This window comes from Dendrobates tinctorius, unplaced genomic scaffold, assembly GCF_039654945.1.
Source record: "Dendrobates tinctorius isolate UK_male_01 unplaced genomic scaffold, ASM3965494v1 ptg000008l, whole genome shotgun sequence".
Classification (NCBI taxonomy): domain Eukaryota; kingdom Metazoa; phylum Chordata; class Amphibia; order Anura; family Dendrobatidae; genus Dendrobates; species Dendrobates tinctorius.
In genome coordinates, this window is record NW_027361676.1 from 29,921,808 (window position 1) to 29,993,896 (window position 72,089).

General features: G+C 43.1%; 1 long non-coding RNA gene across 1 annotated transcript; it reads right to left on the minus strand.

Moving 5' to 3' along the window:
• Positions 1-6,269: 6,269 nt before the first annotated feature.
• Positions 6,270-26,362, minus strand: LOC141089505 (uncharacterized). The gene is made up of 2 exons (XR_012232310.1): positions 26,140-26,362; positions 6,270-7,251 (listed from the first exon to the last, which is right to left on the minus strand). It is a non-coding gene; the product is annotated as an uncharacterized lncRNA (long non-coding RNA).
• Positions 26,363-72,089: the final 45,727 nt, after the last annotated feature.

The following is a 72,089-nucleotide window of genomic DNA, read 5'->3' on the forward strand; positions in this document are numbered from 1 at the left end:
GGGAGGTGGGAGGGACCTTTTAACCTCTCGTGCTTCCTGTGCCCCATTAGGGCGTGGAGACAACCTCCTATGCTGCTATGCTGTCGTGGAAGGTTGCTAGAGAAACCAGCAATTCATGAATTTCTTTTGGGATGTGCATTTACACTGTTCCTCGCGTAGTAAAATTGATAAAGCGGTTTTATTCTTTGGGTCAGTATGATTACAGCGATACCTCATTTATGTCTTTTTTTATGTTTTGGTGCTTTTATACAATAAAACCAATTTTATATAAAAAAAATAGTTATTTTTGCATTGCTTTATTCTGCGAGCTATAACTTTTTATTTTTTGCTGATGACGCTGTGTGGCAGCTTGTTTTTTCGGGACAAGATGACGTCTTCAGCAGTACCATGTTTATTCATATCCGTCTTTTTGATCGCGTGTTATTGCACTTTTTGTTTGGCGGTATGATGATAAAGCATTGTTTTTTACTTTGTTTTTTTTTTAAGGGGTTTACTAAAGGGGTTAACTAGTGGGACAGTTTTATAGGACAGGTCATTACGGATGCAGCGATACTGAATATGTGTACTTTTATTGTTTTTTTATTTCCAAAAATTGAATTTATTAGGGAATTTTTTTTATTTATTTAGCAGGCACTGAGGAAGCCGCCTCCCTGCAGGACTCTGAAGGCCCCCGCGGCCATATTGTAACCGGGGGCCTGCAGGGAGGAGAACCCTCGAAGCGATGCAGCACATCGTGTCGCTCTGGGGGTCTCAGAAGCACAGATGGAGCCCCCTCCCTGCTCGCTTCTCTCCTATGCCCCCAGTACACTGCAATCATGTTTGATCTCAGTGTGCCAGGGGTTAATGTGCCAGGGGCGGTCACCTGAAACATAATGCGGGGTGATCACGTTGAACGTACTATTCCGTCCTTGGAACTTAGGTCCCAGGTCACATGGACGGAATAGTACGTTCAATGTAGGAAAGGGGTTATCCTAGAAGATATGCTCCAAACAATTTCAAGTTGATTTAACTTGCTTTATCACATTTCAAACCCCCCAAAATGTTGTTTGTGTATGTGCAACAGCTCTGCACACACAGCAATTTCACCATCATGAACTTACAACCTGGGATATGGCGGGCTGTATCACGTTTAGCAACAGAGATTTTTTTTTGATACTTGCATGAGGTCTGCAGACAGCTTAATTTCAACCCAACAAAATTACAACGTGGGAAACGGTGGGCTATATCATGTTTTACAACAGAATTTTTTTTTTTTTTACACTGTGCGCTAGGTCAGCAGACAGCTTTATATCACCACCACAATATGACAATGTGGGATCTGTCGGGCATGTTCAGCTACAGAAAAAATTATATATTTTTTATAATATGTGTTTGGTCTGCAGACAGCTTCATATCACCGCCACAAAAAGACAATTTGGAATATGATGGGTTGAGTCACATTTAGCAACAGTAAAAATGTAATTTTTTTTGATGTGCATGTTCTACAAACACTGTGGAATTTCATCGCCACTAAATAGCAAGGTGAGATATGGCATGGTGAATCATTCTAGCAACTGCCCCCCAAAATATTTCTTCAGCCACAACAGCTCAAATTACAGAATTATGTCAACACAGCACTAAATGACAAAGTGGGATATGGCATGCTGTTTCAGCTCGTGAAAAAATGAGTTAGAATGCTATACTCATGCATGGAGCTCAATAGATGCAGTGCACAACACACTTGTATGGCATGTGAACTGCTGTCTTTGTGAACCTCAGTATGGCAAAAAAAAAATAGCTGGAAGGGTGATATCACAGCAACACAGGACAATACCTAGGTAAACTATCTGAGTAAGAAACAACCGCCTAGTTAACTACTTAAAATCTGGCTGCTAACACTGCCAGCATCAGGAACAGCCTCTCTGCGCTGTTACAGTGGCAAAATGGTACAAAAACAAGATGTTCTCTTTTTATATGGAACGGAACATGTGATTTCAGCAGCCAGTGAAACAAGACGTTGTGTCAGGACATTGTAGATGTTTCCTGCGCACTGATTGGCTAACCGCACTGTGCACACATAAAGTTAGGAAATAAAAGATTATGGTTTACAAGAACGCTTTGCCTCTGAGATCTGCAAACCCCCTCCCCTCATCAAACACGTGCCAAACGCTCATGATACACCACCATTATCATTGCAAAAGTGCTGAAAATACTTTTGTGGCAACGCAAATATTTTCACAAACTTTTTACTGAAGGTTTCAGATTTTTCCAGATTTTTTAAAATTTTGCTCATGTTTCTGATCACAAATGCGAATGAGCCATATTCGTGCAGAATATATGTTTAGCAAATTTGTTCGGAAAGCGATGGCCAATCACTATTTAGGAGTCAAGAAAAAAATAGTTGCCCCTTATATAGAACTGAAATTTTATACATTTGTTCAGTGGTTACATTTTAAAACACTAGAAAGAAACTAATATAACTAAAATAAAGCTAAATATATATTTTTGAACCTGAAGAACAAGAATAACAAAATAATATTTGTCAATATGTAATCTTATCCTTTATGGTAAAAAAGTTAATAGAGTCCTTTCAGGCTGCTAAAATGGTCATTCAAACATTGTGTATATTAGGAAAATCCTCCTTGTTTTCTATAATTCAGTAATGTCACGGAAACAAAATGATCACCAGATTGAAAAGAATTTAAAAAAATGTAATGCAATAATATGCAATGAGTTAAAAAAAATAATTAGGATACTGATACTGGTTTTATCCCAAGTCATATTGCAAGACTCATTAAAGGGTTGATTGTGACTTGTAGGATCGCTGCTTCCAACAGGGGGCGCTATTGAGTTCAAGTCCTCTTTTTTTCTGAAGAATAATCAACAATAGAAAAATGAAAGAAAATATTTGAAGGCAGTTTTATGTTAATATTCTTATGTGCTTTTGTTCATTTTTCTCTAAAAATAATGAGTAAATGTAGTCATACCAGAAGCACCAGTTCAGTAATATATGTCAAGCAGGGGAAGAATATTACACACCCTAACTTTGAATTGCAAATCCGTCATTAGAAACTGAGTTGGACATAGACTGCAGACTGTCATAACACAGCCAGTGTCTATTGACGACTTGAAAGGAAAGCTATGGGGAGCATGAATTCCCCTGTGCAGGCTCGTTATTATTGGAATATTTTAGCTTTAAAAATATACTAAAATGAGGAACCTTATTCAAGACAAACTCTATCTAACTCCATCTACAGTACTTTGTCACCAGATGCCAAATGGACCAGATATCATGTATGAAATGTATTATATGTAAATATGAAGAACGACTGCACCCCAGCAGAAAATGTAATTTGAATTACTGGGTGTAAAAATGCTTGATTTAGCAAGAACTATACATTGAATACATGTATGTGAGTGATTAATTTCCTTGACTGCAGGCATGGAAGAACTCATTGAAGCCATACTATTGTATAAGGGTTATATATATGTTTTCAGTGGTTCACCGACATTGACATGTTTATGGAATTAGCCTAATTGCTTTGTTTCATCAATTATGACTATTACTTATCTAATTACATAGATTTCAATCAGTTCAAAACACTTGTGTATCGAGCATTACAAAATAATTATCAACAACATTACAGTTCAATTATACTAGAAAATGCATAATAATGAGAAAACCACAGGCTTCTGATTCTTATATTTTAGCCTATATTTTATTCAGTGCTCAAATGTACAATTGCCTTAAGACACATTAGCAAAATGAAAGTATGAATTAGAAAATTATATCCTTTTGCTAGTAGTGTATACACCTAAATTCTCTAGATTGAATTTTGAGGGTATGGATAACAAAAAATAACAACTGAACACCACCTCCTCCAAACGCTACCACAACATGGTGGAAAATAAAGTCTCACAGAAGAATAACCACCTTGTCAACATACCCCTCTATAAAGTTTCTCTCCCTCAAATATTGCCTTGTTGCTGTAAAAGAATTGATGCTATTTCTCAGCTGATTGGCATTGTAATTTCTTGCAATCATACATCAGAAAAGTGTTGTACAGTCCCTCACTGTGGCAATTAATCAATGAATGTTGTGGTGATGTTGCCCATTATTCTTTCTATTTAATTATTTCTATTGATTGATCTGTTGATGTTCAGGTCTGTCGGGTCTGGCCGAACTCTATAAAAAAGTTTGGTTCAGGTGCCAGAACTGTACTCAAACGTGATCTACTGTACTACCCTCATCAGCACATGCCTGGCCTCGCTGATAGCAGCGAAGAGGCAACGCTGATGGGAGTATTCACCCACCAGCATATGTGCATAGTAAAAAAGTAATGATATGTTTGCCGGTAACTGCAAAGCTAACATCAACACCAAAATATTACTTCACTTGCAAATGCAACAGGGCAAGCAGGAAAAAGCAGCTGTCAGCTTTACCTGCACTTGTTATCAAAAATAGAGGAGATTCTATGTTTTTTTTTTATCACAGAGTGCCCAGCCAATCACAACCATGTCAATACTTGACATGGCTGTGATGGGGCAAATACCCACACAGGAATAGCTTGTTGATTGGCTGTGCTGCAGCCTATCAACTAGCTTTGTTCAGGCTGCTGAACCTAAGTAGTAACGTGGATTTGCAGAAGAAGTCCATGTTCCCAGTTTGTGCACAAAAACTAGGTGACCAGTAAGGACCCTGAACTTTACCGTTTGAGTTTGCCCATCACTACTGATTGGTTCCAATGCCCCTGATGGTCCAATGGTGTGATTGAAAGGATCACAGCAAGAAGGACCCAATATAATGGGAAAATTGTGACAATAAGCGTTTTCTCATTTTTTCAGTTGTTTTTCAGATCTATAGGTAGATGGTTGACCCAGGATAGGGGAAGGAATTTTTTTTCCCTATGGAGAAAATTGGCTTCTACTCTGTTGGTTATTTGCCTTCCCCAGGATCAACAATGCAGAACAGCTGCACTAAAAATAGGCTGAACTAGATGGACATAAGGTCTTCCTTCAGCCTTCAAAACTATGTTACTATGTTACTTGTAAATACAACTGATGAGCGAAAAGTGAAATATTCGGATACCAGGAAAATCGGTGGGAATAAAATCCAATATCCATGTATTCATACCGAATAAGGACTTCAATGGAAGTCAATGGGAAAGCCAAATTTTTTTCTGCTGGAACCAACAAACAGGTTTGGGGGCCTGAGAAAACAACTGAAATGGATGGGATACTTGCATATAACACAAAATAAAAAAAATGTAAAAAAATATACCTCCACATGTAGGGTTTTGACTTTAGTATTTCCTTTTATATTTGTGAGGGCTCTCACTCCTACATTTGAGAGGTCTCTTCCTTAATTAAAATTGTTATCTAGATAGTGGAATACATATTCCCCAGCACTTTACAATGCCAGCTAAAACATGCTCATTTGAATTTTGGGTTTCGCCTACCACCAACACCACATCCACCACCATGTCATTATGCGGCCTTCATTTCACATTTTCATCGGGCCATCACATGCCGTGAAACCTGAGCGTGGGAAGGGCCCTCAGGTGCACCTGTATCATACTTTTGGGAGAGCTCTCACTCCTACATTTGGGAGATCCCTCCCCCATACTAAATTGCTAGCTAGATAGTGGAAACATATTCCCCATCACTTTACAGTGCCAGCTAAAACATGCACATTTGAATTTTCAGCTTTGTACGCCACCACCACCACCACTGCCATGTCACTATGCAGCCCTCACTTCATATTTTCAGGGGGCCAGCAGGTGCCATGAAACCTGAGTTCATTTTGGCCACCAGTTCCAAATGGAGCCACTTTCATAGTGGGTGAAGCTGGTGTAAGGTGAATATAACACAGGAGATGAGGGAGCTGTCAGTATATTGGATTTTACCAGATATCAAAAACCATTTTAATTAAATTCTGAATACAATGTATGCATGCGATGGACTGTATTGTGGTCAGTCTGTTAGACCTGAAACCCATGTCAGGAACATGTGCAAGCCTCATTTTATGAGAAGCAGCATCCTCGAAAAATAGGAAAAAAAAAAAAGAGGAAGGAGTGCCATTGACCAATCTGCACAAGCCTACCTGCTTCTTCTGGAAACTACTGAACCAGGCAGAATGTATCTTTTGCATGGTTTTGAGCAACAACAAAGTAATTACTGGATATGTCCTAGAGAGTGACGAGGTCTGTGGAGTATATTACTCAGGTGACAGGCAGTGCTACAGAGCTCAGGTAAACGCTTTAGCGTGGCAATGACCTTATTCCAATATGTGTAAGTCTAAGTTAATTTATTTCAGTTCTTCAATACAAAAGTGAAACTCATATTATATAGAGTCATTACATACAGAGTGATCTATTTCAAGTGTTTATTTGTGTTAATGTTGATAATTATGGCTAACAGCTAATAAAAACCCAAAAGTCAATATCTCAGCAAGTTAGAATAATTAAAAAAAAAAAACTGCAAAGTCTTCCTAAGTGTTTAAAAAGGTCCCTTTCTCCATTTCAGAAGGCTCCACAATCATGGGGAAGATTTCTGACTTAACAGATGTCCAGAAGGTAGTCATTTACACACTCCGCAAAGAGGGTAAGCCACAAAAGGTCATTGCTAAGGAATCTGGATGTTCACAGAGTGCTGTATCCAAGCATATTACTGGAAAGTTTAGTGGAAGGAAAATGTGTGGTAGAAAAAGGTGCACCACAGCCTTAAAAGGATAGTTAAGAAAAAGCCATTCAAAAATTTGGGAGAGGTTCACAAGGAGTGGACTGCTGCTGGAGTCATTGCTTCAAGAGCCACCACACACAGATGTATCCAGGACATGGGCTACAAGTGTCTCATTCCTTGTTTCAAGCCACTCATGACCAATAGACAATGCCAGAAGCATCTTACCTGGGAAAAGGAGAAAAAGAGCTGGACTGTTGCTCAGTGGTCCAAGGTGTTGTTTTCAGATGAAAGTAAATTTTGCATTTCATTTGGAAAGCAAGGTCTCAGAGTCTGGAGAAAGAGTGGAGAGGCACACAATTCAAGCTGCTTGAGGTCTAGTGTGAAGTTTTCACAATCAGTGATGATTTGGGGAGCCATGTCATCTGCAGGTATAGGTCCACTATGATTTATCAAGTCCAAAGTCAGCACAGCCATCTACCAGGATATTTTAGAGCACTTCATGCTTCCCTCTGCCAACAATGTTTTTGAAGATGGAAATTTTATTCTCCAGCAGGACTTGGCACCTGTCCACACTGCCAAAAGTAACAATACCTGGTTTAAAAACAAAAACAACAGTATCAGCAAGAGTATCATTGTGCTTGATTGGCCAGCAAACTCGCCTGGCCTTTACTCCATGGAGAATCTATGGGGTACTGTCAAGAGATAGAAGAGAGACACCAGACTCTCTTCCATATCACCTCAGCCGTGCCACAGGCTGATCGCCTCCATGACACGCCACATTGCTGCAGTAATTTATGCAAAAGTAACCCCGACCAAGTATTGAGTGCATTAACTGAACAGTAAATATACATTTTAGTAGGCCACCATTTCAGATATTAAAATCATGTTTTCACGCTTGTGTACTAAAGTATTCTAATTTACAGAGATAATGACTTTTGGGTTTTCATTGGCTGTGAGCCATAATCATCAACATTAACATAAATAAACACTTGAAATCGATCACTCTGTTTGTAATGACTCTATATAATAAATGAACTTCACTTTTTGTACTGAAGAACTGAAATAAATTAACTTTTTGGTGATAATCTAATTTTGTGAGAAGCACCTGTATAAGCTTTCAAGGGACAACTGAACACTGAGTTGGGACAATGGGACAATGAATTGGACGTGGTTGCTGACTGTTGTATTTGTGCAACTTCAGGTTTTGGGAAAGAGGCATCAGTGCCTGCTTCATGGACAGCAGATTGGGAAGGATGTAACACAGGGGAAGGGACAGTGCTTTTACCCTGGGACACAAATATTGTACCCAGGTGGTCTACCCACCTACTAGGGTGCTGATTATGTCAGCAGTTGGTAGCTTATGCTAACAGAGGTATTATGTTGAATGTCCTTTTATAAAATGGATATGTGGGTAAGATTTTCAAACTAGTAGAATATATAGAGAGCATGCTTCATTACTCATATTATTCTGTGTAAGGTTGAAAACTGAAGAAGTGTGTGGAGCATATTAATGCATTGATGTTCCACAATGTCCAAGTTCAGATCCAAAAATCAATATCAGGCTCCCAGATATACACTTAAAGAGACCCTGAGAAGGGCAACTCAATAAAAACAATTATAATAGAATATATAGAGATTGAGAATAGAAATTTGAACGTTGCACAATGTAGAAAGGTTTCCAAAAATTACCCAAGGGGTCTATATCATACATGCTGAAAGAACCATGATGGGGACCTCACAATACATTTAATAGCTATTTTAATTGCTAGAGATAGAGAGTACATGTTTCACCATTGCACAATGCACAAAGGTTTCAAAAAAATGTTAAAATATTACCCATATGGGGTATACATACATGACTACTAAGTACTTATTGCAGAACCAAGAGGAGTAGTACATGATATTCGGAGCCAAATGGGTTTGGATGAAAAGGCATGGATGTTAACCCCTTCCTGACATGAGACATACTATCACGTCCATGGGACCCGGGCCCCTATGCCCATGGACGGGATAGTACATCTACCGCGATCAGCGGCGCCCATGTGGTGAGCACCGCTGATCGCGGCCGGGTGTCAGCTGATTATCACAGCTGACACCCGGCACAATGTGTCAGGGGCGGTCACGGATCGCCCCCGACATGTTAACCCCTTGCACACCGCGATCAAACATGATCACGGTGTACCGGGGGTTAAAGGGAAGCATCGGCAGGGAGGGGGCTCCCTCCTTGCTTCCCTGACCCCCCCACGGCAGCGCAATGTGCAGCGCTGCTGCGGGGGGGCTCCTTTCCTGCAGGCCCCCGAATCCAAGATGGCGACGGGGGCCTTCGGGGGCCTGCAGGAAGCTGGCTTCCTCAGTGCCTGCAAAGCGCAGGCATGAGGAAGCCTTCTGCAGTGCCTGTGACAGATTGCTGATCTGTCACATTGATCTGTGATGTGACAGATCAGCGATCGGTCACAGGACAGTGATGTCCCACCTGGGACTATTTAATAAAGTAAAAAAATAAAAAAAAGTGTTAAAATAAATTTAAAAAATCGCCAAATAAATTAGAAAAAAAAAATATTCCCCCAAATAAATCAATATTTTAGAAATAAAAAAAAACAAAAAACCACAATAAAAGTACACATATTAGGTATCGTCGCATCTGTAATGACCCGCCCTATGAAACTGTCCCATTAGTTAACCCCATTAGCGAACCCCTTAAAAAATAAAAAACGAAGCAAAAAAATAATGATTTGTTATCATACCACCAAACAAAAAGTGTAATAACGCGCGATCAAAAAGGCGCATATAAATATCCATGGTACCGCTGAAAACGTCATCTTGTCCCGCAAAAAACGAGCTGCCACACAGCATCATCAGCGAAAAAATAAAAAAGTTATAGCTCGCAAAATAAAGCGATGCAAAAATACATTGCATAATTGCATAAAACTGACAAAACATAAAAAAAGACCTAAATAAGGTATCTCTGTAAGCATACTGACCCGAAGAATAAAACCGCTTTATCAATTTTATCGCACGCGGAACAGTGTAAACGCACCCCCCCAAAAGAAATTCATGAAACGCTGGTTTTTGTTCATTCTGCGTCCCACAAATTGGAATAAAAAGTGATCAAAAAATGTCACGTGCCCGAAAATGGTACCAATAAAAACGTCAACTCGTCCGGCAAAAAATAAGACCTCACATGACTCGGTGGGTCAAAATACGGAAAAATTAGAGCTCTCAATATGTGGTGATGCAAAAACTATTTTTACAATAAAAAGCGTCTTTTAGCGTGTGACAGCTGCCAAACATAAAAACCGCCATAAATAGTAAATCAACCCCCCCGTTATCACCCCCTTAGTTAGGGAAAAATAATAAAATAAAAATTTTTTATTTATTTCCATTTTTCCATTAGGGTTAGGGCTAGGGCTAGGGTTAGGGCTAGGGGTGTGTTGGGGTTCGGGTTGGAGTTAGAATTGGGGGTTTCCACTGTTTGGGCACATCAGGGGCTCTCCAAATGCAACATGGCATCTGATCTCAATTCCAGCCAATTCTGAGTTGAAAAAGTCAAATGGTGCTCCTTCCCTTCCAAGCTCTGCCATGCACCCAAACAGTGTTTTACCCCCACATGTAGTGTATCAGCCTACTCAGGTCAAATTGCAAAACAATTTTTGGGGTCCAATTTCTCCTGTTACCCTTAGGAAAATAAAAAATTGGGGCAAAAATATCATTTTTGTGGAAAAAAATGATTTTTTTATTTTCACCTCCGAGCATTATAAACTTCAGTGAAGCACTTAGGGGTTCAAAGTGCTCACCACACATCTAGATAAGTTCCTTAGGGGGTCTAGTTTTCAAAATGGGGTCATTTGTGGGGGGTTTCCACTGTTTAGGTACATTAGGGGCTCTCCAAAGGCAACATGACACCCGAAGACCATTCCATCAAAGTCTGCATTCCAAAACGTCACTACTTCCCTTCCGAGCCCCGACGTGTGTCCATACAGTAGTTTTCTCCCACATATGGGGTATCAGCATACTCAGGACAAATTGGACAACTTTTGGGGCCCAATTTCTCCTGGTACCCTTGGGAAAATAAAAAGTTTACAAAATGGTGTCATTTGTGAGGGGTTTCCACTGTTTAGGTACATCAGGGGTTTTCCAATCGCGACATGATGTCCGATCTCAATTCCAGCCAAAAACGTCAAATGGTGCTGGTTCCCTTCCGAGCTCTGCCATGCGCCCAAATAGTGGTTTACCCCCACATGTGGGGTATCAGCGTACTCAGGACAAATTGCACAATAACTTTTAGGGTCCTGTTACCCTTGGGAAAATAAAAATTGGGGTGAAAAGATCATTTTTGTGGAAAAAATATGATTTTTTAATTGTACCGCTGTACGTTATAAACTTCTGTAAAACCCTTGTGGCTTCAAAGTTCTCACCACATATCTAGATAAGTTCCTTGGGGGTCTAGTTTCCAAAATGGGGTCACTTGTAGGGGGTTTCCACTGTTTAGGTACATCAGGGACTCTCCAAACGTGACATGGCGTCCGATCTGAATTCCAGCCAATTTTGCATTGAAAAAGTCAAACGGCGCTACTTCCATTCTGAGCTCTGCCATGCACCGAAACAGTCATTCCCCCCCACATATCAGGTATCAGCGTACTCAGGACAAATTACACAATAACTTTTGCAGTCCAATTTCTCCTGTTACCCTTGGTAAAATAAAAAAAATTGAACCTGAAGTATTTTTTTTGTGAAAAAAAGTTAGATGTTCATTTTTTTTTTAAATATTCAAAAAAATTCCTGTGATGCACCTAAAGGGTTAATAAACTTCTTGACTGTGGTTTTGAGCACCTTAAGGGGTGCAGTTTTTAGAATGGTGTCACTTTTGGGTATTTTCCATCATATAGACCCCTCAAAGTGACCTCAAATGTGATGTGGTCCTAAAAATAAAATGGTGTTGTAAAAATGAGAAATCGCTGGTCAACTTTTAACCCTTATAACTTCCTAACAAAATAAAATTTTGGTTCCAAAATTGTGCTGATGTAAAGTAAACATGTGGGAAATGTTAGTTATCAAGTTTTTTGTGTGCTGTATCTCTGTGATTTAAGGGCATAAAAATTCAAAGTTGGAAAATTGCAAAATTTTCAAAATTTTCGCCAAATTTCTGTTTTTCCCACAAATAAATGCAAGTTATTTGAATGAAATTTTACCACTAACATGAAGTACAATATGTCACGAGAAAACAATGTCAGAATCACCAGGATCCATGGAAGCGTTCCAGAGTTATGACCTCATAAAGGTACAGTGGTCAGAATTGTAAAAATTGGCCCGGTCATGAACGTGCAAACCACCCTTGGGGGTGAAGGGGTTAAAACAACTTCCAAAAAAGAGCATTTGGGCTGCATTTACGTTTGGTTTCTGTCATCCGTAGGGCTCACAAAGTCAGAGGAATTCCAGCCCTTGTTCAATTTTAGAAATGTCAGCCTGTCCACATTTTCCATTTACAGGCGTGTGTACCTATCTATTATGATCTATTATGATTTCAGTAGACAAACTTAAAACCCTTTCAGACATCACACTTGCGACAGGGCATGGCAGCACCTCCAAGACATACCAGGAGAGATCGGGCAAAGTGTGCAGATTGGACAACCAATAGTTAAAGGGCACTGAAGAATCAGGAAGGATGCTGGTATGGTCACTTAATCATTCCATCACCATCTTGGTCAATTTCTCCCTCCTCATCATGGTTACACCCACAGATAGCCCTTGTTGATGTGACCGTCTCATGAAAATGGCCCAGTTGGTGGACAATCCCCCCTGAGATGCTCCTGGTGTGCATGTCCCTCCCCTGTAATCCTTGTAGGTGAAAAGAGCCAGTACCTCTGCCATGGCGTTGTCTGAATGTTTTCTTTTCAGCAAGTCTTCTACAACGTCCCTCTGGCATGCATGCTCAGAAAATGGCACATCTTTCTCAAACATGACAGAAGGAAATTTATCTTTGTACTGTGGGTCAAGAAAGGTGCACAGCCAGTAATTCATGGTAGACACAATGTGTTTCATGCGAGGGTCTTGAGAAAGGTATCTGGACATGAACTTTTCCATGTGTGGCATAATGCAAAGATTCAAATGTTCAGTGTCCCCACCAAGGCTAACACTAAACATCATCTACTACTCAAGATGCATCTCCTCCTCCTCTTCAGGTCATCCATGCTGGACAGGCATGAAGCTGGGATTAGGAGTCTCCTCTGTAGTGCATAGCAAAATATCCTCAGCATCACCCAATGTGGCCTGAGAATATTTTGTGAGGCTAGGATGTGTGGTGTCAGCCACTTTAAAATCTTGTTCCATAGACACCTGCTTGGCATTCAAAACTTCCTCTTTGTGATTCTGCAGTGAATGTTTTAATAGACAGAGCAGTGGGATGGTTTCGCTTATAATAGCGTGATCAGCACTCACCATCTTGGTGCAGTACTTAAAGTTTTGAAGAACCTCACACATGTCAGCGATCCACACCCACTTGGCAGCTTTTGTGTGTAGGGGCTGAGTGTTACTCTGACAGCATTGAGAAACTAGAATTCAGACACTGCCCTCTGCTGCACACTAAGCCTTGCCAACATATGAAAGGTCGAATTCTAGCATTTGAACAGGTCACAAATCAGTTGGGGACAAGGCAAATTAAAGTGCTGCTGCAGCAAAGCCAGACCCGTGAAAGCCTGAGATGACTTTCAGAAATGGGCGCTGACGTGGCATACCTTGGCAAGTAGGTCCCGCAAGTCAGGGTATGTTTTTAAAAACTGCTGTACAGCCAAGTTCAGCATGGAACATGTACCAGCTTGCCGAGCTTAAAAGCCACCACAAAGTTACGCCAATTATTGCAAGCAACCAGAGTTGGTTGGAGGTTCAGCGGGGAGAGCCACTGTTCGGTATGGTTTTTTATCCCTTTCTACAGCTCTGCTGCTTTCTAAGCTTTATCACCTAAGCAGATGAGCTTCAGCAGAGCGTGCTGCCACTTCGCCATGGCATTGCTGCAGAGCTCCCAGCTTTAGGTTAAAATGTTTTTTGCCTTATCAGATTTAATAAGTACTTTAACAGACTGCAAATAAAATATAATGTTTTGGCCTAAACTAGGCAAACTTTGAGCATGCACAGATATCAGCTGAGATGGCGATATCACTACGACAAATGTGTGTCCTGTTTTCTTTTTATTTATGGGCTAACTAGTGCTGTATATCAGTACTGTGACACCCAGGACAAAAAAAAGAAAGCCACTGTGCACTGGCCAAGCTTTGAGCATGCACAGAAATGAGCTGAAACGGAAATACCACTACGACAAATATGTGTTTTTCTGGGGGGGGGAGCTAAATAGTGCTGTATATAAGTACAGTGACACCCAGGAGAAAAAAAGAAAACCGCTGTAAACTTGCCAAATGTTGAGCACGCACAGATATGAGCTGCACGGAGATACCACTACGACAATGTGTGGTTTTTTCTTTTTTTTTTGCTAAATACTGCCAGATATAAGTACAGTGACACCCAGGACAAAAAAGAAAACAGCGGTAAAATGGCTAAACTTTAACAGGCACAGATATTAGCTGGCACAGAGATACCACACCGAAAAATGTGTGGCCTGTATTTTTTTTATTTTTTGCGAACTACTGCTGTATATAAGAGTATATAAGAACAGTGACACCCAGGCCAAAAAAAGAAAAGCCGGCCTAAACTGGTCAAACTTTGAGCACGCACAGATATCAGCTGGCAAGCAGATACCACTATGACAAATGTGTGCCCTGTTTTTTTTAGGGAGGGCTAACTAGTGCTGTATATCAGTACTGTGACACCCAGGACAAAAAAAGAAAACTGTCATAAACTGGCCAAACTTTGAGCACGCACAGATATTAGGTAGCCCAGGGATACCACACCAAAAAAATGTGTGCCCTTTATGCCAATTACACCTGGGGCTAGGTATATACGGCCAATATATCCTACAGATAGCAGCAGCACCAGAACACAGGAAGGGAATGGACCATCTTGATGTATGCAATGATCTATATACACACATACAGTGCCTGCAGGCATTGCATTGATGTGTATAGAATGACTTACACTACCCTGCCTGCCTAACACTGGAACCTATATACTCGTATACTCCGGAATTAGTCCTTAGAAGGACTGTTGGTTTATCTGGATTTGAGTAGTTTACGATGGTAGACCCCACACTAACTAATAAATCCTCAATTCTGACCCTATATCGGCAGCAGCGCTCCCTCCACTATCTAAATCCGGAGCTGATTGCTCTGAGCAGGATGGCGTCTGGTCTCTTATACAGTACCTCTGATGATGCTGTGTGGCCAGCCAATCACTGCTCAATCACAACAAAGATGGCGTTTCATTGCCTGGGAAACAATCCCTGCATCATGATTGGGTCTCTAAAGTCCGCCAAAAAAGCTGGGTTCCCACCGAGTAATCCTGGAAATGCTCAGTGCTCGCCGAGTACACCGAGCACCATGACACTCGGGCAAGTAACGAGTAGTGGCAAGCACGTTCGCTCATCACTAGTCATTACCTGTATAAAAGACACCTGTCCACACACTCGATCAATCACACTCCAACCTTTTCACCATGGCCAAGACCAAAGAACTGTCTAAAGACAAAAGGACATAGAGACAAAATAGTGAGACCTGCCCAAAGCTGGGACGGGCTACAGGACAATTAGTAAGCAGTTTGTGAGAAGGCAACAACTGTTGGCACAATTATTAGAAAAGGGAAGAAACACAAAATAATGGTGAATCTTCCTTTGTGTGGGGCTCCATGTAAGATCTCGCCTCATGGGGTAAGGATGATTCTGAGAAAGGTCAGGAATCATCCCAAAACTACACTGGAAGACCTGGTCAATGACGTGAAGAGAGCTGGGAACCCAGTCTCAAACATTACTGTTAGCAACACACTATGCCATCATGGATTAAAATCCTTCAGGGCACACAGGGTCCCCTTGGTTAAACCAGCACATTACCGGGCCCATGTAAAGTTCATTAACCCAAAAAGAGGCCTATTTAAGAGTGGCTTATTCATAAGTATTCAAGTAGATATCCAAAGAAGAAATGGACAATAGAGCAGTACTAAAAATATATATATGTGACTCTTTATGTATATAGATAGTCATATGGTCAGCCAATGAATAAAGTGTATAGTGCAAAGTTTATAATGTGGTTATTTATAAAGAGGCACATTGTGAAACACACATTGGGGTCTGTCTCTCCCACATCTGCAGCAATTTATTAACTTTGCACTTTATATTTCTCTACTCATAGCTATTTCCCTGCAGGGTAATTCATGGACCATATGACTATATACATATAGAGTCACAACCTGTCTATTTCTCTTTTGACTCCTTTTAGGTGTGCATATAGACCTTTACACAAGTGCCTTGCTCACACGTGACACTAAGGTCTCGCTACCCATTGCATTTTATATCATTGTTTATATTTCTACTATATCTTTTTATGTTTAAAACTTGTAATAAAGCTATACATATGTATATATGTTATTACTGCTTTGTTGTCCATTTCTCCTTTGGTTATCCATGTGAAGTTCACCAATGACCATATGGATGATCCAGAGAAGGCATGGGAGAAGGTCATGTGGCCAGATGAGACCAAAATAGAGGTTTTTTTTGTATCAACTCCACTCTCCATGTTTGGAGGAAGAAGGATGAGTACAAACCCAAGAACACCGTCCCAACCATGAAGCATTTTGGGGGAAACATTGTCCTTTGGGGGTGCTTTTCTGCAAAGGGGACAGGTTGACTGCACCATACTGAAGGGAGATTGGATGGGGTCATGTGTCACAAGATTTTTGCCAACAACTTCCTTTCCTCAGTAAGGGCATTGAAGATGGGTCATGGCTGGGTCTTCCAGCATAAAAATGACCTCAAGCACACAGCCAGAGCAGCAAAAAAGTGGACCTGTAAGAAGCATTACAAGGTACTGGAGTGGCCTAACCAGACTCCAGACCTGAACACAATAGGATTTTTTTGGAGGGAGCTGAAACTCAATGTTGCCCAGCAACAGCCCCAAAATCTGAATAATTTAGGGAAGATCTGTGTGGGGGTGTGTACCAAATTTTATGTTCTGCTTTTCTGTTGTATAAAATACTTATTTCATGCAATAAAATACAAGTTAGTTATGTAAAAATTATACAATGTGATTTTCTGGATTTTTTTAGACTCTCTCTCACAGCTGAAGTGTACTTACGATAAAAATTACAGAACTCTCCATTCTTTGTAAGTGCGAATACTTGCTAAATTGGCAGTGTAGCACATACTTATTTTCGCCAATATATATGCTTTATTATACACACCTTGTGAAGTAGACAGCAGTGTTTACACTTCTAATTTGTGGAAATTTTTTTATGTCTTTAAAAAGAAATATAGACTGCCCAACAAGACCAGGACCAAGCTTTGCATTTACATCTTGTTTGTTATGTTTTCAGGTTAAGATCAAATTAAGATTTTTCCCTCTTTGTAATCAGGTCCCTGATGGCGACCTTCCAGACACGTTAGGTATTTGGCATTGATTAACAGTTTCACAGTATTATAGAAAATATGCATTAATCTATATCCTTCAGCATAATGTTTTACAGATTTGAGCACAGACAAATACAGAGCTACTTATAACAGTAAGCAATTGTTAAGATGAGAAAAATTAGCTATGGGGTATTATTGACAAAATGCTGCATTTGGACAAAAACAGATGTTAAACGAGTGAAATATAAATTCTTGATACTGAACATTTGCTGAATAAAAGTTTTAGTGATTGCTATTTGGTTGAAGTTTAAATTTAGAATTAAAAAGATAGAGCTATTACATCGAATGTTTAATGTAAAGTTAATAAAGTTTACGTTTCATATCTTGTTCTTCTAATCTGTGCTTTTAATCTTTGCTATTACGCTTGTTCGAATGTAGCCTTTAATGGCTATAGAAATAAAGTCTACAGCAGTATTTTAAAGTCAGCAGCATGGTGGCTCAGTGGTTAGCACTGCAGCCTTGCAGCGCTGGGGTCCTGTGTTCAAATCTCACCAAGGACAACATCTGCAAGGAGTTTGTATGTTCTCCTCGTGTTTGTGTGGGTTTCCTCCGTCATTCCAAAGACATGCTAGCAAGGAATTTAGATTGTGAGCTTCCTTGGAGACAGCAATGATAATGTATGTAAAGCGCTGTGCAATATAATAGCACTATACAACCAATGCATAATAAAAAAAGTCAACCTTTCACCCAGTTTTTCATGTTGACACACGATGTAATGGTGGCTGCAGAGACGAGTAAATAGTTTTTGTGTTTTTTTGCTTTTTTAAAATGATGCCTCTTAGTTGTGGAGATATTAGCAATCAAAATATTGCAAGATAATGAATACATTTTTTTGTTAAGTGCAAATGGGTGTTATCAGATAGCAAGTAATACAGGGAAAAGAAGTACATGTCCCAAGTTAAAAGTATGTAATAATTTAACTCATCAGGTGCCAAATACTTTGATTGCTAATATCTCCACAACAGAGATGCAAAATTATTTAAAAAAAAAGTTTTATCTCACTATGCAGCCACTATTACATTATGTGTCTATCTCAACATGAAACATTAGATAAAAGGTCCACTTTTACTTGTAACAGGTGTAAAGTTTCAATGCTCAAATAAGGTCCAGTTGTATTTTCAAACTCACCTGCACCAAATTGTAAATGTAAGCAAATCTAGACTATATTAACCCTTTAGTGACAGAGCCAATTTGGTACTTAATGACCAGGCCAATTTTTACAATTCTGACCACTGTCGGTTTATGAGGTTATAGCTCTGAAAAGCTTCAACGGATACCACTGATTCTGTTTTTTCATGACATATTGTAGTTCATGTTAGTGGTAAAAATTATTCGATATACCTTGCGTCTATTTATGAAACAAAGGAAATTTGGCAAAAATGTTGAAAATTTGGCAATTTTCAAATTTTTTATTTTTTTTACACTTAAATTAGTAAGTGGTGTTACACAAAATAGTTAATAAATAACATTTCCCTCATGTGTGCTTTACATCAGCACAATTTTGGAAACGTAATTTTTTTTGTTTAGATCTTATAAGGGTTAAAAGTTGATTAGCGATATCTTATTTTCCAACAAAATTTACAAAACCTTTTTTTAGGCACCATCTCACATTTCAAGTGAGTTTGGGGGGTCAATATAACAGACACCATTCTAAAAACTGCAACCCTCAAGGTGCGCAAAACCAGATTCAAGAAGTTTATTAACCCTTCAGGTACTTCACGAGAACTAAAGCAATGTGGAAGGAAAAAATGAACATTTTACTTTTTCACAAAAAGACTACTTTGGAACCATTTTTAAAATTATTTTTACAAGGGTATCAGGAGAAAATGGACCACAGAATTTGTTGGGCACTTTCCCCTGAGTACACCGATACCCCATATATGGGGAAAAGCCACTGTTTGGGTGCATGGCAGGGCTCAGTAGGGAGGGAGCACTGTTAGACTTTTTGAACACAAAATTGTCTCGAATCAATGGTGGCACCATGTTGTATTTGGAGACCCCCTGATGTACCTAAACAGTGGAAACCCCTCAAATCTAGCTCCAACCCTAACCCCAAAACCCTAATCCTAGCCCTAACCATAACGTTATCGACAACCATAACCACACACACACCCTGAACCCTAATCCATAATCCCAACTCTAACCATAACACTAACCACAAACCTAATCCTAGCACACCCCTAACCTTAATCCCAACCATAACCACAACCCTAACCCTAGCCCCACCCTAACTTTAGTACAACCCCAACCCTAGCCCCAGCTCTAACCCTAACTTTAGCCTAACCCTAACTTTACCCCAACCTGGCAGAGAATGAAAATGCTGACAGGCTGTCTCTTATCAAAATGAACAAGGCCTAAATTGGCCAAGACTTCTCAACCCCACCTGATAACAGCAGTGAAACATAGTCAACTAAAATGTTCCTTTTTTCTGGTGTATTCTCATGCACCACTTCCCACACAAACAATAGCATTTGGTTCTTGCCTTTTAATTATATGTGTACTCCTCCATGACATCTGCAGGGTCATGATCCGTCCCTAGCTCTTATTTTTTCCAATGTGTGTATTGATGCCCTACATCATTTTTACAGGATGTGTATGAGGCATACCTATACAATTCCTATACTGTATATACATATGCTTTACTGGTGTAGGAGTCCCACACCTTAATAGTGGTAAAAAAAAATTCTGAGGCCTTGCAATATGTGTTTTCTAGGGGGTACTGCAGTCCCTCCTAATTTTTGGCAGCCTGTCTCTTAGTGCTTAGATTTTACCAATGTAGGAGTTTTACTGGTTTTTTTAAATATATATTTCTGAGGACATCCTTTTCGTGTCTTCCAGGCAGGGTCGGGCTGGCCAGGGAGGCAAACGCCCCCAAGTTGGTCCTCTAACAGCTGTTCAGGGAGGGCTGCTGGGCAGCTGTTATGGTTCTGCAGCACAGGACAAGGGTAGGAGGGGGAAAACTGACCCTGCACTGCGACTAGGCTGATACCCTACAATGGACTTGGTGACCCATTCCTTGTGAATAGACCCACCGATGATCCCAGGTTAATCTCAAGCGAAGAAGTATTATGGATAGGGTGAAGGGTCCCTGAAAGATGTAAGGACTGGGTACAAAAACAGGTCACCTCCTAATAGAAAACAAAGAAAAGGCTGCAGAAACAAACTGAAAACAGAAACTAAGACTATCAGAACCACAGGTCCCAGAACTGCACTAATTAAACACACAGAAGGCAAAGCAAGGCTCCAAGCCAGACTTCAAGTGGATTAACACTGTTGTCCAGCAAGGAATGGGAGACAGGTGCAGGTTAATAAAGGGTGATACAATTACCTGACCCTAGACAAACCCAGCACCAGGGGAAAAAGACCAGTAGCAAGAACACTACAAGAAAATGGCGAGTAGTCACAAACTGAACAGATTCTAACAGTAGCACTGTATCTTTTAAATACAGCAGCCTGACACTACAGCAGATGTGAAAGGCAGTATGCTCTGCTTCACTCACATCCAATGCCCTTGGATTCCCAGCTGTCTTCTCCTAGAGCTCAGAACCTTTGTGGCGCTCACTCCTGGCTCTGTCTCCCTCCTTGTGTTGCTATGCTGCCTTTCAGGTCTTCCCTCCTTCTGGTATCTACTGGCCAGTGAATTGATGGTAAAAGGGATGTTGGTATATTACACAAGGGGGCTGCACACTGTTACCCTGGGGGCTGCAAGCTACTGTAGGTTGCAGGGTAGGTTAACCTAGGAGCTGCACAGTTTATTATCTTCGGGGCTAGAGATTAATGTTACCCTGGGAGACTGCAGGGGCTGCTACTCACTGTTTGAGGAGAGGTGTTCGGTTTGGGCCTAATGTAATATATGTGGATCAATTCAGCGCTGTATACTCGGAGCGGCGGTGGACCGTGATGGGATGGGCACATTACAATGTATGATGTGTGTGAGGAGCTTGAGGGATTGTCTCATAGTGACTGACAACTTTGTGGATCGGGATAACAACATGTAGAGGTTAATCTGAAAGAGCGTCAGTGTCCTCAGATGAAGCAGTGGCCATGTCTACTAACCCCTTCCCAACATCTGCAGTAAATGGGAGTGGAACAGGCTCATGAGGGGTTGATAAAATGCAGCAGGGGGTCTGTTGAAAACCTCCATACTTGTCATTACTGAGCTCCCTTGAAACCTTCTCTGTGGCAGGCCTTCAAAAGAGACTGACTCCTGCTATATGCAGCAATACTATGGCATTGTTGTACAGTATATAGCACAAGCAATCAGTTGATTGGAGGTTCAAGTCTACTTGTGAGACTAATAAGAACATTAAAAAGTAGAAGAAAAGTTTAAAAAAAAACAAAAGTTCAAATCACCCTCTTCTCCCTCATTAAAAATAAAGATAATAAAAAAATACAACCAAAAACATTTTCTTTTTTAATTCTGATTTTTGGTTTCCACCACTAAGATAACAAAAATACTGGACATGCTTAGTATCACCGTAATTATACTGATGAACAGAATCATACTGCATTTTACCACAAAATATACACAGTAAAAGTAGTTCCCAAAAAAACAATGTCAGAATTGCTTTTTTTCACAATTTCACTTCACTTGGCATTTTTGCCCATTTTCCTGTTCACTATGTGGTAAAATAAATGATGCTATTCAAAAGTAAAATTTGTTCTGCAAAAAACAAGCCCTGATATGGCTATGGGGACAGAAAAGTAAAAAAAAAAAAAAAAAAAAATACGGCTCTGTTAAGAAGGGGGGAAAAACGTAAATGCAATAAATGGAAATTGGTCGCATCGGGAATCAAAGAACCAGTGTCAGCGGATTCATGCTGCCAAAAACACAGCTGGGGATGATCCTGGACTAGTGTTGTCTACAGCCAGATTTTCCAACTATATTAACAGTAAAAATTTACCGAGCTGCAATCGTGCAGCCAAGATCTGCAGTTTGAGCAGCATGAATCAGCTCATAGATGCTCTTTAAAGTGGTTATGCCACAGAGTAGGGGATAATTTGTAGATGGGACCTCCAGAGATCTCAAGAACTAATGGAACGGAGGTTGAGCATGCTCATCTCTGCTACATTCATTTTCATTGGGAGTGGCAAAGGTAGCAAAGCTGTTTATCTACCGTATATACTCCGGTATAAGCCGAGTTTTTCAACACTTTTTTTGTGCTGAAAATGCCCCCCTTGGCTTATACTTGAGAGAGAGGGTCCAGAAGATGGAGGTGGAGCGGCAGTGGCGGAGCAGCTGGTTAAAAAGGCAGGAGCCAGCGGCTACGGCTAATTCCTGTGCCCGCTGCTAAAGAAAAATGAATATTCACTGTGTTGGCAGTGAATATTCTTTTCTCTGTAATAGCACACACAGTGTCAGCCGCAACCGCTGACTTCCAGCAGCTGCCGGGTGGTCACATGTGCTGCTACTTAAGAGGAATTAATATTCCCCTTTCTATACTTCCATAGGCATGGACAGAGGTGAATATTTATTCTCTTAAGTTGCAGGGACACATGACCACATGGCGTCTGCGGCTGACACTGTACTTGCTACTAAAGATCAATGAATACTCAATGCCCTCTATACACATAGACCCTTGTTAGCAGCACATGACATCCCTTCCATTTGTTGCATACAAGCATGATGCAGCTGCTGGCAACTGAACAAGACACAGACACTGCGAGTGAACGCAGGAAGGGTAAATAGGATGGTTTATTTTTTATGCTTTTTTGATGGAAACCATGCATACCAGTATAGGGATGAGGGTGCCATGCATATGTAGGGTCGGTGGGCCGAGCTGGGGGGTGGTCCCTCGATGAACCGCGCAGTGACGTACAGACACAAGATGAGGCAGGTTTCGGGTGCAACAGGTCCAAGTTTATCTTCCACCGTCCGACTGACGGCCCTCACAGCACACCGCAATATCTTCCCCACGGCCCTCCATGTCCAGGGCCGCTTCACACACCATACTTTACACCAGGGACGTATCTGTATGTACCACCCCTTTTTCACTCTGTTACGATCCTGTCAGCTCAGTCACTGTGGCCGCCTTAGGCCCATACACCATCAGCACTTTACTGGTCAGCTTCGTCATTTCAAATACGGTGTCCTTCACCCCGTGCCTCGTCTATACTGCAGTTCTTCCTGTCAGGACCACCCCCTGACGTTCTCTCTCCTCAGTTCCCCTTAGTTTGGTTCTCCTCACAGTGCACAAACTGTCGTAGTCCTCCTGTCACTGGAGCTCCCCCTGGGGACTGGAACCCCCCGGAACCCCCCTTCAAATTTACATCTTTCCCGGTTCCCTGCAACTCTGCCCCCCATGACCAACGGCCTCGCAAGCCCCAAGCTGATGTCAAGTCCTTTGCTCACACTCCTCCCTGCCCACTAATGGTCAAACCAAGGTACTGCGCGTCCACTACACTTTCTCAGCTGTTTCCCCACTGTACTAACTGACACCTGTCTAAACTGTGCAAACCTTACCTTCTCTATTCTGACAATTCCGTCCGTCCATCAGGTCACCTTCCCTACACATACAAGTATAGGGATGAGAGTACCATGCATATCAGGATAGGGATGAGGGGACCATGCATACCAGGATAGGGATGAGGAACCATGCATACCAGGATAGGGATGAGGGGACCATGCATACCAGGATAGGGATGAGGGGACCATGCAAACCAGGATAGGGATGAGGGGACCATGCAAACCAGGATGGGGGATGAGGAACCATGCATACCAGGATGGGGATGAGGAGGCAATGCTTACAAGGATAAGGATGAGGATTACATGCAAACCAGGATAGTGATGAGGAACCATGCAAATCAAGATGGGGATGAGGAACCATGCAAACCAGGATGGGAATGAGGAGAAAGGGCACACCAGGATGGGGATGAGGAGGCCATGCATACCAGGATAGAGAGGAGGGGGCAATGCATGCCAGGATGAGGAGGCCATGCATACAAGAATGGAGATGAGGAGGCCGTTGATACCAGGATGGGGATGAGGGGACAATGTATACCAGGATGGGGATGAGAGGACAAGGCATACCCGGCTTTTACTCTAGTCAATATGTTTTCCCAGTTTTTCATAGCAAAATTAGGTGTCTCGATTTATAGTTGGGATGGCTTATACTTTTGTATATATGGTAATTAATTTATTTTTTCTTCTTGAAGTTATTTTTGGGTAACTGACCAAGTAAAAAATGTTTACCCACTGAGCATTGTGCACTGTTTTGGTTTTGTATAACAAGGCTGCTTTTTATTCCCCGTCCGACCATGAACTTTGTACATAATGTAGGTATGTGTGTGTTTGTATGTGTTTTTAAGGCCTCATTCAGACGTCCATGTTGCATGTTTGCTGTTTTTCACAGAACAAAAGTACCCATTATAGTTTATGGGCTGTGTACATGTTCATGTTTTTTCCATGTGTCCGTGCAAAATTCACAGAAACGCGTGTTTTTTTCCAGCAGCCTGCATGTATAGTGGCAATACAACTCTATGGGCCTGTAAAATACACATACGGCACACAAATAGCATCCGTGCACTGTTCTTGCTGAAAAGGGGCGTCCATTACTCAGACAACTCCTTCTCAATTCTTATGTTTCCTCCCAGTAAAATAATAACTCCTTTACTCACCTCCTATGCTGGCACCATTCCTGCCACAGCTCTCACTTCCTCCCGATGTCTGGATAGGTCCTAAGAAGGAGAAAGTGAAGCCAGTGCTTTTTGTCTGCAGCAATCACATGATATAACAATGTGATGCAATCGCCGGGAGAGCCAGTGCCGACACCTCTACAACTGAGCCAGCCCAAACGTGAGTATAAGGCTACAATCACACTCTCAGTATTTCTTATCAGTATTTATAAGACAAAACCAGGAGTGCAGCAATCAGAAGAAAAGTATATTATAAACACGTCACCACTTCTGCATTTTGCATTCACTCCTGGTTTTGGCTTACAAATTCTGATGTGAAAAACTGACCTAATACTGATAGTGTGATCGCAGCCTAAGGCCACATGCCCACATCCAGTGTTTGGTAAGTCTTTTACCCCAGTATTTGTAAGCCAAAACCAGGAGTGGAATGGTCAGAGGAAAAGCAAAATAGAAACATTTGCACCCCTTCTACATTTTTCACGCACTCCTGGTTTTGGCTTACAAATACTAGGGTAAAAAAACTCACCAAATACTGGACATGTGCATGTGGCCTAAGTGGTATTATTTTACTAGAGAGAAACATAGGTATTCAGTAGGGGTTGTCAGAGTAGTGGAATGTTGAAATGGATATGAGAAGCTTTGTAATTTTTTATCAATCCAAGAAAAACACTGGTAGTAAAAATGGATACAAATATCAAACACTGATGACACATTGATCCAAAACACTGACACAGGCACCTTTTTTTTGCTTATGTGAAAAACATTGATGTCTGAATGGAACCAAGTAGTAGTGTGAGGATACGTGTCATTAGAAATGTTTAAGTATGTAAAAACATTTGGATGTTTGAGGCTAGTTTAATAAATCTGTAAGGGATCTACATTGGGAAATTCCATTTATCTTTTATGTGCAAAACCGATCTTTTGTGTAGCTGATACAAACTGTAGCACAGATGTTCTCCATTTTCCTCATCGTTTTCACTTGTCTGTTCCTAAAACAGAAGGCACATAACGATCTCACATTGGGGTAGGATGTACACTTGAAAAAATACAAATGAGGTATTAGAGGCACCGCTGAGCTATGGAGTGTGATGGTCAGACATAGCACACCCATGCTTACGTTTCACTATGTCTGTATACTAAAGAGCAACATACACTGCTAAAAAAACATATCTGGCATAAATGCAGTTGAACATATTTATTGGCAAGAAAGTTTCAGACAGTAGAGAGCTAACTTTAAAAAAAGCAAAAAATGTATCTCTAGCAGTTAGGTAATTGCAACTTACCTGCCTGTTGTGCAAGGCGCCATTCTTCCCTGACACAGAACGGTCACAGATGACTCCTGCCAGGAATTTATCTGCCTATGCTGACGTGTCGGGGTGGGACCATTCTGACTGACAGTCGGCATCTTCCCCATGCTGTTCCCATTCTATTTGAGAGCTATTACCATCCATTTCAGCAAACTTTCTGCCCCTCCCCAGACCTCCTGGGAGGGACTGCCTGAAAAATGCTTGAGTTTCCCATTGACTTCTGTTATACTAGTAAATTGAGTCAGCCTGGCTCGAATATCCAATCTGTTCGATTTGAGTAACGAGCACCTGAGCATTTTAGTGCTCAAACATCACTGCTTCTAAAGTTATTTTATCTTTTACGCTATTTTGTTTTGTTTTTTTTGTAAAAATAATATCAAAACCTTTAGGAATCACTCAGTGCATTTGACAAAGTAAATTTGCAAATATTTTTTTCTGGCAACCTGTTCTTCTATTGCAATATGAATAAAAAATATATGTAAGAACAGGACAGATGCCAACTTAACAGATTGAATGTAAGCTTTCAAATGCCAAGGAATATTATTATAAAATATAGATACTAAACTTTGAGTTTTAATCAATATATACAAAAATGGGCCATTATAATCACTATAATGCCTTAATTCTTCATTATGTTTTTTGTGCTTATGCAAATTTTGATGTTATTAAAAAAATATTCTGTTGCAGTTTGACTGACAATTTCATTATAAATCTATCAAAATGACTATTTTTTTTTTTTTTGAAAAATTTAGCTGTCAATGATAAGTTGGAACAAATGAATTGATTACACTTATTACATTCCATAATGTTATATACGTAAAGTGCATTTATCGTCAACATTTTTCTCTATATATACGGTATATAGATTACTATGCATGAGAGAGTGCATTAATGAATTTTTGCGTGGCTGTGTGTGCTTTTGCAAAATGCCCTGCAGCTGTGACATCTAGCGTATTGTCATACCTTTTACTGTGGTAGTCAGTACCTGAGCCATCGCAGTTCTCAGTTCTCAGTGTAGCACAGTTTATCATTTTCCATGTCCAAAGTCTCTGGGTAAGTCTCTCAATTCTGTAGTATGTAAGCGCTTATGGTCATCAGCTCTGAGGCTGATAAAAGCATCTGTCAGCTTGGCAAAAAGTAGTTTACTGGCAGCACGGTGGCTCAGTAGTTAGCACTGCAGCCTTACAGCGCTGGGGTCCTGAGTTCAAATCCCACCAAGGGTAACATCTGCAAGGAGTTTGTGTGTTCTCCCCGTGTTTGCATGGGTTTCCTTCGGGTACTCGAGTTTCCTCCCACATTCCGAAGACATACTGATAGGGAATTTAAATTGCAAGCCCCATCGGGGACAGTGCTGATAATGTCTGTAAAGTGCTGTGGAATTAATGGTGCTACAAGCAAGATGGCAATACTTACATGGATGTTAAATGAGACAGGTCCCCTGTCACGCTGCAGGCCCTGCCGCGGCCCCCACTGGTTCCGGCTCCCCTGCTGCCATCCCGGTCCCTGGCGGCTTCCATGCTGTGGTCTCTCCTGCCCTGGTCCTCACCACGGCTCTCCCATTACTCTTACCCTGCACTCCCTCCTGCCTGGTATCCTCTGCTCCAAACAGGCATACGCCCCTGCCCGGCTTCCTGCTCCTCGACGGGCACGCATCCACACTGAAGTCTGGAGCGTGTGCACCCTCCTCAGCCTGCACCAGCTAGGGTCATGACCCGGAAGTCCCTGATCAGATGCCCTATATCAGGCTGTCTCTTCCTACTGACAGTGCCTGGTGATCGCTTGAGCCCTGCTTGTGATCCTGGCCCCCTTGCCTCTGTGCACACCCCTGCTCCCAACCTGTCCTCAGCTAATAGTGCCGAGGCTCTGTTCTGCCCCGTCCTGGTCTCCCAGCTGTGCATCCAGTCCATGTCTGCTGCCTGCCATTCCACCCGTGTTCCTGATCTGTCCACCTGCCGTGTTCCTCCTCTAGGGCGATTACCTGCCGATCTCTCCTGTGTTCCGTCGGGTCTCCTAGGCCCTCTCCCTGGGTACCAGCTGCCGTGGTGATAGTTAGCCATGGGCCTGCCCCAAACACTTCCTGTATAGGGGGTGGTCCACCTGGTCAGCTCGCCCGTGGGAGGTTCGTTGCCAAGGTCCAGCGGGTCCACTCCCGGAGTACTACCAAAGTCTCACAGAATCACCAGGCCATGGATCCCGCTGGTACCCCGACCCAAAAGGAACTTTTGTTCCTTCGAGAAAACCAGGCGAGGATCATGTCGTTCCTCAAATCCATGGAGTCCCGTCTATCCGCTTTACAATCTTCCGATCCGGGGACTGCCTCTCAGATCACCGGTCTCCAGCAGGAGCTCGCCCAGCAGCGCGACACTCAGGCCCATATTTTGAATTATATGGCCTCAGTGGATAACCGCCTGCTAGCTCTTCAGACCGCAGCAGCAGCCCCAGTCCAGGTGGCAGTTTCGCATCCGTCCCCTCGGTTGGCAAAACCCCCGCGTTACAGCGGTGATCCCAAGCTGTGTCGGGCGTTCCTTAACCAATGCATTAACCAGCTGCATTTTGAATTGTCGCCCCTGCAATATCCCACCAACCGGGCCAAAGTAGCCTTTGTAATATCCCATTTGGAGGGCAAGGCACTGGCCTGGGTAAACCCCTTGTGGGAACATGACGATCCGATAGTCTCCCAGCTTGCGACCTTCTTGGAGACTTTTCGTAAAGTCTTCAATGAGCCCGGCCGCCTGGTCTCAACCACCGAGTCCTTATTCAACCTCCGCCAGGGTACCCTCTCTGTGGGACAGTACGCCATCCAGTTCCGCACATTGTCATCCGAGCTTGGATGGAGCAACGAGGCCCTGGTAGGGGCTTTTTGGCGCGGTTTGTCGGCTCGGATTAAAGACGAGTTGGCTTGGGAGAGACACACCTACGTCTTTGGAGGACCTCATCTCTCTGGCAACACTAATCGATCTGCGTTTTCAGGAGCGCTCCCGTGAAGCCGCCAGGGAGAGAAGACCTTCTCGCTTCTCTTCCTCTACACGCAGCCCTCCTCGTCCACGACCATCCTCCGCGGCATCTGCACCGGAGCCAATGCAGGTGGACCAACTCAGACCAGCGGAACAGCATCGCCAGGAGAGATTTACACATGGTCTTTGTCTCTACTGTGGCAGCGCCTCCCATCTCCTGCATTCCTGTCCTGTGAGGCCGGGAAATGCCTCCGCCTAGGACAGGTAAGAGAGGCCTCCCTAGGTGTCAGGTGATACCTCTCTACCCTTGACCCTTTCTGTTTTGTTTGTTCTGGGTTCTAAGCGTTTTTCCAAGGTAGCCTACATTGATTCTGACGCTGCCGGGAATTTTATCCAACTCAAGGCGGTGAAAAGATTGCAGATACCTGTCAGGTCCTTAGAGTCTCCCCAGCGGTTAGCTTCGGTCGACGGTGTTCCCCTGCGCGAGACCGTTACCCTGGTCACCGAAGAGGTGGAGTTACAAGTCGGGATCTTGCACCGAGAGAAGATAGTCTTCTTCGTATTGCCTTCGTCATCACACACCTTGCTTCTAGGTCTTCCTTGGCTGAGAATACACGAACCTACCCTGGATTGGCATTCCGGAGACATTCTTCGCTGTGGTCAGTCCTGCCAGACTAAGTGCCTTCGTCCGGTACAGCCTCTCAAAACTACGCTGTCTGCCTCGGGCCCCATAGGTCTGCCCTCGGCTTACTGGGCTTTCGCCGACGTCTTCAGCCAAAAGGAGGCAGAAACTCTCCCTCCGCACCGGCCATATGATTGCTCGATCGATCTGGTCCCAGATTCAACTCCGCCCCGGGGGCGAATCTATCCTCTGAATCCTCTCGAATCTCAAGCCATGACTGAGTACGTTCAGGAGAACTTGGCCAGAGGCTTTATCCGGAAGTCATCTTCACCCGCCGGAGCAGGTTTCTTTTTTTTGTCAAGAAGAAAGATGGGTCTCTTCGTCCTTGTATCGACTATCGGGGTCTTAACGAAATCACTATCAAGAACAAGTATCCACTTCCTCTCATTCCTGAGTTATTTGATCGGCTGCGAGGGGCATGAATCTTTAACAAACTGGACCTCCGTGGAGCCTACAACCTCGTCCGTATTCGCTCCGGAGATGAAAGGAAGACTGCTTTCAACACCAGAGATGGGCACTACGAGTATCTTGTCATGCCCTTTGGTTTGTGCAATGCTCCCACGGTATTCCAGGAATTTGTAAGCGACATTTTCCGAGACCTATTGTACTCCTGTGTGGTAGTATATCTGGACGATATCCTCGTCTTCTCTCCTGACCAGCCTACCCACAGTAGGAATGTCCGACAAGTACTGTTGCGCCTGAGAGAGAATCGACTGTATGCTAAGTTGGAGAAATGCGCCTTCGAACAGACCTCCCTTCCGTTCTTACGTTACATCATCTCCGACTCTGGCTTGCACATGGATCCGGAGAAACTATCTGCCATGCTCAACTGGCCACGACCTCATGGCATGAAAGCCATTCAGCGATTTCTAGGTTTCGCAAATTACTACCGGCAGTTCATTCCTCATTTTTCCACTTTGACTGGTCCTATTTCCTCTTTGATCCATAAGGGAGCCAATCCTCATGTCTGGTCCTCTGAAGCCGAGAACGCCTTCTTGTCTCTGAAGCAAGCCTTCGCCTCGGCACCCATGCTCCATCGCCCAGAGGCCAACAAACCTTTTAACCTCGAGGTCGATGCTTCCGCGATTGGGGCTGGTGCAGTTCTATCTCAGAAATCTCCCTCCGGTAGGCTCGTTACGTGCGGTTTTATCTCCAAAACCTTCTCTACATCGGAACGGAACTATTCCATTGGAGACAGGGAACTGCTCGCCATTAAGTTAGCTCTGGAGCAATGGAGGTATTTATTGGAGGGGGCGGTCCATCCATTTACAATTTACATGGACCATAAGAACCTGGCTTACATTCGATCGGCACAGAGACTCAACCCTCGGCAGACCCGGTGGTCCCTGTTCTTCGGCCGATTTTATTTTGATCTGCACTTTCGTCCCGGCAACAAGAATCTTAAAGCCGACTCTCTGTCCAGGTCCTTTCTCTCAGCAGATATGGAGGAGGAGCCCATGCACATCTTGGATCCATCCAGGCTCATCATGGTGGCACCGCTCTCCTTAGTGTCTTCACCTCCGGGTAAGACTTTAGTGCCCGAGAGGGATCGAAGACGGGTCTTGCGCTGGGGGCATACTTCCAAACTTGCTGGTCATGTCGGACTTAAGAAGTCACTTGCCCTTGTGTCCCGTTACTACTGGTGGCCGACTCTTCTCCAGGATGTCCGAGATTTTGTTGCCTCCTGTCCGTCCTGTGCCAAAAACAAGGTGCCTAGGCAGCTGCCTTCCGGTCTCCTTCATCCACTTCCGGTCCCCTCAGCTCTTTGGCAACACATTGCCATGGATTTTATTACCGATCTACCCAAGTCTGCAGATTGTACTGTCATCCTTGTGGTGGTAGACAGATTCTCGAAGATGGCACATTTCATTCCTCTCCCAGGGTTACCTTCTGCACCCGATCTGGTGAAAGTTTTCATTCACCACAGCCTCCGTCTTCATGGATTGCCCCAACATATCATTTCGGACAGAGGAGTCGAGTTCACCTCTCGATTTTGGAGAGCCCTATGCCGGTCTATGGACGTCACACTTGACTTCTCCTCATCTTACCATCCACAGTCCAATGGTCAAGCGGAGCAGACTAACCAGAATGTAGTAAACTATCTCCGGCACTTTTCTAATGCCCACCAGAACGACTGGTCTGACTTACTCCCATGGGCCGAATTCGCCTACAATAATCATATCAGCGAATAGTCTGGCAAGTCTCCTTTTTTTGTCGTCCATGGGCAACACCCGGGTGTACCTTTACCGGTTCATCATGCCTCGGGTGTACCGGCGGCTGATCTTCTGTCCGGGGATTTCTCCAGGATCTGGCAGGAGACCAAGGCCGCTCTTGAGTTAGCACGTGACAAGATAAAGAGACACGCTGACAAAAGGCGCTTGGATGCTCCGCCATATCTTCCGGGGGATAGGGTTTGGCTATCGTCTAAGTTCATTCGTGTAAAGGTCCCTTCACATAAACTGGGACCCCGCAACATTGGGCATTTTGAAGTTTTGACTCATATTAACGATGTCTCCTATAAACTGCGGCTCCCCGCCTCTCTTCGCATCCCTAATTGATTCCATGTGTCCCTTCTAAAACCGGTCATCCTCAATCGCTTCCATGCCTCTGCTACCCAGTCACCTCTGCCTGTCTCCGCTGATGATGAGTTCGAGATTAAGGACATTCTTGCTATGAAAAAGCAACGAGGGAAGACCTTTTTCTGGTCGATTGGAAGGGCTTTGGTCCAGAGGAAAGATCCTGGGAGCCTCGGGAGACTATCCAGGCTCCTCGAATTTTAGCTAAGTTTTTCTCCAGTCTGCGGAGGGGGGCGGGTAAGGGGGGGTACTGTCATACCACGGCCGCAGGCCCTGCCGCGGCCCCCACTGGTTCTGGCTCCCCTGCTTCTGCCATCCCGGTCCCTGGTGGCTTCCACGCCGCAGTCTCACCTGCCCTGGTCCTCACCGTGGCTCTCCCATTACTCTTACCCTGCACTCCCTCCTGCCCGGTATCCTTTGCAACAAACAGGCGCACGCCCCTGCCCGGCTTCCTGCTCCTCGACGGGCGCGCGTCCACACTGAAGTCTGGAACGCGTGCACCCTCCTCAGCCTGCACCAGCTAGGGTCGTGACCCGGAAGTCCCTGATCAGATGCCCTATATCAGGCTGTCTCTTCCTCCTGACGGTGCCTGGTGATCGCTTGAGCCCTGCTTGTGATCCTGGCCCCCTTGCCTCTGTGCGCACCCCTGCTCCCAACCTGTCCTCAGCTAATAGTGCTTCTCCACTGTTCTCTTTCTTAGGATCCGGAGTTCCGAGCCTCTGTTCCGCCCCGTCCTGGTCTCCCAGCTGTGCATCCAGTCCGTGTATGCTGCCTACCGTTCCACCCGTGTTCCTGATCTGTCCGCCTGCCGTCTTCCTCTCCTAGGGCGATTACCTGCCGATCTCTCCTGTGTTCCGTCGGGTCTCCTAGGCCCTCTCCCTGGGTACCAACTGCCGTGGTGATAGTTACCCGTGGGCCTGCCCCAAACACTCCCTGTATAGGGGGTGGTCCACCTGGTCAGCTCGCCCGTGGGAGGTTCATTGCCATGGTCCAGCGGGTCCACTCCCAGAGTACTACCAAAGTCTCACATCCCCAATGCACATTTCGTATTTAAAACTTCATCAAGAGGCGTGTGATGAAGTTTTAAATAGAAAACGTGCATTGGAGTGGTGGGGACATGTCTCATTTAACATCCATCTGAGTGTTGCCATCTTGCTTATTTTAACTGTGTAATTTTTTTTTAATATATGGGAAATGCGATCCCTAAACATTGGTAGTACATGTTATTTGGCTATAACTTGCTAGATAAGGCTTTAATAAACTACTCAATATGATGTTGCTCCCCTTATTTTGTCAAATGCCCAGTAGTATTTATGCGCTGTAAAAAACCTTTTTAATATTTATTGATTATAATAAAAATATTTTTATTGGTTATACTTTTGTGGTTATTTTCTTTTATAACCATTTTTTGTTCATATTATGAAGTGTGCCTGGTGTCTGGCTCACGCTATTAGCGCAAGCGATTTAGATTCTGAAATGCGGCCTGGTCACACTCTCTGTCCCACACTATTAGCAGAAAGGATTTAGATTCCGAAATGTAGTCTGGTCTCACTTTCTATCCCATACTATTAGCAGAAAGGATTTAGATTCTGAAACGTGACCTAATCTCTACCCACAATGCTAGCACAAACAATTTTGTTATTGAAATGTGGCCTGGTGTATGGACTACACTATTAGCAGAAAGAATTTGGATTCTGAAATGTTGCCTGGTCTCTCAATCTGGCCAAAGCTATTAGCACAAACGATTTCGATTCCGAAATGTGGACTGGTGTCTGACCCGAACTATTAGCATAAACTATCTAGATTCTGAAATGTGGCCTGAGCTCACACTCTGGCCCACATTATTTTCACAAACAAGCTTGATTCTGAAATGTGGTCTGCTCTCACTCTGTCCCACACTATTTGCACAAATGATTAAGTTTCTAAAATGTGACCTGATGTCTGGCCCACACTATTAGCAGAAAGCATTTGGATTCTGAAATGTGACCTGGTCTCACTTTCTAAAAACAAAACACTGACTGGTACATTCAAGCTAGTCTGAATGGGTGTATGCCAGGAGCAACTACCTCCACATACAATGTACAAAAAAGGTTGCACTCTATCATGCTAAAGCATGTCACTGTGGAATATAAGAAATATGAATAGCAATACGGCTTTTAAATATTAGAAAAAATATGAGACGCTTTTCACACAATTTGGCCAAATCATACCTTTCCATCTACCAACGTCAAGGTGATCCCAAAAACTGATGGGTCCTTAACCATATGTATACCTCTCTAAGGCTGATGTCTGAATTCCTGGGTGAATGTGGACATCTCTCTCAGCCAAGGCTGCATTTTAGGGGTAGCTAGGAAACTGCTGTAATTATAATCACCAGATGTTGATGGGCGGAGTGGTCGGTCAGTAAGCTAACATACAAATAACAAAAGACTGACTGGCACATGCAAGCTAGTCTAAATAGGTGCATACCAGGAGCAGCTGCCACCATATACAATGTACAAAAAAGGTTGCACTCTATCGTACTAAAGCTTGTCAATGTGGAATATTTGAAATATGAATATTAATGTTAGAAAAAATATGAGACGCTTTGCACACAATTTAGCCAAATCATGCCTGCCCATCAACCAACGTCAAGGTGGTCCCAAAAACTTTGCTTGTATCCTGACCTGCTTCTGTCTTTTGTCTTTTGGCTTATCCGCTACTGAACTTCTCGGCTTGCCTCTGACCCTAAGCTTGTTTATTCCACTTGCTACCACGCTACAGTGTATTGCTTGACTCGGCCTGTCTGATTAATCTGCTGTCACTTGTGGTAGCCTGGCTGCTGCATTGCAAACCTGCTCTGCTTGGGTGCAGTCCTGCATCCACTCTACTGCCATCTAGTGCAGCCTGCACCTATCTGCATTGCAGCAGCCGTTACATTATAACCGACCAGAAACAGCTAGTTTTTTTTTTCTCTGCTCTGCTTTCTATGGATCCGCTCCATACCTTGGCAGATCAAAATGGGTAGTTTGACGCAAATGATGCAGGATCTGTCCGTGGTACATAGGGCCTTGACCTCGTCTTATAACCACCTGCAAAGGGAACTTTCTGACTCGGTAAAATCTTTGCAGGGATTTTCTTCTCAGTCTGTCCGTAAGTACTTTTACACTGATGTCTCATTGCACTCTCTTGAACCTACAGTCAGGCTCCCAGGTACCTTCTCCAGAGAAAAGGAGAGGTTCCATATGTTTAAGGAGAGTTGCAAGCTATTCTTTTTCTCTTAGACCCCAATCCTCTGGAGATGAGAGTCAGCGGGTGGGGATAATAATTTCCTTACTAAGGGGGGGAACTCAATCGTGGGATTTCTCTTTACCTACTTCTGCCCCTGAACGTATGTCTGTGGATAAGTTCTTTGAGGCCGTAGGACTTATTTTTGATGAGCCTGTCTGGGTCAGCGTGACAGAGGACACAATCACGAGTCTTTATCAGGGGAAGCTCTCTGCAGAATGGTATTGCTCCGAGTTCTGTCGATGGTCCATTGAGGTGTCCTGGGATGACTCTGCGCTAAGATGCCAGTTCAGGAGAGGACTGTCAGATCACCTGAAGGACGCTCTGGCTCTCCATCCACCATCCAGCTCATTGGATGAGTGTTATGAATGGGTCACTGAGGAGAAAAAAGCAAAACAAGCTAAGTCACAGAAAACCAGAGAGGTTGGTAACTATGCAGATTGCAGATCCCTGATCCTACCACACAACTAGCAGCAGCCGTGGAGCGTACCTACGATGTTCCTAGACACTTCATCACAGCCAGAGGACTAAATAAGCCTGAAGCATGAAAAGGGGAACACTAACTGCCCCAGAGCAGACCCCAAAGGAATAGATAGCCCCCACACATGTATTGCTGGTGAAACAAGATGAAGGCACAAACACAGGCAGGAAAATAGGCTGAGCAAACGATGGGGCCCAAACTAACTTGAAAGGAAAGGAAAGGAAAGACACTGTCTGCAACCTGCAAAAAAACCCTACAAAAATAATGTCCAACACTTCTGATAGCAAAATTAACCCTGAAGTCACTAGCCTTCTCCCACTATATCAGCACTCTGAAATATTCTGAGACAGAGCAAAAAGAGACCAAACTAGCAAGGGACAAAATTGGCAAAATACTGATACATAAGAGTGGAAATTTAGCACAGCCCCCAGCCGGGGCTGGTTGACCACACAAAAAACTGAATAGACCAACAAAATCAAGTGTGAACATTAGCAGAAAAACTTAGCTTTAGATGACTGGAACAGAGCTGAAAACCAAGCGCTGTCAAGCCAGAAGGAATCACCAGCAACTGAATAGGGCGTCAGCTGTCTTAAATCCAATCTGAGACTCCTGAGGTCCAATCGTCATCCTCATTCTAAGATAGCAGATCTCCACCGATCAAATCAGCCTCACTACCTCCTGCTACCACCAAAGGGAGTCTGGAAGGAGAACTCACAACTGGTGAACCAGAGAATGAACTCACAACAGTACCCCCCCTTGAGGAGGGGTCACCGAACCCTCATCCACACCACCAGGCCGATCAGGATGGGCCCGGTGAAAAGCACGAACCAATCTATTGGCACGAATATCGGAGGCAGAGATCCAAGAATTATCCTCCTGACCATAACCCTTCCATTTGACCAAATACTGGAGTTTCCGTCTAACCAAACGAGAATCCAATATTTTCTCTACCTCATATTCCACATTGCCTTCAACCAACACAGGGTCGGGAGGTGCTGCCATAGGAACCACTGGCTCAACAAACCTCTTCAACAGAGATTTGTGAAATACCTTATGGATCTTGAATGCAATTGGAAGAGCCAATCGAAATGAAACAGGATTAAGAATTTCCCAAATCTTATAAGGACCAATAAATCTTGGCTTAAATTTAGGAGATGCAACCTTCATAGGAATATTCTTAGACGACAACCAAACCATATCACCCACTTTAAACCGGGGACCAATGGTCCTATGCCGGTTGGAAAATCACTGGGCCTTTTCCTGAGAGAGTGACAACTTATCCACCACTTGGTCCCATATCTGCTGCATTCTCTTAACCACAGTGTCCACACCTGGGAAGGACGAAAATTCCACTTGCCCTGAAGAGAATCGAGGATGAAACCCAAAATTACAGAAAAAGGTGACATCAAAGTGGCAGAACTAGCTCTATTGTTCAGTGCGAATTCGGCCAAGGGCAAAAATGAAACCCAATCATACTGATCAGCAGATATAAAACAACTCAAATAAGACTCCAAGGTCTGGTTTGTTCTCTCAGTCTGTCCATTGGTCTGGGGATGAAACGCGGAGGAGAAGGAAAACTGATTTCCCAGATTGGAACAAAAGGCTTTCCAGAATCTGGAAACAAACTGAACTCCTCTGTCGGACACAATGTTCTCAGGAATCCCATGTAACCGAACCACCTGTTGTAAAAACAAGGGCACCAACTCAGCGGAAGATGGCAACTTTGGGAGTGGTAAAAGATGGACCATGTTCGAAAATTTATCACAAATCACCCAGATAACAGTCATTCTCTGAGAGACAGGAAGATCAAAAATAAAATCCATTGAGATATGGGTCCATGGCCTCTTGGGCACCAGCAAGGGCATCAGCAACCCACTAGAATGAGAACAGGGTTTAGACCGAGAACAAGTCCCACAGGACTGTACAAAATTCCTGACGTCACGAGATAAGGCAGGCAACCAAAAGGACCGACTCACCAAAAATACCTGGATGACCAGCCAATGCGGAGCAATGAATTTCAGACATCACTCTCTTTCTCCACTGGTCAGGAACATACAATTTTCCCATAGGGCAACGCTCAGGTTTATCCTCCTGAAATTCCTCCAGGGCGCATCTCAAATTGAGCGAAATGGCAGAAAGAACTACCCCCTCACCTAGGATGGTAGTAGGCTCGGTCACACTAAGAGAATCGGCAAAGAAACTCCTAGAAAGGGCATCTGCCTTAACATTCTTAGTGCCCAGAAGAAAAGAGACCACAAAATTAAAACGCGTGAAATACAAGGCCCATCTAGCCTGTTTAGGATTCAAGTGTTTGGCCGACTCCAGATAAATCAAATTCTTGTGATCGGTGAGGACCACAACTTGATTTCTAGCTCCCTCCAACCAATGTCTCCACTCCTCAAATGCCCACTTCATGGCCAACAATTCCCGATTCCCCACGTTATAGTTGCGTTCAGATGGAGAGAACTATAGAGAAAAGAAGGCACAGGGATTCATCTTAGAAGTCACAGGGTCTTTTTGGGACAAAACAGCTCCTGCACCAGTCTCAGAAGCATCTACCTCCACCTGAAATGGAAGTGAGACATCAGGTTGCCTTAAAACTGGAGCTGAAGCAAATCTCTGCTTAAGCTCCTGAAATGCTGAGATAGCCTCAGGAGACCAATTCAGCACATCAGCGCCCTTCTTGGTCAGATCAGTCAGTGGTTTGACAATACCAGAAAAATTACCTATAAATTTACGACAGAAATTATCAAAACCCAAAAACTTCTGGAGGGCTTTCAAAGAAGTAGACTGAACCCAATCATAAATGGCCTGTACCTTGGCCGGGTCCATTTCAATGGTTGATGGAGACAAAATAAATCCCAAAAATGAAATCCTCTGTACACCAAATAGGCATTTCGATCCCTTAACAAACAGGGAATTCTCCCTCAAAATCCGGAACACAGTCCAGACGTGTTCCACCTGAGAATCCCAATCACTAGAAAAGATCAAAATATCATCCAGATAGATGATCAAAAACTTATCCAAAAAGTCACGGAAAATATCATTCATAAAGGACTGGAAGACAGAAGGGGCATTAGTGAGCCCAAAAGGCATCACCAGGTACTCAAAATGTCCCTCCGGAGTATTAAACTCCATCTTCCATTCATCCCCGTGCTTGATGCGAATAAGATTATACGCCCCGCTGAGGTCAAGCTTAGTAAACCAGCAGGCACTCTTAACTCTGGAGAATAAATCAGACATCAGAGGTAACGGATACTGATATTTAACCGTCATCTTGTTAAGGGAATGATAATCAATACATGGTCTTAATAAATCATCTTTCTTGGCCACAAAAAAAACAGCACCTAAAGGTGACGAGGATGGTCTAATATGACCCTTCTCCAATGGCTCCTTAAATTAGGATCGTATAGCATCATGTTCGGGTACTGATAAGTTGAAAAGCTGACCCTTGGGAAATTTACACCCAGGCATCAACTCAATTGCACAGTCATAACTCCTATGAGGAGGCAAAGACGCAGACTTGCTCTCACTAAATACATCAGAAAAATCGGCTAGATAATCAGGAATATCATGAGACTGAGGAGAGGTAGAGAAAACAGGAGCGTCCCTAAGAACACACTGACAACCCCAACTCACCACAGACCCAGATTTCCAATCCAAAACTGGATTATGAGTTTGCAACCAGGGAAAACCCAGAAAATAGTATCATGCAAATTATGCAGCACCAAAAATTTACAATTTTCTTGGTGGTCTGGGGCAACTCGCATTGTCGCCTGGGTCCAAAACTGAGGTTTATTCTCCGCCAAAGGAGTAGCATCAATACCCCTCAAAGGAATACTCGTCCGCTGAGGCGTCATGGAAAAACCACAACGTTTAGCAAAGTCCAAATCCATCAGATTCAACACTGCTCCTGATTCCACAAAAGCCTTCGTGGAAAACGTGGATAAGGAGCAGATCAGAGTAATTGCCAAAAGAAACTTTGATTGTATACTGCCCATAGCAAATGTGTGTGCAAAACGTTTTTCTCATTTTGGGCAGACAGAAATAGTATGAGAGACGTCTCCACAGAAAAAACACAGCTTATTGCGCCTTCTAAACTCCTGATGTTGCGCCCTAGACAAAACCCCATCACATTGCATAGGTTCAAACGTTTGTTCGAAAGGTGGCAGCGCATCCCGTGTAGTTTTACGCTCACGTAAACGCTGATCAACTTGAATGGCCAATGACATAGAATCATCCAGACCAGTGGGAACAGGAAATCCCACCATAACATCTTTTACGGTCTCTGATAAACCCTTCTGAAAGAGAGCTGCCAATGCACTATCATTCCATGTAGTAAGGACAGCCCACTTTCGGAATTTTTGACAGTATAACTCTGCAGAATCCTGACCCTGGTTTAATGCCAACAGGGTTCTCTCAGCTTGATCAACAGCATTAGATTCATCATACAACAACCCCAAGGCTTGAAAAAATGCATCCACATTAGTCAGAATAGGATTTTCAGGTGTCAGAGAAAAAGGCCTATCCTGGGGATCGCCGCGCAGCAAGGAGATGACAATTTTAACCTGGTGCAGAGAGTTCCCCGATGAGTTAGGCTTCAAGGCAAGAAATAATTTACAATTATTCTTAAAATTCAGAAATTTAGACCGATCCCCAGAAAACACATCAGGAGTAGGGATCTTAGGTTCAGCAGCATGTGACTGAATGAGGTAGGTGGAAATTCCCTGCACTTCAGCAGCCAGCTGCTCCACACGATCAGAAAATTGCTTAATCTCCATTAGGAAAAAGAAAAATAAATCCTCCTACGGCCCCAGAGAAAAAAGAGGAAAAAATATTAAAAAAAAAAAATTCTGACACTTTTTTTTTAAACAACTTTTTCCTGCTTTTGAGTACCCTAAAATCTGCGGTATGGCTGGTGATTCTGTTATGAATAGGTCACCGAGGAGAGAAAAGCAAAACAAGCTAAGTCACAGAAAACCAGAGAGGTTGGTAACTATGCAGATCGCAGATCCCTGATCCTACCACACAACTAGCAGCAGCCGTGGAGCGTACCTATGATGTTCCTAGACGCTTCGTTACAGCCGGAGGACTAAATCATAGAATCATAAAATCATAGAATTGTAGAGTTGGAAGGGACCTCCTGGGCCATCTGGTCCAACCCCCTGCTCAAAGCAGGATTCGCTAAATCATCCCAGTCAGATGTCTGTCAAGCCTCTGTTTGAAGATTTCCATTGAAGGAGAACTCACCACTTCTCATGGCAGCCTGTTCCACTCATTGATCACTCTAACTGTCAAAAAGCTTTTTCTAATATCTAATCTGTGTCTCCTCCCATTCAGTTTCATCCCATTGCTTCTAGTCTTTCCTTGTGCAAATGAGAATAAAGATGATCCTTCTACAATGTTACAGCCCTTTAGATATTTGTAGACAGCTATTAAGTCTCCTCTCAGTCTTCTCTTTTGCAAACTAAACATTCCCAAATCCTGTAACCTTTCCTCATAAGACAGGGTTTGCAGACCGGTCACCATTCTGGTCGCTCTTTTCTGAACTTGCTCCAGTTTGTTGATGTCTTTTTTAAAATGTGGTGCCCAAAACTGGACACAATATTCCAGATGAGGAATATTGTGTCCATTATTGCCCTCTACCAAAGAGGAGTAGAGGGCAATAATGACTTCACGTGATCTAGACTGTATGCTTCTTTAATACATCCTAGAATTGCATTTGCCTTTTTTGCTGCTGCATCAAACTGTTGACTCATATTCAGTCTGTGATCTATTAGTATACCAAGTCTTTTTCATATGTGCTGTTGCTTAGCTCTATTCCTCCCATTCTGTATATGTTTTTTTCATTTTTATTGCCCAGATGTAGTACTTTGCATTTTTCCCTGTTAAAAACTATTCTGTTAGTTGCTGCCCACTGCTCCAGTTTATTTATATCTTTTTGAATCCTCTCTCTTCTCTAGTATTAGCAATCCCTCCTAGATTTGTGTCATCAGCAAATTTAATCAGTTTACTCTCAATTCCTTCATCTAAATCGTTGATAAAGATGTTGAATAATACAGGGCCCAGGACAGAGCCCTGTGGTACCCCACTTGAGACATTCTTCCAACTGGATGTGCAGCCATTTACGACCACTCTTTGGGTCCAATCACAAAGCCAGTTATGAATCCACCTAACAGTTGCCTTGTCCATTCCATACTTAGTCATTTTTTCAATAAGGATTGTATGAGATACTTTGTCAAATGCTTTGCTGAAGTCAAGATATACTATATCTACAGCATTTCCTTGATCCACACAATCAGTGATTCCGTCATAGAAGGAAATTAAGTTAGTCTGACATGACTTATTAGTTACAAACCCATGCTGACTCTGTTTAATCACTTCATTCTTATCCAGGTACTGACATACATGTTGTTTAATAATTTGTTCAAAGATCTTTCCTGGTATAGAAGTCAGACTCACCGGCCTATAGTTGCCTGGGTCCACCTTCTTTCCCTTTTCATGCCTGAAGCATGAAAAGGGGAAAACTAACTGCCCCAGAGCAGACCCCAAAGGAATAGATAGCCCCCACACATGTATTGACGGTGAAACAAGATGAAGGCACAAACACAGGCAGTAAAATAGGCTCAGCAAACGATGGGGCCCAAACTAACTAGATAGGAAAGGAAAGGAAAGACACTGTCTGCAACCTGCAAAAAAACCCTACAAAAATAATGTCCAACACTTCTGATAGCAAAATTATCCCTGAAGTCACTAGAGTTCTCCCACTATATCAGCACTCTGAAATATTCCGAGACAGAGCAAAAAGAGACCCTAGTCTCCCTAGTAAGGGACAAAAAGCAAATTGGCAAAATACTGATAAATAAGAGTGGAAATTCAGCACAGCCCCCAGCCGGGGTTGGCTGACCACACAAAAAACTTAATAGACCAACAAAATCAAGTGTGAACATTAGCAGAAAAACTTAGCTTTAGATGACTGGAACAGAGCTGAAAACCAAGAGCTGACAAGCCAGAAGGAATCACCAGCAACTGAATAGGGCGTCGGCTGTCTTAAATCCAATCTGAGACTCCTGAGGTCCAATCGTCATCCTCATTCTCAGGTGGCAGATCTCCTCCGATCAAATCAGCCTCACTACCTCCTGTTACCACCAGAGGGAGTCTGGAAGGAGAACTCACAACTGTTGAACCAGAGAATGAACTCACAACAGATGAGGCTATCACTCATGCTATCTGTATGGATTGGAGACTAAGGGAGAGAGGTGTTACACAGTGAGAGTTTCCGTTATTCCCTGCTAATCCTGTTGTTTTGCCACCATCTGAACCTATGGAGGTGGGGGCCACCAACCTCAAGGAGAAGGAGAGGAGACGGCAACGTGAAGCAAAGCGGTGTTTTTACTGCGGAGAGCCCGGACATTGGAAAAAGGACTGCCCCTCCTGCCCACTGACTAACAAGCAGCTGAGTCTGGGTGATTGTTGTGGAGGTCACCCAGACTCTCAGGTACCTTTTTCCTCATTTTCAAAAGTATTGTTGGAAGTGGAACTTAGTTGTGGAAATTGTTGCATGCCTACTTCTGCTTTTGTGGACAGCGGGTCATCCATGAACTTTATTGACTTTAACTTGATGGCCAAGTGTAAGTTAGGGACAGTTAGGCTGGAGACTCCTATTCATGTAGTTGCCATTGACAAAACACCACTGGCTAAGAATGTCATCAAATTTGTCTCAGAGGAGTTTCTCCTTAAAGTGGGTTCCTTGCACCAGGAACATATTTCATGTTTTGTTCTGCACAATCTGCCTGCGGGACTGGTGTTGGGGTTCCCCTGGTTACAGTTACATAATCCTGTGATAGACTGGGAATCTCGAGACATTGTTAACTAGGGTCCTTATTGTAGTAGAAGTTGCCTTACTACTGTACTTTTGTCATCCGTTAATCTGGAAGGTATTCTGGAGTACCTGAAGGATTTTGAGAATGTTTTTCCAAAAAGGAGGCTGAGGTTTTACTACCACACCGCTCTTTTGATTGTACTATAAATCTAATGCCGGGTGCTAAATTGCCCAAGACCCGTCTGTACAATCTCTATAGCCCGGAGCAAACCGCTATGAAATAGTATTTTTCTGAAAGCCTACATAAAGGCCACATCCGTCCCTCTGTCTCTCCTGTTGTGGCTGGATTCTTTTTTGTAAAAAAAGAAAGATGGTGGTTTGCGCCCGTGCCTCGATTTTCAAGAATTGAATAAAATCTCAGTGAGAAATACCTACACCTCCTGCCCATCCCTGATTTATACAACAAATTGTCGGGGGCCAAATGGTTTTCTAAATTAGACCTCCAGGGGCATATAATCTTATCTGTATTCGGGAGGGGGATGAGTGGAAAACTGCATTTCTCACTTTTGAAGGGTTATTTGAGAATTTGGTTATGCCCTGACCAATGCGCCAGCTGTTTTTCAAAATTTCATTAACCAAGTATTTTCTGATTTTATTGGGTGCTTTTTGGTGGTGTATTTGGATGATATCCTCATGTTCTAATCTAACAAACAAGTTCACATTGATCATCTATGGGCGGTTCTCCATAGATTACAGGAGAATTCGCTTTTTGCAAAACCTGAATAGTGTACATTTTTTGCCCAAGAATTGTCCTTTCTGAGGTTCATGCTGTCTGACAAATGGTTTTGTATGGACCCTGGGAAGGTATGGGCCATTGTGAATTGGGTGCAACCCAGAGACTTAAAGGGTCTTCAATGTTTTCTAGGGTTTGCAAACTATTATAGGACATTTATTAAGGTGTTTTCACAGGTGGTCAAGCCCCTCACTGATCTGACTTGTAAGGGGGCTGATATCAAAAACTGGCCAGCTCCGGCTGTGGAGGCGTTTGCTTTGTTAAAGAAATACTTTATGTCTGCCCCTGTTTTGGTCCAGCCTGATCTGTCTAAACCATACATCGTTGAGGTGGACGCATCGGAGGTGGGGGTGGGGACGGTGTTTTCCCAAGGACTCGCCACTTTGACTAACCTGAGGCCCTGTGCCTTCTTCTTGACAAAATTATCTCCTGCTGAGAGAAATTACGATATTGGGAAGCTTTTAGCTATCAAGTTGGCCTTTGAAGATTGAAGGCACCTTTTCTAGGGGGCTGTTCATCGGATTACAGTGATTACGGTCCACAAGAATCTGTCTTATATTGAGTTAGACAATTGTTTGACTCCCAGATAGGCTTGGTGGTCGCTTTTTTTTCACGCTTTAATTTTTCTATCATATTTCGGTCTAGTTCCAAGAATGTAAAGGCGGATGCCTTATCTCGCAGCTTGGATCCGATATCACCTCCCGAACCTCCTTCCTCCATTCTTCAGCATGGGGTGGTTGTGGCATTGTGTCCTCAGAATTGTAGCAGGATACTCATGAGGTTCAGTCTCTTGCTCCTCCGTCATTGCCTAACAGCAAGCTCTTTGTCCCAGTTCAGTACCAGTTGAGGGTGCTCCAGGAATTCCACGATTCTGCTAACAGTGGGCATCCTGGGATCTTGGCCACTTGAAAAACTATTGCTAGGCTGTTTTGTTGGTCCTCTATGGCCTCTGATGTCGCTGTGTTTGTGTCTGCTTGTGACATTTTAGCACATGCTAAGAGCTCCAATAACAGGTTGGCCAGGGAATTGGTGCCATTGCCATTATCACTGATCTCCTTCCTTCCAATGGCAAAACTGCAGTCTGGGTGGTGGTGGATAGATTCAGTGAACAGGTGCATTTTGTACCTTTTGTGGGATTGCCTAATGCTGAAACTCTTTCTAGGTTGTTTGTTGAGCACAGGGTGTGATTGCATGGTGTGCTTTGAATGTGGTTTCAAATAGAGGGGTACAATTTGTGTCCAAATTCTGGAGGGCTTTTTGGAAAAGGTTAGGTATTACTTTGGCCTTTTCCTCAGCCTAGCATCCCAAAACCAATGGTCAGATGGAGAGGACCAATCAGTCTCTTGAACAAATTTTGTGGTGCCTTGCCACATTCCAGCACGATGACTGGTGTTTTTTGTTACCAATAATAATCGTGTTAATCAGTCCACAGGCATCTTCGTTCTTTTGTAATTATGGCTTTCATCCACATTTTGGTAAGTTTTCCAGGATGGAATTGGGGTGTCCTGGGGATGATTCATCCATTCAGCAGCTGTGGGAGGTATGGGGAGAGGTTCAGAGGAACATTGGGGAAGCTCAAGGCAAACATAAACAGTTTGCGGATAAGCGACGATCTACAATACCCATGTTCCTTGTGGGAGATAAGATGTGGTTGTCTACCAAGAGCATTCAGCTGAAAGTTCCTTCCACTAAGCTGGGTCCCAGGTTTATAGGTCCTTATGAGGTTATTGAGGTTGTCAGTCCAGTTGCCTTTTGTCTGCATCTACCTCCGTCGCTGCGGATCCCCAATGTGTTCCATAAATCTCTCCTGAAGTTATTTGTACCTTCCTCTGCTGGGTCTCCATCCCCTCCACCTCCGGTTTCTGTAGATGAGCAGATGGAGTATCAGGTGGAACAGATTGTGAATTCGCGAATGGTCCACAATTCCCTGCAGTATTTGGTCCATTGGATGGGCTACGGTCCTGAGGATCAATCATGAGTCCCGATGCGATCAGTTCATGCTGATTGATTGGTTCGGGCGTTTCATGCGCAGTATCCTGGGAAAGCTGGGGGTCCGGTGGCCCCCCTTGAGAGGAAGATACTGCCATGATCCAGACTGGGGTTGGAGTCCTGTTTTCCCTTTTTCCCAGTCTGGGCATGAAGGGGTTAACCTTTCCCAGTCTCAGTCTGTGTTCAGGTTTGCTTTTTATCGCCAATGCTTCCTGTAGGCTATGTCGGTTATAGTTTTGCCTACAGCTGCTGTAGCTGACACTGATTGCTCTGATTTGTCCTCCTGCGTTTGCTGTCTGAACCCGGGTCTCTGATTTACCCCATTCCCGTTTTGACTCCATGTTCCCCTTTAGTGTATTCACCTTCCGTTTCTGACTTGGCTTGTATCCTGGCCTGCTCCCTGAATTTACAGAACCTCTCCTTTTCTCCAGAGAAAGTATCTGGAAGCTTGACCGTGGTTCAGGAGAATGTAGCAAGACATCTCTCGAGTCTAATTGCTTACAGGCTGATTGGGTAATAGAACCCTGAAAAGACTTAACCGTCTCAGAAAGTTCCCTCTGGAGTTGATTATGGGAAGTGGCCAGTGGAAGTGGCTATGTTCCACAGACAAGTCCTTTATCATTTGAGTCAGATTAGACATCTGATCCTCCAGGGTATGAAGCAGATCCATAAAGAGAGGAACAAGAAAAAAACTGTCTTTGGTCAGTTATAATGTTACGCTGCAGCTCTGCAGGTAGATGCAAACTCAACAAGATGGCAGCAGAGTGGAGGGAAGACTGAAATTCTGCTCAGAGCAGACCAGCAGCACTTTCCATCGAGGCTACCACCAGGTGGCAGCAGAATAGTCAAACAAGCCAGGTCGATACCAGAGAGTAGCGTAGTACCAAGGGGAATACCAAACACAGAGTCAGAGGAATGCCAAAAAGGTCAGTACCGGTTAGAAGCAGAAGTACCAGAAGCAAGAGACAGGATCAGAGTCGAGTACCGGGGAGTCCAAACATGAAGGTAAACACTGAGTTGGGGCAGGAAGAGAGGAATGAACATACACGGGCAAAGTCAGCTCAACACATCAGGATGAATCAGCATATCGCCAGAGTCAGCTACTCATGCCGAAAACAAAAAATATGGCTGACATTGCCTGCAGGATGCAGTGCAGAGAAATAGCTGTCCTGACACCAGAACAAGGCAGAGAAAAGTTAACCCCTGACATGACCAGACCAGGAAAGAAGAGACAGGAAAAACCCGGTCTGGATCATGACAACACCAGCTGAATTCTGCCAGTAATTAGAAAACTTATACAAAATAAGGTTGCACTCTATCATGCAAAAGCATGTCAATATAGAATATATGAGATTTGAATAGCAATACAGCTATGAAGTATTAGGAAAAATATGAGATGCTTAGCATATAACTTGGCCTAATTATATCTGCCCATCAACCAATGTCAAGGTGGCCTAAAAGTCTGATGGGTACCTACACTGTGTGAATACATCTCTAAGGCTGATGTCTGAATTCCTGGGTGAATGTGGACCCCTCTGTCAGCAATGCCTGCATTTATGGGTAAGTAGGGACCTGCTGTAGTTAAAATCACCACCTGGTGGAGGGCAGAGTGCTCGGTCAGTAAGCTAGTATTGCTATTCAAATTTCATATATTCTACATCGACATGCTTTAGCATGATAGAGTGCAGCCTTATATTGTATATTGTATATGGAGGTAGCTCCTTCTGGAATGCACCTATTAAAACTAGTCTGGATGTTCCAGTTTTTTGTCTTTTGTATATTAGCTTACTGACCGAGCACTCTGCCCTCCACCAGGTGGTGATTTAAACTACAGCAGGTCCCTACTTACCCATAAATGCAGGCATTGCTGACAGAGGTGTCCACATTCACCCAGGAATTCAGACATCAGTCTTATAGAGGTATTCACACAGATCAGGGATCCATCAGACTTTGAGGCCACCTTGACGTTGTTTGATGGGCAGATATAATTTGGCCAAGTTATATGCTTAGCGTCTCATATTTTTTCCTAATACTTCATAGCTGTATTGCTATTCAAATCTCATATATTCTATATTGACATGCTTTAGCATGATAGAGTTCAACCTTATTTTGTGTATTGCATATGGAGGTAGCTCCTCCTGGTATGCACCTATTCACACTAGTCTGGATGTGCCAGTCAGTTTTTTGTCTTTAGTAATTAGAAAACTATCCTGCCACTTAGTGAAAATATTATCTGGTTCAACTGCTGGTCCATGAAAAGGTATCTCATTACCAAGGTGTCACACAAGAAACATCTCATGATGGTTAAAACTAGTGAGCTGTCTCAAGACCTTCTCAAACTCATTGTTTCAAAACATACTGATCTAACACAGAGAAATCAGTGGCATTTCCTGTTTTGTTTAACTCAGCATATGACTTCTGCTGGTGGATTACTGGCATTATACCTAACATCATTAACATCATTGATGGTGGTAATATAGAATTAGGTTGTTGCATTTAACCAGCGGCCTCAACATTTATGTGCTAGCTGCATGTAACAAAGGCAGAATGCTGCCCTGGAGGATTAGCGTATGAAATTCAGACTTCTATAGCAATAATAAATATTTCACTGGAAACATAATTCCTAAATTCATTGTACTGTAGTATTTATTTATCTGAGTATTTAGACTTGAAAGAATAGAATTGTTAATCTATTCTGTACTATTACCTTTTCAAAAGTAGAAAAATAAATGTATCTTACTAATAGAAAACAAGGATACTGTGGGGAAGGTAGGTTTAGTTGGTTTGGAAGAGCTAACATAATTGAACTTGCAGGCTTATACTACAGCTTAGCCCTTGTGTATGTTTATGCATCCATTTCCTCATGGATTGGATTTTATAAAATACATGTTTGAAATTCTAGCTAAAGCTCATGTATAGAAACTAGAGATAAAATATTTCTGTTCTTTGAATCTACTACATTCCTTTTTACAAAAAAAGAAACAAATATTATTACTTTTTATGTTGTCCTTTTTAATTTAGGTTTAATCATAATGATCTTGTTTAAGCCTCTATGCACATTTATATTTCTGGCATTTTTAGAGCATACAAATTTGTGAACCCCTAAAGAGGATGATCACATTATATAGTCAAAATTATCTGGCATAGCTGTCATTTTCATCAATATAATAACATTCAGACACTACTGTGAAGATAACCACAGTTTTAGCATGTACATTGTTAATGTTATCTGTATTTTATAAGCAATATTTTTATATATACAGTATTTATTTACCTTATATTCCAGATAAAACATTTTTTTTTGCTCTCTCTTATTGTGTTTTTTAATTAGCTGTTAATTTGCTTTCAGTGGCACAATAATTCATTATGTTCACTTTCATCTTTGCTTTTTATACCTTATCGCTTACTTTAAATTAATTTTGAACATAAAAGTATTAGTTAACTTTTGTTTTAAGTCCAAATGGGTGTGGATTTATACTTCTGCTTCTTGTATGATACTGGCCAATCATAAACAGGCAGCAGCAATCAAAGGAAAGAAGAACACCAACATAGCTTAAAGCAGATTTCTCAGTGTGTGAGATGTACAGCGACAGACAGCCTTGATCTCCTGGTCTCACCTCCTGCATGATTAGAAAGCACATGGATAACACCTCTGAGAGGGTGGAGTTAGCTGTGCTCCTCTTCTAGAATGGCCATCTCATTTGTACTGCTCCTCCCACAGTGCCTATCTGTAGATGAGAGCTATAATAATAATAATAATAATAATAATAATTTTTATTTCTATAGCGACAACATATTCCACAGCACTTTACATTTCACAGGGGGCATGTAAAACAAAATAAGACATTACAGAATAACACATAATTCAACACATACCAAGAGGAGTGAGGGCTCTGCTCTCAAGTTTACAAACTATGGGACAAAAAAAGGGGTGACACAAAAGGTAAAAAAAAGTGCTTGTCATGCATGGCTCAGTCATCAGTATCATAAAAAGGGAAATTCAAATAAGATTACATACACCAGTCACAAGCGAGTATCTGTACAAATGCAAATACAAAGTGATTTTGAACGCATAGAAGGTGTGGAAACAGTTAATAGGAGGGATATGATTCCATAGAAATGATCAGAAGAGCAGGGAATTGTTAAATAATTGTGTTGAGGTAATAGACCACTTTAAAGAAATATGTATTTAGGGCACGCACCTGTGCACGTTTCAAACAACAAAGTGTTCTTAGACTCAGAACACTTTGTTGTGCGAAGGACGCACAGGTCCTCCCTAGATGATCTTCCTCTGGTATCACCAGCTGGGTATCTACAGGGAGGCACAGTACAACACTTCTAAAGCCAGAAGAGTGCAAACAGGTGGTCGGTTGGATAGCAGATAAAAAGCAGACTTGGCAGCACTACTCAATCTTCCACATGATCCAGTCTCACCAGTCTACAGTCTGGATCACTTAATCCTCACCTTGATCCTTCTTCCTCCCACCATGTTGAGTCCCAGGAGACTAGTGATCCCACACTAGAATACTCTAAGGAGCTCTTTAAACAACATTTCTTGATTGTGGCCTCTCAACCTTCAAGTGCCAAGAGGGATAGCAGCACATGTTGTTTAGATATGCCAAAGCTTAGAACAGCCATGGCCACAATAAAATGATGGTGGGGAAAGGCTAAGGAGGAAGATGATGATGAGACACAGTTGCCGCTAAGTATTGCTGTTAAGTCGCAAAGTCAGGAAGACCACGGTACGGAGGTGAAAGATGAAGTAGTGGATGACGAAGTCACTGACCCTACTTGGGAAACTGGCATGCATAGCGAGGCCAGCAGCTCTGAGGGGAGGAATCAGCAGCATCGAAACAGACAGGAATGACAGTGGGGTGCCCAGAGGAAGAGGATGGGCAATTGTTTAACATAGCACCGACAGTTGTGAATTTCTCCATCAAAGAGTTAGGTGTTACCCAGTCTTGGACTTATTTAAAGAGAGCTCTGAGACAAGCAAAATGGCCATTTGCAACCAGTGCCACACCAAGATCAGCAGGGGCCTTGCCACTAAAAACCTAACCACCAGCAGCATGATCAGGCACATGTTATCTAAGCACCCGACTCAGTGGGCTACAATTTGTACGATCAGGTGACACCACTGCCTCTTCCTCTGTGCTAGGTGCTTCCCAATCCCTTGTTCAAAACACTGGCACAGATGTCTTCTGCCCTGCACCTATCCTTGCAAATTCTGACTTACCATCATCAATTAATAATCTTTGTCCCAGAACAGCGTTCAACTTTTACTACCACAGGCCTTGGAACAAAAAAGAAAGTTTGCAGGCACCACCCATATGCCTAAATGCTGAATGGAAACATTTCCAGGCTGCTTCCTATAGAAGTGTCATTTTAGCTTGGTGACTTGGAGGATTTCTGCCCACTCATTGTGACAGCCATCTGTTAAGAATGGGTCACCGAGGAGGGAAAAAAAACAACAAGCTAAGTCTCAGAAAACCAGAGATGTTGGTAACTATGCAGATTGCAGATCCCTGATCTTAACCACACAACTAGCAGCAGTCGTGGAGCGTTCCTACGATGGTCCTAGGCGTCTCATCACAACCGGAGAGCTACATAAGCCTAAAGCAGGAAAAGAGGAAAACTAACTGCCCCAGAGCAGACCCCAAAGGAAAGACAGCACCCCACATGTATTGATGGTGAAACAAGATGAAAACACAATCAAAGGCAGGAAAATAGGCTGAGCAAACGATGGGGCCGACTAACTAGAAAGGACAGGAAAGGAAAGCCACTGTCTGCAATCTGCCAAAAAACCCTACCAAAATAATGTCCAACACGTCTGATAGCAAAATTAACCCTGAAGTCACTAGACTTCTCCCACTATATCAGCACTCTGAAATATTCTGAAACAGAGCAAAAAGAGGCCAATCTAATAAGGGACAAAAAAGGCAAATTGGCAAATACAGATAAATAGGAGTGAAAGTTCAGCATAGCCCTAGCATGGGCAGGCTGACCACACAAGAAACTGAATTGACCAACAAGCACAAGTGTGAACATTAGCAAAAAACAAACTTAACTTGAGAAGACTGGAAGAGAGATGAAGTCCAAGACCTGAGAAGCAGACTGAATCACCAGCACCAGGATAGGGCGTCGGCTGTCTTATATCCAGTCTGATACTCCAGAGATCCAATCGTTATCCTCCTCATCAGGTGGCAGATCACTACCACTTAAACCAACCTCACTACCTCCTGTCACCACCAGAGGGAGAATGGAAGGAGAACTCTCAACTGGTGGAGCAGAAAATGAGTTCATAACAGTACCCCCCCTTGAGGAGGGGTCACCGAACCCTCATCCATGCCACCAGGCCGATCAGGATGGGCCCGGTGAAAAGCACGAACCAATTTATTGGCATGAATATCAGAGGCAGAGACCCAAGAATTATCCCTCCTGGCCATAACCCTTCCATTTGACCAAATACTCGAGTCTCCGTCTAACCAAACGAGAATCCAACATTTTCTCTACCTCATATTCCACATAGCCTTTAACCAATACAGGGTCAGGAGGTGCCATGAGAGGAACTACTGGCTCAACAAACCTCTTCAACAGTGACTTGTGAAATACGTTATGGATTTTGAATGTAACTGGAAGAGCCAATCGAAAAGAAACAGGATTAAGAATCTCTAAAATCTTATAAGGTCCAATAAATCTTGGCTTAAATTTTGGAGATGCAACCTTCATAGGAATATTCTTAGATGACAACCAAACCATATCACCCACTTTAAACCGGGGACCAATGGTCCTATGCCGGTTGGAAAAACGCTGGGCCTTTTCCTGAGAGACTGACAACTTATCCACCACTTGGTCCCATATCTGCTGCATTCTCACAACCACAGTGTTCCACACCTGGGCATTACGAAGATTCCACTTGCCCTGAAGAGAATCGAGGATGAAACCCAAAATTACAGAAAAAGGGTGACATCAAAGTGGCACAACTAGCTCTATTGTTCAGCTCAAATTCGGCCAAGGGCAAAAATGAGATCCAATCATCTTGATCAGCAGATATAAAACATATTAAATAAGACTCCAGGGTCTGGTTTGTTCTCTCAGTCTGCCCATTGGTCTGGGGATGAAACGTGGAGGAGAAGGATAACTGAATTCCCAGATTGGAACAGAAGGCTTTCCAGAATCTGGAAACAAACTGGACCCCTCTATCGGACACAATGTTCTCAGGAATCCCATGTAACCGAACCACCTGTTGTAAAAACAAGGGTACCAACTCAGCGGAAGATGGCAACTTTGGGAGTGGTACAAGATGGACTATCTTTGAAAATCTATCACAAATCACCCAGATAACAGTCATTCTCTGAGAGACAGGAAGATCAGAAATAAAATCCATTGAGCTAAGGGTCCATGGCCTCTTGGGCACCGGCAGGGGCATCAGCAACTCACTAGAACGAGAACATGGTTTAGACCGAGAACAAGTCCCACAGGACTGTACAAAATTCCTGACATCACGAGATAAGGCAGGACACCAAAACGATCGACTCACCAAATCTCTGGTACCAAAAATACCCGGATGACCAGCCAATGTGGAGCAATGGACTTCAGACATCACTCTCTTTCTCCACTGGTCAGGAACATACAATCTTCCCTTAGGGCAACGCTCAGGTTTATCCTCCTGAAATTCCTCCAGGGCGCGTCTCAAATCAGGCGAAATGGCAGAAAGAACTACCCCCTCACCAAGGATAGTAGTAGGCTCGGTCACATTAAGAGAATCAGCAAAGAAACTCCTAGAAAGGGCATCTGCCTTAACATTCTTAGTGCCCGGAAGAAAAGAGACCACAAAATTAAAATGCGTGAAGAAGAAGGCCCATCTAGCCTGTCTAGGTTTCAAGCGTTTGGCAAACTCCAGATAAATCAGATTCTTGTGATCGGTGAGGACCACAAATTGATGTCTAGCTCCCTCCAACCAATGTCTCCACTCCTCAAATGCCCATTTCATGGCCAACAATTCCCGATTCCCCACATCATAGTTGCTTTCAGATGGGTAAAACTTTCGAGAAAAGAAGGCACAGGGATTCATCTTAGAAGTCACAGGGTCTTTTTGGGACAAAACAGCTCCTGCACCAATCTCAGAAGCGCCTACCTCCACTTGAAATGGAAGTGAGACATCAGATTGCCGTAAAACTGGAGCTGTAGTAATTCTCCGCTTAAGCTCCTGAAATGCTGTAAACAGACTCAGGAGACCAATTCAGCACATCAGCTCCCTTCTTGGTCAGATCAGTCAGTGGTTTGACAATACCAGAAAAATTACCTATAAATTTACGATAGAAATTAGAAAAACCCAAAAACTTCTGGAGAGCCTTCAAAGAAGTAGGCTGAACCCAATCATAAATGGCCTGTACCTTGGCCAGGTCCATTTCAATAGTTGATGGAGACAAGATAAATCCCAAAAAATGAAATCTTCTGTACACCAAAGAGGCACTTGGATCCTTTAAAAAACAGGGAATTCTCCCTCAAAATCCAAAACACAGTCCGGACTAGAAAAGATCAAAATATCATCCAGATAGATGATCAAAAACTTATCCAAAAAGTCTCGAAAAATATCATTCATAAAGGACTGGAAGATAGAAGGGGCATTAGAGAGCCCAAAAGGCATCACCAGGTACTCAAAATGTCCCTCCGGAGAATTAAACGCCATCTTCCATTCATCCCCGTGCTTGATGCGAATAAGATTATACGCCCCCCTGAGGTCAAGCTTAGTAAACCAGCAGGCACTCTTAACTCTGGAGAATAAATCAGACATCAGAGGTAACGGGTACTGATATTTAACCGTCATCTTGTTAAGGGAACGATAATCAATACACGGTCTTAATGAACCATCTTTCTTGGCCACAAAAAAAACCAGTGCCTAAAGGTGACGAGGATGGTCTAATATGACCCTTCTCCAATAACTCCTTAATATAGGATCGCATAGCATCATGTTCGGGTACAGAAAAGTTGAAAAGCCGACCCTTGGGAAATTTACACCCAGCCATCAACTCAATTGCACAGTCATAACTCCTATGAGGAGGCAAAGATGCAGACTTACTCTCACTAAATACATCAGAGAAATCAGCCAGATAATCAGGAATATCATGAGACTGAGGAGAGGTGGAGAAAACAGGAGCGTCCCTAAGAACACACTGACAACCTCAACTCACCACAGAGACAGATTTCCAATCCAAAACTGGGTTATGAGTTTGCAACCAGGGGAACCCCAGAACAATAGTATCGTGCAAATTATGCAGCACCAAAAATTTACAATTTTCTTGGTGGTCTGGGGCAGCTCGCATTATCACCTGGGTCCAAAACTGAGGTTTATTCTCTGCCAAAGGAGTGGCTTCATACCCCTCAAAGGAATAGGCCTCTTCAGAGGCGTCATGGACAAACCACAACGTTTAGCAATGTCCAAATCCATCAGATTCAGAGCTGCTCCTGAATCCACAAAAGCCTTAGTGGAAAATGTGGACAAGGAGCAGATCAGAGTAATTGCCAAAAGGAACTTAGGTTGTATACTGCCCACAGCAAATGTGTGTGCAAAACGTTTCTCTCATTTAGGGCAGACAGAAATAGTATGAGAGGCGTCTCCACAGAAAAAACACAGCTTATTACGCCTTCTAAACTCCCTATGTTGCGCCCTAGACAAAACCCCATCACATTGCATAGGTTCAGACATTTGTTCAAAAGGTGGCAGCGCCTCCCATGTAGTTTTACGTTCACGTAAACGACGATCAACTTGAATGGCTAATGACATAGAGCCATCCAGACCAGAAGGAACAGGAAATCCCACCATAACATCTTTTACGGTCTCTGACAAACCTTTCCGAAAGAGAGCTTCCAATGCACTATCATTCCATGTAGTAAGGACCGCCCACTTTTGGAATTTTTGATAGTACAACTCTGCAGGATCCTGACCCTGGTCTAATGCCAACAGGGTTCTCTCAGCTTGATCATCAGCATTAGGTTCATCATACAACAACCCCAAGGCCTGAAAAAATGCATCCACATTAGTCAGAATAGGATTTTCAGGTGTCAGAGAAAAAGCCCAATCCTGGGGATCGCCGCGCAGCAAGGAGATGACAATTTTAACCTGCTGCACAGAGCTCCCCGATGAGTTAGGCTTCAAAGCAAGAAATAATTTACAATTATTCTTAAAATTCAGAAATTTAGACCGATCCCCAGAAAACACATCAGGAGTAGGAATCTTGGGTTCAGCAGCATGTGACTGAATAAGGTAGGTGGAAATTCCCTGTACTTCAGCAGCAAGTTGCTCCACACGATTAGACAGTTGCTCAATCTCCATTAGGAGAGAAAAAAAATCCTCCTATGGCCCCAGAGAAAAAGAGGAAAAAATATAAATTTAAAAAAAAAGTTCTGACACTTTTTTTCTTTTTCTTTAACAATTCCTTCCTGCTTTTGAGTACCCTAGAATCTGCAGTATGGCTGGTGATTCTGTTATGAGTGGGTCACCAAGGAGGAAAAAAAACAACAAGCTAAGTCTCAGAAAACCAGAGAGGTTGGTAACTATGCAGATTGCAGATCCCTGATCTTCACAACACAACTAGCAGCAGTCATGGAGCGTTCCTACGATGGTCCTAGACGCCTCATCACAACCGGAGAGCTAAATAAGCCTAAAGCAGAAAAAGAGGAAAACTAACTGCCCCAGAGCAGACCCCAAAGGAAAGACAGCACCCCACATGTATTGATGGTGAAACAAGATGAAAACACAATCAAAGGCAGGAAAATAGGCTGAGCAAACGATGGGGCCAACTAACTAGAAAGGACAGGAAAGGAAAGCCACTGTCTGCAATCTGCCAAAAAACCCTACCAAAATAATGTCCAACACGTCTGATAGCAAAATTAACCCTGAAGTCACTAGACTTCTCCTACTATATCAGCACTCTGAAATATTCTGAAACAGAGCAAAAAGAGGCCAATCTAATAAGGGACAAAAAAGGCAAATTGGCAAATACAGATAAATAGGAGTGGAAGTTCAGCATAGCCCCAGCAGGGGCAGGCTGACCACACAAGAAACTGAATTGACCAACAAGCGCAAGTGTGAACATTAGCAAAAAACAAACTTAACTTGAGAAGACTGGAAGAGAGCTGAAGTCCAAGACCTGAGAAGCAGACTGAATCACCAGCACCAGGATAGGGCGTCGGCTGTCTTATATCCAGTCTGATACTCCAGAGATCCAATCGTTATCCTCCTCATCAGGTGACAGATCACTACCACTTAAACCAACCTCACTACCTCCTGTCACCACCAGAGGAGAACAGAAGGAGAATTCTCAACTGGTGCAGCAGAAAATAAGTTCATAACAGCCATCCCTCATTACTCGGTCTCCAGCTACCACTTTTCCTCCAGGAGTGGCGTCCCCGCCTTGCACCAGCACATGTCCAGTAACATCACCTGTGTCCTTACAAATGCAGTTACTGGGATTGCCCATTTAACGACTGACACATGGACAAGTGTTTGTTGCCAGGGATGCTACATTTCTCTGACGGCACACTGGGTAAACATTGTAGTGGCTGGGGCCGAGTTACACCCTGACACGGCACATGTGCTCCTGATGCTGTGGATTGCTTGCCCTACTTTGTTCAGAGCTTCCTCCACCTCTACTAACTTTTCTTCACCCACTTTTGCTCCTCCTCACCCTACATCTCTGATGTGCTATATCAGAGCATGTAGCCCACATCAGTCAGAAGCTGAAAGCTCTGTAGCACTACCTAAGCAAAACGGCATCAGACAGATCTGAGTTTTTCGTGGCTGAACCTCCAGCCACGCATGGTTATGTGTGATAATCTTGTGGTGGCTATGAAACTTGGTCAGCTCACACATACATGCTTTATCCTGTATGTTCAGCATAGATGGCCTGAAAATGAGGAGGAGAGGGAAGATGAGGAGGAGGATAAGGAGGATGAGAAGGACAACATGGACAGTCGTCCTCTTGGTGGTGACAGGGAAGTCTTGGCTGTTGGCAGTCTGGCACACATGACTGAGTTTATGTTCCGCTGTCTTTCCTGTTTTACATATTTTGGCCAACACTAATTACTGGCTGTTCACCCTCCTAGACCCACGCTACAAGGAGACCTTTACATCTCTCCTTCCTGTGGCAGAGAGGTCTAATAAAATATTGCTGTACCAGAAGGCCCTAGTTGAAGACTTTTTAAGAAAATTCTCATCTGACAACACTAGCGGCAGAAGTCACAGGTCCTTGGACAGCCAGGGATTAGAGACGAGAGAAACAAAAACCAGCTGCATCAGAGGTAGAGAAATACTTTCAAAGGTCTGGGATAGTTTTCTCAAACCCTCCCAGTGCCCATGCCCTGATGTGCAGGGTACTCTGACAGGGAGGAAAAAATTTTGGAAGAAGATGGAGTACCTTGCCAACCGTTCCAGCATCCTCTGTGATTCCTCTGTGCCTTACAACTATTGGGTATCCAAGCTAGATATGAACTATCTCTGTACACCTTGGAGGTCCTGGCCTGCCCTGCCTCTAGTCTTTTGTCAGAGCATCCCTTGCACTTAGTGCATACACGTTACCAGTGTAGGAAACCCATTCCTTAGTAATTGGATAAAAATACTTTTCTGAGGATTCACCTTCTATTTGAGGGGAAAAAAATTTGAAACCAAAAGATCCAATGAGTTTTATTAGTATATGATCCAGTGCCTTGTTGTGGGCTGTCAGGTGGTCTTCACATAGGGAGCTCTCACACTGCACACACAATATTTCACAGCAGGGATAGGAGAGTTTGTGCAGTAAGTACAGAAGATCATGGTATCCTCCAAATCAGGTTGAGAAGATGCGAAATGCTCCACTAGATTCCCCAGCAGGGTTGATGAAATAAAGGTCCTTGATGCTGCTACATTTTACTAATCACTTTCCTCAAGGCTAATTGAAATAGATACTTGTTAGGATTGGTGGAATGCACCAAATAGAAAATAATAATAAGGTGCCTTTGCGACCCAGGGTCCACCATGTGGTGATGGAGAAACCCGCAGCTAGCACAATGGCGAAGCAATGCTGCGAGAAAACGCTTTAAGCACACTGAGTTAAATGTCACTCAGTGTGCACAGAGAGCAAAGTACCAAGCTCTGTTACACCACAGAGCGGTACAATGAAGCAACACACAAAGGACTATACCCTGCTAGACTGTACAGGCGTATAGAAAAAACAAAATACTAATTGGGGCCCCTATAACTTAACCCCCCAAGGATAACTGAAGTGGTGGTTGAACCTTCACTGACTCATGGTGTACATTAACACGTGCACCTGAGGACACCCATTGCAGATGCTAAGTTCAAGCAAGATTTCCCCCCCTACACCGTCTGTCTAGAAAAACACTCGCAGTGCTATTAGCGGCACACGTGCACACAGGGTGGTATAGTAGTCACAACACACCAAACACACATGATACTAGCACACAGGTGTGTGCCATAGAAAGCTTTTCATACCTTGCTCAAGTCCAGACAGACAGGACCTTGCCTGTGGACCAATCTGAAGCTGCCACATCACCAGAAGACCTGACATCCGAGCACCAATGGGTAGGCACCATATCATGGACATGCTCAGTAGGGTGAAATTTGGACATAGGCTCCAGAGCACAGCAGTGCACATGTAAACTATGAGTCACCATAGACTTAGCTGGAGGGCCAGAAGTAACAACTCATGCAGCACGAGCCTGGGCAAGGCACTGGGACCAAAGTTTGTGCTGAGCAGTCATCCCAGTGGCCGAGACTGAATGAGAGTCCACTGCACCAGACAAGGCTTGAGATCCATCCCGTTCAGCGGGAGAATCCTGGCGCCTAACATTACCCCCGCCAATGTTTGCCACACTCAGAAGCTACCATACACTGGGAGGTATGGAAGTGTTTTTGCAGATCAGCTGAAGTTCTAGAGGGTACGAAAAACTTGCCAGGGAGTACGTGGGATTGTAGACACAGGCTCTCCCAGATGCTACCCCATTCTTGTATCCTCCCCGTTGCCTATCAATCTGGGGTGAGTGAAGAAGCAGCCAGAGTAATCCCAGAAGTAGCTCATCCATACCCTCAGAGATAACTAGAAAGGAGATTATCTCCTGATGCTTCGGAGACACGGTGAGGGTAAGAGGTGCAGTTCAATGGAAAATTGGGGTTGGCAAAATGGACCCGTTAGCTACCTGGAAAGACATCAGCTTAGGTAGCACAACTAATGGAATAGCGTGCATTTGGGCAAAGGTAACTGACATGAAATTGCCCTCAGCCCCGGAGTCCATGCAAGCCTGCGCTGTGACAGTAGCCTACCCAAACATCAGAGAAACCCCAAAATCCAACTTGGGTAGAGTTGAGCGAAACGGGTAGGTCAAATTCAAAAGTCGCCGACTTTTGCTAAAGTCAGGTTTATTAGGCTGCCTGCCAGTGACAGGGAATGATTTTCTTGTGTGCAGCAGCGCTGATTATTAGCCTGCCTTACAGCAGTGTTGCTGTCTGGACACTGCTGTGCAGACTGTTTTTTACACAGCACTTTTATTCTGTTTTTCTGCACAGTGAACGAACGTTCATTATTTTCCACACCATATAGAGCTGTACGTTCCTTACACAGTACCATGTATCGGCTGGTATCATGGAGAAATACATACTGACTATCTATATGTGACTCCGGAAATATATAGGGAGATTTACATTTTCACTTATACTATATACACCTGGTATCTGCTGATACAGTACCTTAGTTCTAAATTTTTTATTACGGTATAATCCATACTGAGTGAGCGTTTGTGGTTTACTCCTTCAGTATATACGGAGATAAAAAATTTACCCTGTACTATATACACCTCCTATCTTGTGATACAGTACCTTTGTTAGACATTTTGTATTACGGTCAAATCCATACTGAGTGAGCATCTGAGGGTGACTACGGAAATATATATGGAGATTTAAATTGTACCCTACAATATATATACTTGCTATCTTGTTATCCAGTAACTTTTTTAAACATTTTGCATTATGGTCAAATGCAGACTGAGTGAGAGTCTGAGTGTGACTCCAGAAATATATACCGAGATTTAAATTTAGCCCAACACTGTATACAGCTGTACACTTCAGATACAGTACCCTTTTTTGCTATTTAGATTCTGGTGGAATCCAGACTTAGCCTGTGAACGTCTGTCTGTTACTCCGGAAATATATTTGGAGATTTACGATTACCACCACACTGTATACAGCTGTACGCTTGTGATACATTACCCATTTTTTAATGCTTTTTATATTCTGGTCTAATGCTTACAGAGCCAATGGCAGTCTGTTTCAGACTCTGGAAATATATATGGAGATTAACAATGAACCCTATACTGTATAATGCTGTACGGTTCTGATCCATTACCCTATTACTGCATTTTATTGTTAGGCGTCAGGTTTCTGCGTCTGCTCTGCAGGAATCTAGAGCCTCACATTCTGCGGTCTCCTGCTGTCTTTCTACTACAGAGGAGATTACTTTGCAGCAGACCACTCCAGAGACTAAGTCCCTCTGTGCTCCTACTGGGAATGCTCACAGGACGATCTCCCATTGGAGATCAGGAGTCATGTGCCCAGATCCTGTTCCAGATCTCATTGGTCCATCTCGGAGATCTGGAAGGTCCCGCACGGCTATAAAAAGCGGGCATGGCCATTCCGCCAGGCGCTAGTATAGACTAAACTGCTATGTGTGAATGGTGACGGATGTATGACTCTGGTGACTGACTCATTTGAAACCCCTTCCCTCTGATATTACGCATGATGATAGGGAATTAGTTTAGTAGTCAGCGCCAGTCAGTGGCAAGCCTTAAGCCACTGTGCTCACCGCACAGCTACGCTAGCGTCCGACATCGCGCTTGCCTTCCAGCCTTGTCGTCGAGCGGCAGTGCTCTATGCCGTGCTGCAGTTGCAGCCCCTTGGCGCCCGCAGTAGCGACGCCGCACACACAGTAGGTCTAGAAGGACGCAGCTCCTCTGTCTTAGGGCCTGCTCCTGTGATCAGATACCGTGTGTGCATTTTAACTGAACTCTGTGACACTAACAGGCTCAGTGTTCTTTGTGTTTTTGTGTTGCGGCATCTCTGTGTGTGAACAGAGCCCGCTCTGCACACTACGGATGAAGTTGAACCCGTGCGCATTATACCGCCATGTTGCTCCTGCCATCACTCAGCAGCGGTTGTAACACCTACTGCACGGTGGACCCCGAGCGGCGAACACACTTTATTATCATTTTTATTTAGTGCATTCCGCCGCTCCTAACATTTTATGTTGTGGTGTAATCCTTACTGAGCCTGAGAGCGTCTGTGTCTGCTTACTGAAAAATATATGGAGATTTAGAATGTTTAAACTATACTATATATAACTGGTATCTGGTGTTACTGTACCCTTTCTAAACTTTCTATATTCTTGTTGAATCCATACTGGGCCTGAGAGAGTTTGTGTATGCCTCCTGAAATATATACGGAGATTTAGAATGTTTAGACTATACTATATATACTTTGTATCTGGTGATACTGTACCCTTTTTCAACTTTTTATATTATTGTCTAATCCATAATGAGCCTCAGAGCATATGTGTCCGCCTCCTGAATTACATACGGAGATTTATTCTATTTTCACTATACCATATATACCTGGCATCTGTTGATACAGTACCCTTTGTGCCAGAAAGTCCTCCTCCACCTAAGTGCATCATTGACACCTTGAACATTGGCCCACTTGTGTGATTATTTCTTGCGGATCTTCTTTTTATATTATGGTGTGATCCATACTGAGCCTGTGAGAGTCTGTGTGTTACTCCTGAAATATATATGTAGATTTAAAAATTACCCCAACACTGTATACAGCTGTATACTTGTGATACATTACCCATTTACTGCTTTTTATATTCTGGTCTAATGCACAGAGAGCCAGTGAGAGTCTGTTCTGACTCTGGAAATATATATGGAGATTTACAATGATCCCTACACTGTATAAAGCTGTCCGTTTCTGATCCATTATCCTTTTACTGCTTTTTATATTGTGGTGTAATCCATACTGAGCCTCAGAGCGTCTGTGTCTGCCTCCTGAAATATATATGGTGATTTAGAATGTTTAAACTATGCTATATATACCTGGTATCTGGTGTTGCTGTACCCTTTCTCAACTTTCTTTATTCTTTTTGAATCCATATTGATCCTGAGAGCGTCTGTGTATGCCTCCTGAAATATATACGGAGATTTAGAATGTTTAAACTATACTATATATACCTTGTATCTAGTCATACTGTACCCTTTTTCAACTTTTTAAATTATTGTCTTATCCATACTGAGCCAATGAGCGTCTGTGTCTGCCTCCTGAAATATATATGGAGATTTAGAATGTTTAAGCTATACGTATATATACGTATTGTATATATACGTATTGTATTGTATATATACGTATACGTATTGTATATATATTGTATTGTATTGTATTGTATTGTATTGTATATATACGTATATGTATTGTATATATACGTATTGTATATGGTGATACTGTACCCTTTTTCAACTTTTTTAATTATTGTGTAATCCATGCTGAGCCTCAGAGCGTCTGTGTCTGCTTCCTGAAATATATACGGAGATTTAGAATGTTTAAACTATGCAATATATACTTGGTATCTGGTGATACTGTACCTTTTTCAGCTTTTTATATTCTTGTGTAATCCATACTGGGCCAATGAGCATCTGTGTCTGCTTCCTGAAATATATACGTAGATTTAGAATGTTTAAACTATACTATATATACCTTGTATCTGGTGTTACTGTACCCTTTCTCAACTTACTATATTCTTTTTGAATCCATACTGAGCTTGAGAGCATCTGTGTCTGCCTCCTGAAATATATACAGAGATTTAGAATGTTTAAACTATACTATATATACCTTGTATCTGGTGATACTGTACCCTTTTCCAAATTTTTATAGTATTGTCTAATTCATACTGAGACTGTGAGCGTCTGTGTCTGACTCATGAAATATATCACAGAATTATAGAATCATAGAATCAGAGCATCGTAGAGTTGGAAGGGACCTCCTGAGCCATCTGGCCCAACCCCCTGCTCAAAGCAGGATTCGCTAAATCATCCCAGACAGATGTCTGTCCAGCCTCTGTTTGAAGACTTCTATTGAAGGAGAACTCACCACCTCTCATGGCAGTCTGTTCCACTTATTGATCACTCTAACTGTCAAAAAGTTTTTTCTATTATCTAATCTGTGACTACTCCAGTTCAGTTTCATCCCATTGCTTCTAGTCTTTCCTTGTGCAAATGAGAATAAAGATATTTACAATTATCCCTAGACTGTATACAGCTGTACACTTCTGATACAGTACCATTTTCACAAAAATTAGGAAGTATGGTGGAAGCCATGGGTGTGGGGGGCAAGCTGGTACTCATGGGGGTGGTGGTGCATCTGCTGGTAGTGCCAAAAGCACAATAGCAGCTAAGGCAGGAGGTGTTGAGACTGTGGCGTGGTCTGGCTCTGGAAGGCCTGGAAGGTTCCCTTTTCTGGGAGTAGGTAAACTGCTTTTAAAGCCAAAGCATCAGGAACTGGTTTTGGCTTACATTGCCGAAACAGCCTCCAGCTCTATCGCCTCCTCTTCTGAAGTTGCAAAAATGCAAGCACTGAGTCATCAGTTCCGGCTTCTGGTCAGGAACAACCCCTTTCCTTGTGTCCTTAACCCCCACCAAAAGTGAAGGATGTGGCAGCCCACAAACAGTAACATAAGGTTGGAAATTCAGCACAGCCCCAGTCGGGGCTGGCTGACCACACAAATCTGAAATAGACAAAAACAAATCAAATGTGAACAATAGCAAAAGAATACTTAGCTTGAGCATGCAGGGACTGAGCTGGAAACTAAGATTTCAGGAGGCAGGAAAAAATCACCAGCAGGGATAGAGGGAGTCAGCTGTCTTAAATCCAATCAGAAACTCCAGATGTCCAATCATCCTCCTCATTATCTGGTGGCAGACCTCTGTCAATTAGATCAGCTCCATTACCTCCTGTAACCACGAGAGGGAGCCCGGAAAGTTCACTAGTAACCAGAGGTAGGCCAGAAAGTGAATTCACAACACCCCTCATAGTACACAAAAGTGTCTCTGCCGGTGGGAGGGCCAACTCGCTGTCAGACACACCGGCGTACTATGAGGGGCCCTGTGCCAGTGCTGTCGCCCATGAGTGGGCCCCCCCTGCTTGCTCAGGGCCACAGCACTTGCAATACTTACCTCTCCCTGCTCCATCGCCGTGACGTCTTCCGCGTTTCCTGACAGTGACATTCAGGTCAGAGAGCGCGATGACATCACGTCTGTATGCCCTCTGACTAATCAGTCCAAGTGCAGAGAGCTGGAAGATGGTGACGCTGAGGAGTCCAGAGTAGAGCAGTGCCCAGTGAGGAGAGGTATTTAATTTTTTTTAAAGGTTGGGAGCAATTTTTGGGGAGCACTATACACTGGAGAAAGAGATATGGGGCCCATCATACACAAACATCATCCATGGGGCCCATATACTGGAGCATTCCAAATGGGGCAGATTATGTATGGAGCATTATTTGAGCCCATCATACACTGGAGCATCATCCATGAGGCCCATCATATACGGGAGCATTCCAAATGGGGGACATCAGACACTGGAGCAGCATTTACGGGGCCCATTATACACTGGAGCATTATAAATGGGGCCCATTATATATGGAGCATTATTTGGGCCCATCATACACTGGAGCATCATCCATGAGGCCCATCATATACTGGAGCATTCCAAATGGGGGACATCAAACACTGTAGCAGCATTCACGGGGCCCATAATACATTGGAGCATTAGAAATGGGCCCATTATATAGGGAGCATTATTTGGGCCCATCATACACTGGAGCATTATCCATGAGACCCATCATATACTGGAGCATTCTAAATGGGGCCCATTATATATGGAGAATTATTTGGGCCCATCATACACTGGAGCATCATCCATGAGGCCCATCATATACTGGAGCATTCCAAATGGGGGACATCAGACACTGGAGCAGCATTTATGGGGCCCATTATACACTGGATGATTAGAAATGGGGCCCATTATATGTGGAGCATTATTTGGGCCCATAACACAATGGAGCATCATCCATGGGGCCCATCATATACTGGAGCATTCTAAATGGGGCAGATTATATATGGAGCATTATTTGGGCCCATCATACACTGGAGCATCATCCATGAGGCACATCATATACTGGAGCATTCCAAATGGGGGACATCAGACACTGGAGCAGCATTTATGGGGCCCATTATACACTGGAGGATTAGAAATGGGGCCCATTATATATGGAGCATTATTTGGGCCCATAAGACACTGGAGCATCATCCATGGGGACCAACATATACTGTAGCATTATGTGGAGCTCATCATATACTGTATGGAACATTATATGGGACCAATTATTCTGTATGGAGAAATATATGGGGCTCATTATTCTGTATGGTGCACTATGTGTTGGCCATAATACTGTATGGAGTAAAATACTGTTCTTTTTTTAGCTATTGTAGAATTTAAAATAGATATCAGTCGTGTCATGTAAGAAGTGAAGTATTTTTCATTGTACTATACCAATATTTCTCTGCTGTATCGGAGCATCATGAATTGTGGTATGTGTTAAAGGGGCCCACTGACACTCTTTGACCCGGGGCACACGAAAACCTGGAGCCAGCCCTACCCCCGCCACAACTTTAGCCAAATAACCCCCAGTTTTCAATGCGTAACTATTATTATAAAGTAAATTAAGGTTGAGAAGCTTAAGCAGTAAGAATTGATGTTGTTGGCATTGAAATGGGCACTGTAGGTGTGTTTACTGTCTTCCATTCCCTGTTGACTTTGCTTCCCTATTGACTTGCATTGGGTTTCGTGTTTCAGTCGGACCCCCGACTTTTCACGATAGTCGGCCGATTTCGTTCAACTCGACTTTTGGGAAAGTCGGGTTTCATGAAACCCGACTCGACCCTAAAAAAGGCAAAGTCGCTCATCTCTAAATTTGGGTGACACCTCAACAGGAACTAGTGAACCTTTCCCCAGGGCCACTTGAGGCTGTTACTCTTTCTGACACTTGATACATTTATTGGCAAAGTGACCGACTTGCCCACAGGCAAAACAAGTCAGCTGCGGACGTACAGAGTGGGAGATTGGCTCCGCTCAAGAGACATCCTTGGGCTCTACAGGGCCATCAACCTGAGTTGGAGGACACATGGGATTGGTGAAATTCAGAGCCAACTAGTATGGGCTTGCTCTAAACTGCGCTCAACATGCTGCAGATTTATGCGGGTGGCCACAGATATTAATTCCTCAAGGGTAGTTGGAATCTCCCTAGTGGCCAAAGCATCCCTGACATGATCCACTAATCCCCTCCAGAAGATAGGTATTAAAACCTTATCAGGCCACTCCAGCTTGGTAGCCAGGGTACGGGACTGAATGGCAAACTGGCTAACCAAAAACTAACCCTGAGTTAAGAAGAGGGGGGAGGGAGAGGAATGCAAACATGATGCTCAAGTCCAGGATTCAAGATGTAGGGTCAGGTGTATACGTAGAAATTAATTTTTCTAATTCCCTGCACGATACCCAAAGACTCCAGACATGTAAGAAAGCGGAAAAGTTATGTGTAGAAAGTGCTACCAATTCTTCAGCATGGTATACACTGTATTCCAAATTATTATGCAAATTGGATTTTTAAGTGTCATAAAGATGTTATTTTTGTTTTTCAAATAAACTCATAGATGGTATTGTGTATCAGGGCTCTTTGGATCACTGAAATCAATCTCAAATGCCTGTGATAATTAGTTTACCAGGTGAGCTCAATTAAAAGAAAACTACTTAAGAATGATGTTCCACATTATTAAGCAGGTCACAGGTTTCAAGGAATTTAGGAAATAAAAAGGATCTCTCTGCTGCTGAAAAGCATCAAATAGTGCAATGCCTTGGTCAAGAGATGAAAACATTAGATATTTCCCAAAAATTTAAATGTGATCATTGTACTGTTAAGAGATTTGTGGTTGATTCTGAGCACAGACATGTTTGTGCTGATAAAGGCAGAATGAGGAAGGTTTCTGCCAGGCAAGTTCATTGGATTAAGAGAGTGGCTGCTAAAAAGCCATTACAAACCAGCAAACAGATATTTAAAGCTGCTGGTGCCTCTGGAGTCCCTCGAACCTCAAGGTGTAGGATCCTTCAAAGGCTTGCTGTGGTGCATAAACCTACTATTCGGCCACCCCTAAAAAGTGTTCACAAGCAGAAACGGTTGCAGTGGGCCCAGACATACATGAAGATTAATTTTCAAACAGTCTTATTTACTGATGAGTGTCGAGCAACCCTGAATGATCCAGATGGATGGAGTAGTGGATGGTTGGGGGATGGCCACTATGTCCCAACAAGGCTGCGACGTCAGCAAGGAGGTGGAGGAGTCATGTTTTGGGCCGTAATCATGGGGAAACAGCTGGTAGGGCCCATTAAGGTTCCTGAAGGTGTGAAAATGACCTCTGCAAAGTATATAGAGTTTCTGACTGACAGCTGTCTTCCATGGTATAAAAAGCAGAAACGTGCCTTCAGGAGCAAAATCATCTTCATGCATGACCACGCACAATCTCATGCTGCAAAGAATACCTCTGAGTCATTGACTGCTATGGGCATAAAAGGAGATAAACTCATGGTGTGGCCACCATCTTCCCCTGACCTCAACCCTATAGAGAACCTTTGGAGTATCATCAAGCAATAAATCTATGAGGGTCGGAGGCAGTTCACATCCAAACAGCAGCTCTGGGAGGCTATTCTGACTCCATGTAAAGAAATACAAGCAGAAACTCTCCAAAAACTCCCAAGTTCAATGGATGCAAGAATTGTGAAGGTGATATCAAAGAAGGGTTCCTATGTTAACATGTAACTTGGCCTGTTAAGCTATTTAACTCCAAAATATCATTTTTGTTCAGTGAATGTGACCTCCTAATGCTGCAAATTCCACAAATGAGCATTTTCAGTTCTTTAAAACATATCAAATGTTTAGAAATTCTACTGTGCCTAATAATTTGGAACAGTGCAATTTGAGCTTTTATTCATTTTGGAGATTATACTGTTATTATTGGGAGGTTTCTTCAATAAAATTTGATGTATACTCTAACCGGTGATGACTTTTATTAGACTGACTGTATTTTTGTACCGACTATTTAGGAAAATCAGAGAAAAATATCATTTGCATAATAATTTGGAACACAGTGTAATTGGTCAATTTTAGTTAATAACTGGATCCTGTTTGGAATGTTGGACGTAAGCCAATATGAAGGCAGAAGGAGCTTGCCAGCTGTCAGGATGAAGGATGCCAGTTTCGATATGGCTTTGTTATTTGGGTTAATTGGGAGATTGAGGAAAACATGTTCCGGTGTGAATTTTATGTGGATACGTGCTACTTCATCTAAAACTTGGGATACCATGTTCCAAAATTTTTGCATGGCGGGACAGGCCCACCAAATATGAAGATATGACCCTCTGTCCTTCTCTCATCTCCAGCACAAGTCCGACAAGGTGGGGAACCATTTATGTAGCATAAGTGGCGTCGTATACCAATGAGTTAGTATTTTATAGCTATTTTCTTGGGCTCTCACACAGTGTGAGAGTCCATATGAAGACTTATATATTAAATTAATTTGTCAGAAAAGGAGTGGCCCAGCTCTCTCTCTCATCTCCGCACAAAGGCTCTTTTGTGAGAAACTTGTTGCATAAGCAGCATACTATAAAGGGCGAAGAGCACTTTTTTCGGAGTTTTTGTTTGGGAGCATAATGTTTCAAAAGTGGTTAAAGGTCGTGTAAGGTCGCCTTTGATCATGGCTTGGCGCAACGACTTCCTTAGGGATTCATAGGGTAGGAAGGTGCAATTAGACATTGTAGGTAGTTTTTTCATATCTTGAAAGGAAATAAAGAACCCCTCTTCATATAACTGATCCAGTAGAAGTGATTTGTCAGTTGATGAAGGAGTCGTCATTTCCGAGGTCATAGTATCCGAGACCTTAGCTAGCGGTGAGGGGGTTGGCGCTAAGTAAACTGCCACTGATTTCCTGCATTTAGTCGCCGCCCGAGTAAGGCGGTTCGGATAGGTAATTTTAGGTGTCATTATAGGGGAGAGGATAACAGAACGTAATTGAATCGGGGCCATCTGTTCTTCAATATTGAGCCAGGGTTTCTCTCCAGTCCTCCTGACCCAATCGACAGTCCTTGATAGGACAGCAGCCAAATAGTAAGTGTGAATGTTGGGGGCTCCCATGCCACCTTTCCCTCTGGGTAATGAAAGTGTGTAGGAGTTAAGTCTCGGCCTATGTTTATTCCATATATACCTAAAGATAGAACTATTGATCTGGGCCAGGAACGATCTGGGCAAATCTATGGGCAGCATCTGAAACAAATAGATTCATTTAGGTAAAAGGATACTCTTAACCAGATTTTCTCTGCCTATCCAAGAAAGGTATGGGGCCCTCCATTTTTTAGTATGGTCTGCAATCAAGTTAAGCATTGGTTTATAATTCAAGTTGAATAAATCTTCAAAGGACAAACTAATTTTTATACCCAAATACTTTAAATAATTGCCCGGCCAATTGAAGGGGAATTGAGATTTGAAGTCATTTATAGTGCTAACAGGTATATTTATGCCCAGTGCTTTGGACTTAGATGGGTTAATTTTGAAACTGGACAGAGAGCCATATCTCTCTAGGATCCGCATAAGGGCTGGTATGCCTCTATGAGGGCAAGTCATGGTGACTAATAAGTCGTCAGCGAAGGCCATAGTTTTATGCGAAGTACCCTGAATGTTCACTCCTTCTATATCTTGGCACATTTTTATAGCTTTAATGAGGGGTTCCATCACTGCTATGAATTGTAATGGCGAGAGAGGGCACCCCTGTCTTGTTCCGTTATGGATCTCAAATGAATTGGTAAGGGAGTTGTTAAGTTTACTTCTGGCTGAAGGGTGTGAATACATTTGCAATATGGCCGCTACCAACAGAGGAGGAAAATTGAAGTTAAGTAGGGTTTCCTGCAAAAAGATCCAATCCACTGTGTCGAAAGCTTTTTCTGCGTCTGTGCCTAATAGCACCAAGGGTATCTTATGTAAGTTAGAATATTGCATCAAATGTAGAACTCTCCATGCATTTTCTTTGCCTTCTCTACCTCTAATGAAGCCGGTCTGGTCAGGGGAGATCAGTTTAGGTAAATACTCCTCAATGTGCCTCGCAAGCATACTGGCATAGATTTTTAGATCCACGTTCAGTAATGACATGGGTCTGCAATTGCTGCAAAGC